This window comes from Apium graveolens, chromosome 2 (genome assembly GCF_009905375.1).
Source record: "Apium graveolens cultivar Ventura chromosome 2, ASM990537v1, whole genome shotgun sequence".
NCBI classification, from domain to species: domain Eukaryota; kingdom Viridiplantae; phylum Streptophyta; class Magnoliopsida; order Apiales; family Apiaceae; genus Apium; species Apium graveolens.
In genome coordinates, this window is record NC_133648.1 from 115,136,670 (window position 1) to 115,208,758 (window position 72,089).

At 36.9% G+C, this 72,089-nt stretch overlaps 3 protein-coding genes, 1 long non-coding RNA gene and 1 other non-coding gene across 5 annotated transcripts; 3 read left to right on the plus strand and 2 right to left on the minus strand.

Annotated features, from left to right (window-relative positions):
- Positions 1-2,463: 2,463 nt before the first annotated feature.
- Positions 2,464-2,570, plus strand: LOC141709404 (small nucleolar RNA R71). The gene has a single exon (XR_012569982.1). It is a non-coding gene; the product is annotated as a small nucleolar RNA R71 (small nucleolar RNA).
- Positions 2,571-19,365: 16,795 nt separating this feature from the next.
- Positions 19,366-21,820, plus strand: LOC141706057 (uncharacterized). The gene is made up of 3 exons (XR_012568602.1): positions 19,366-21,178; positions 21,295-21,379; positions 21,543-21,820. It is a non-coding gene; the product is annotated as an uncharacterized LOC141706057 (long non-coding RNA).
- Positions 21,821-38,361: 16,541 nt separating this feature from the next.
- LOC141692331 (uncharacterized) lies at positions 38,362-39,294 on the minus strand. Its single transcript, XM_074497132.1, has 2 exons — positions 38,997-39,294; positions 38,362-38,786 (listed from the first exon to the last, which is right to left on the minus strand). The coding sequence occupies exons 1-2, from the start codon at positions 39,292-39,294 to the stop codon at positions 38,362-38,364; spliced, it is 723 nt and encodes a 240-aa protein (XP_074353233.1).
- Positions 39,295-39,770: 476 nt separating this feature from the next.
- On the minus strand, positions 39,771-40,579 carry LOC141692339 (glutathione S-transferase T2-like). The gene is made up of 2 exons (XM_074497144.1): positions 40,537-40,579; positions 39,771-40,462 (listed from the first exon to the last, which is right to left on the minus strand). The coding sequence occupies exons 1-2, from the start codon at positions 40,577-40,579 to the stop codon at positions 39,771-39,773; spliced, it is 735 nt and encodes a 244-aa protein (XP_074353245.1).
- Positions 40,580-55,612: 15,033 nt separating this feature from the next.
- On the plus strand, positions 55,613-58,633 carry LOC141707768 (squamosa promoter-binding-like protein 9). The gene is made up of 2 exons (XM_074511116.1): positions 55,613-56,350; positions 57,918-58,633. The coding sequence occupies exons 1-2, from the start codon at positions 55,974-55,976 to the stop codon at positions 58,009-58,011; spliced, it is 471 nt and encodes a 156-aa protein (XP_074367217.1). The 5' UTR covers positions 55,613-55,973; the 3' UTR covers positions 58,012-58,633.
- Positions 58,634-72,089: the final 13,456 nt, after the last annotated feature.

Genomic DNA, 72,089 nt, shown 5'->3' on the forward strand with positions numbered 1-72,089 from the left:
GTGCCAAATGGACAAGTGAAGGTAGTCTTTTCCTGATCCTCTGGTGCAATACAAATTTGATTATACCCGAAATACCCATCCAGAAGACAAAAATACTCATGTCCCGCCAATCTGTCAAGCATTTGATCAATGAATGGGAGAGGGAAGTGATCCTTCCTTGTGGCTTTGTTCAATTTTCTATAATCCATGCATACTCTCCATCCTGTAACTGTTCGAGTAGGGATGAGCTCATTCTTTTCATTTGCGACCACAGTGATACCTCCTTTCTTAGGTACACATTGCACGGGGCTCACCCACGAGCTGTCAGAAATAGGATAAATGATGCCTGCATCTAGCCATTTCAGAATTTCTTTCTTCACCACCTCCTTCATGATCGGGTTCAGTCTTCGCTGCTGTTCCACAGTTGGCTTACTACCTTCCTCTAACAGAATTTTATGCATATAATATGAAGGACTTATCCCCTTGATGTCTGCTATGGTCCATCCTATAGCCGATTTGAATTCTCTCAAAATCCTTAAGAGCTTGTCTTCCTCACTACCTGAAAGGTCAGCTGAAATAATAACAGGTAACGTAGATGAATCACCTAAAAAGGCATACCTCAAGTGTTCAGGTAATGGTTTGAGCTCTAAGGTAGGCGCTTCCTCTATTGATGGTTTGAGCTTCCCTTCAGCGTTCTTGAGGTCAGAAGTACCAAGAGATTCAAATGGTATATCCAGCTTTCGCTTCCAGGGAGAAGCGTTCAGATATTGTAATTGCTCGTTGCTATCTTCATCATCACTGTCAAATTCCCCCACTAAGGCCTTTTCCAATGCATCAGACATTAGCATGTGATCGAGTTCCGAAGTAACCGCAGAATCAAACACATCCACTTTTAAGCACTCCTCATCTTCTGTAGGGAATTTCATTGCCTTGAATACGTTGAAGGTCACATCCTGATCTTGAACCCGCATAGTAAGTTCCCTTTTTTGCACATCTATCAAGGTACGGCCAGTAGCCAAGAAAGGCCTCCCCAAGATTATGGGAATCTTCTTATCTTCCTCAAAATCCAGAATAACAAAATCAGCAGGAAAGAAGAGCTTATCCACCTTGACGAGCACATCCTCAACTATGCCCCTTGGGTAAGTAAAGGAACGGTCCGCCAATTGTAGCGACATGTATGTGGGTTTTGGATCAGGCAGATCCAGCTTTTTAAAGATCGACAACGGCATCAGATTAATGCTTGCTCCCAAATCACAAAGGCACTTGTCAAAAGTTAGATTGCCAATGGTGCAAGGAATGGTGAAGCTTCCTGGATCTTTCAGTTTTGGTGGTAACTTTTGCTGCAGAACAGCGCTGCATTCTTCCGTGAGAGCAACGGTTTCAAGGTCATCCAGTTTCACCTTCCTTGAAAGAATAGTCTTCATAAACTTCGCATAACTAGGCATTTGTTCCAGAGCCTCAGTGAAAGGTATATTGATGTGAAGTTTCTTGAACACCTCCAGAAACTTCCCGAACTGTCTATCCAGCTTTTGTTGCTGCAATCTCTTAGGAAAAGGTGGTGGAGGATAGAGATGTTTCTCCCCTGTATTAGCCTCAGGCAGAGTGTGTTCAACAGTAGTCTTCCTTGGTTCCGCCGCTTTCTCCCTTTGCTTAGATTCTTCATCTCTAACTTCAGCTTCGACTTCTTTTGCCTTTTCAGCATCAACTACTTTTCCAGACCTTAAGGTAATAGCCTTGACTTTCTCTTTAGCTTCCTTCCTACCTGGTACTTCCGTGTCACTTGGAAGAGTGCCAGGTTGACGATTGAGCACTGCATTGGCTAATTGACCGATTTGATTTTCCAAGGTCTTGATAGAAACCGCCTGACTCTTGCACAACAGCTTAAGTTCCTCAAAATCAGCATTAGTAGGTGTAGCTGCACTTCCCTGTTGAGGATATGATTGCCTTGTAGCATACTGCTGTGGTTGCTGGAATCCAGGTGGGTTAAACTGTTTACTTACTCCTTGCTGATATGGTGGCTGAATAACATTCTGATTATTCCCCCAGCTGAAATTTGGATGATTTCTGTTGTTAGGATGATAGGTCGCTGGCACAGGCTGCTGTTGTCACTGATAATTATTCGCATACTGCACAGATTCGTTGACAAGAGAACACTGATCCGTAGCATGAGAACCTGCACAAAGCTCACAAACCATAGCTATTTGATTAACTCCATACGTAGCCAAAGAATCAACCTTCATTGATAGCGCTTGGAGCTGGGCTGCAATAGCGGTGGCTGCATCAACTTCCAGAATACCTGCTACCTTGCCTGATGTCATCCTCTGAGTTGGGTTTTGATGCTCATTTGCAGCCATCGTCTCGATAAGATTATACGCCTCAGTATAGCTTTTAGCCCATAAGGCTCCTCCAGCTGCTGCATCGAGCATGGGCCGAGATTGGGCCCCCAAACCATTATAAAAACCAGTGATTACCATCCAATCCGGCATTCCATGATGTGGACATTTTCTCAACATTTCCTTGTAGCGTTCCCAAGCCTCGCACATAGATTCTGTAGGTTGCTGCGCAAATTGAGTAAGAGCACTCCTCATAGCAGCAGTCTTTGCCATTGGATAAAACTTCACCAGAAACTTTTGCGCAAGATCTTGCCACGTAGTGATTGACCCAGCTGGTTCAGAATGTAACCAGTCTTTAGCTTTATCCCTCAGTGAGAATGGGAAAAGCCTCAACTTGATAGCCTCATCAGTCACGCCATTATACTTAAAAGTGCTGCAGATCTCGACAAAATTCCTTATGTGCATGTTGGGGTCTTCAGTTGCCGCTCCTCCAAAATAAACAGAATTCTGCACCATCTGAATAGTGCCCGGCTTGATCTCAAAGGTGTTAGCTTGAATAGCCGGATGAAGGATGCTTGACTGAATGTCATCAATTTTAGGCCGAAAAAAATCCATAAGAGCTGGATCAGCTTGAACAATACGATCTCCCATGTTTACTGGTTCTTTCTGCTCAGTTCCTGAATCCGAATCCTCAAAATCTAACTTCTCCGGTGTATCAAGAACTTCGTCTTTCTCCTCAGCTGTATCTAAGGTCCTCTTGCGAGCACGAGAACGAGTTTGCATAAACGTTTGCTAAAGTACCTGAAACACAACCGAAAAGAGTAATTAACTACTACGTCCTAATCACTGAGTCCTAATGACCAATGATGGTAAGTATATAAACTAAACAAATACGCCGAGTCCCCGGCAGCGGCGCCAAAAACTTGTTAGGGCGAAATCATGCACTAATATTCACGCAAGTATACGCGTTCGCAAGTAATATAGAATACTTTCTAGTTCGTTCCCTCAGAGACTCAAACTAATTTATTGTCTAATTAAACTCACTCACCAATGTATGATTACTTCTCAATGTTAAGATAATAACACTTAAAATTGTTGATTAAATATTAACTATAATTAACTACTTAATTAACCACTTAACTAACACTTCAATTTATCAATAATAAAACACTCATGAGATCACAACTTCATTATTACTTCCTTCTATAGCCATAGTTATTACCTTTAGCATATGACAGTGATGATATTAATCGAATAACACGAAACTGATAAAAGCCAACTTTCATTATACTAATACCATTCTACCAAACATCCACAATTAAGATAGAAGTTGAATAGTCATCAATTATGTTGAGTTCCTATATGTCTACAGAAATTGACAACACAACGATTTAAGCACAAGTTATTCCTTTTTGATTACATAGGGCAAATAAAACTGTTAGAGTTACCCACTAATCATGCACAACGTACATGAACCTATGCTAGCATGGCAAGTTCTAAATCTCAAGATCCACCGTCGCTTCACAAGAGATTAGCACCCTATCTTATATGTTCGCGACGCACATAAGACGAATACGCACAACCAATACTAGATATCATGCAATCATCACACACTAAAGTATTAAACAATTAACTAAAGAATTTCATAATAAATCCGTTGCAACCCCATGATCACGATTAGCCCATAATAGAACTTATCGCCATCATGGGTTCATATGAAATCATGATAAATGACACAAGAAAATAATAACTAAACTAATTATATTAAAACAGAGTACGTCACAAGAGTAAATAAGTCAAAGCAAGAAAACTAGCATCCAACATTACAACAAAACAAGAATCACAAGAATATATGCTTCCTCTTCGTTGCTGTGTGCTAAATCGGTCTTCTTCCTTATCTCCTTCGCTTCTTGCAAAACACAATCTAAAACATAATCTCCTCTTAATTACTCTATGAAAAATGTCTCAAATCTACCTATATAATAGTCCCATAAAACTCAGATTACATAGAAGTTGGAAGCCAAACAGAAGTAGAAGTCTAAAACAATATATTTTTTTCCTCGACCCTGCGCGGCCGCTCAGCATTTCTGCGCGGGCGCGCAAGGCTGTTGCGCGGCCGCTCAGCATTGCTGCGCGGGCACGCAAGACCCTACTGGAAAATTTCCAGGTTTGCTCCGTTTCTTCGCCGTAATCTGCCCGTTCTTTTCCTCTCGCAATAGTGAACACATGCCAAGGCTTATTCTTGATGATTCCTCCTCCTAAATGCAACTAATACCCTGAAATGCATAAATACTAGAAAAACTCATCAAATACACAAAATACTTGATTTCAAGACACCAATTTAAGCCATTTTAAGACGTTCTAAGTGGTATAAAATGCCACTTATCAGAGTCTATCAAGGTCTTGATGTCATTTTGTTGACTTTGAACTTGAGCACTAAGAAGATTGACTTGAGAGACTAGAGCTGTGTTGGATGTTTGAAGATCATTGATTTGAGTTTGGAGATTTTGGATTTAGGGAGTTTATGATGTAGAAGTTGAACTAAATAAGACTCGACCACCAATGTTTTTCGTGGACACTCTTCTTACTTCTTCATCCATCAGAGTAGAAGGTTCATACCCAGCCTTGTGAAGTTAATCTAGCTTGACCTTGGTGTCATTATTCTGAGAAATTTGAGTCTGTAGAGTATTATGGCTAGAAATGACTAATTTAGTTGCTTGATGTTGGTTTCTACATTTGAGAGATTGAGAGTGGCCAGCTTTTCAGAAAATTTATTGAATTTTTGCTTGATTTCTATCTGCGTTGGTAGGAGCTCATCAATCTTCTTGTTCGCCATCTTTCTTATGCTTTCTTGATGACCATCCAACGTCTTTTCTAGTACTTTTCCAATATAATTGAAAGCTTTGAATTATGCCTTGTAGACATCTGTGATGTCATCATACACTTCCTGAGGAGTAAGCACCTTGGTATTGCTACCTAAAATGGTGACATACTCCCTCCTAAACCTTGACAAGGCCTCTTCCATATCAATACTGAAAGTCTTTGAGAACCAGACATCAATATTTCCATCCTGCTGAGCTTCATCTGCTATCTTTTCTTGTTGATCTTCAACATCTTCCTTGTAAGATAGTAGAATAGCTTGGTAATCTTGATTTGTCATGTCAGATGTCAGCAACTGTTGAGCTATATGTGCAAGGCCCAATTTGATCCACAAGAAAATCATTTATAGAAGTTGCTTGAGCTTGGGTATCATGAATCCAGTTGGCTAGAAGATGTGAAGGTGCATGTGTGGAGGTAGAGGGTAGGTCAGTGTTTTGTTGTATGGTGTTTGAGGTGATGGGAACACCTATGACTGAAGTAATAGTTGAACTCGCAATATGAACTGTAGTTGTGACAGAATGTTGTTCACTTTAAGAGTGAACCTCCATTTAAATTTTAGGGGAGTTAGCCAGGTTTCTATGATGTACCATGGCCTCAAACCCTTGTTCTTCTTGTAAAGAACTGGCACCTGAATGTGCTTGATTTCTTGCCTCCCCGGTGGATGGATCATTGGCGACTGTACTCCTAGCTTCAATTGTCAATGCAATTTCAGCTAGGGTTTTGAGAGGAGTTGTCCCTTCCAGAGGAACCTAAAAATGAATTGGAGATGATTTGAGTAGCTCCCCCTCAAGATTACTACCCTCAAACCTTAAGGCATGTGAAGTCTCATTTGTACATGAAGGTGCATTGGTTGTCATAGAGTCTTCAGTAAAAATTGATAAATGTTTGTGACGTTATCAAGGTCTACCTCAGCATATAGCCTCTCACCATCTAGTGGTTGGTTCTGAGTCATGATCACAGTTTCAAGAACTATGTCACTTGACTTTGGTAGAGCTTGAGAAGTGGATTCAATCTCTTCATTATATGAAGAAGAAATTTTAGATATAAGATTTTCTATTTCAGAAGTGAGTGTTGGCAACTCCTCTTGAGTAGAAGAGTGAGTTTCAATTGATGTGCTCTCATGGTGTGTGTCATCCACTTGACTTCTTTCACTTTCTTGTGAGTGCTCAATATGGGGTGCAGACTCTGTACAAGGTGCATTCGGGAAAATGCTTTGTTCAATAGAGACATCTTGTTGAGAAGATGCCACTAAAGTCTATTTTGATCCTTTATTTAAATCTGCATCTTTTTGAGAAAAGTGTCTAATTGAGTGATTGACTCTATATTCTTCTTTCTTGGTTTCTTGACCAGGTGGTTCTCACTCTCAATTGGTTGCTCTCCACTCTCATTGATTACACTCAGCTTTGTGTACGTTTTCTTCTTTTTACTAACTTCACCATTTTGAGAGGATGAAGTAGTTGGCGTACTAGTATCTAAAGATTTTGAAGAAATGGTTTCAGCTGTGGAAGGCCCCTGTGGGTTGTCCTGTTATTGTACTTCTGTAGGACCGCGAGCCATAGCTATACTTGTATTAGCAAGACTTCTCATGTCAGGCATGAGGTAGGGGTAAGTCCTAAATTTCTACAACATAAAGTTAGTGATACTTAGACTTACTCTTAGTTTATTTTTCTTCTTCAGTTGTCCAAATAGAACTTTGGACATTGATTTAGAAATGCCTATTAGAGTTTGATCTATACCCTTATGTAAATGAATGTCATTAATCTTATAATTTAAGGCAGACATTATAAATCTAGGGAAAAAGATTTCCTTACCTCTGCTTTCCAAGGACATTATTAGCTTGGTACTCAGCTCACTCAGTATGATGCTTCCAACATCAAGGTGTTTGTCATAATCCATGGAGAAGACCAGCTTCTGAACAATACTGGAGATATTGTCATACCTAATCTTTTTTGCAGGTGAAAGCCCTGATCACAGTGTCAAACACAAATGACCATTCCCTCCCGAGATGTTTCTTGTTCAGCCTGGCTAGATAAATTTTAACTCTATAGTAAATGAAGTCCATGAAGTTTCCAATATCCTAATAAGTAGGAGCTACAACAAAATTCTTTGTGGGTAGCCCAAGAGCAACATTGAGATAATTTGCATTGAACTCCACAACTACCCCTTTTATGGTACAAGTCACCACCATGGACAGAACTTGATTGTCATATATATTTATAGCAAGAAGAACACTTCCTCAGAATTTATTCAACATGTTCAGGTACATAATATGGTTTGCTGTAAGAGCACCTGCAAGATAAGAATCAGCAACAAATTTCATAGAACACTTGAAATTATTAGGTGCTTGAGTTGGGTCCACAAATGCAAGGTAGTTTGTTCCATCCTTGGGGATTTATGCTCTTTGGGTGTTTGAGTTGGATGCCATTTGGAAGTCTGAGAGTGTTGAGTGAGTAAGTTTTAAGAAGAGAAAAACTTGATGAAAGGTGAATTTTGAGAGAAATCATTGTAATTTGGTTAAGGTAGATCTCGAGAGAGTAAAAGGGGTTATGTCGAGATGATTGGGTATTTATAGTGTAGAGATGACACTTCACGATAAGAGAATTAGAAATGGTAAAATTATATCGAGAAGTCATATAGAGTTTAAAAAGAACTCATATTGTTAAGTCATCTCAAGTACCCTTATCGAGAAATAGATAGTGACATATCGATATTTGTACAAATACCCAGTTTTCCACTAGAACTTTTAATTTTGATTTTTATTGCAAAAATATAATATAAAATCAAAATTATTTTTATATCAAAAGTATGTTAATGAAATAATTTATTGAATTAAATTATTCCATTCTAAGATATCGATAAGTCAGGATATGTTATATCGAGAAATCTATCTCATAAAGTATATGTAGAGATCTAGATTTAATTTATCGAGAACTCATATAAGACTTATCGAGAAGTCATTTTAGACTTATCGAGAACTCAGTTCTCTACATACTTTTGCTTCAATTTGATTTTTCCTTATATCAATTTCACATATTATCAATATAAATTAACATTATGCAATTTTTCTTAGAATTAAAAAAATTCCAAGCTGATATTTATTTAAAAAATATATATAGAGAGATTTCTGAAATATTTAAAAATTATATTTCTATTAATTCTTATTTAAACCAAATTAATTTTGATTTATTAAGAATTATTCTGCTACAACATGTTACCAAAGTTCTTGCCTTAAGATGAAGAATTTACCATTCCAATTTCACTTACTAACCTTGTAAATGTTGCTTCATCTAAAGTTTAGTGAAAATATCAGCTAACTGTTTTACTATTGGAACAAAAGTGAGCTCAATGGTACCATTTACAGAATGTCCTCTTATGAAATGGTACCTCACATCAATGTGATTGTTCTAGAATGATTAATAGGATTAGAAACAATAGATATTGCACTAGTGTTATCACACATGATAGGAATTTTCTGTAACACTAGCCCATAATAGGGATGGCAATCGGGTCGGATCAAGTCGGGTATTGCAGAATCCATATCCAAACCCAAAAATTTTATCCATATCTAAACCCGACCCGAACCCGAAAAATACCCGAAAATGAATACCCGAACCCTATCCATCGGATTTCGGATCGGATTCGGGTATACCCGAAACCCGAATTTTTTTTGAATTAGATATTCATACCCGAACCCGAAACCCGAACCCGAAATCTGAAAATTTGTATAATTATTGATATTGCAAGTGCTTGGGATCAAACACGCAACTTGTAGAGAAAGAGTTTTAATGTGTCATTTTCAACCACTACACCACATCATTAATTATGTTATTATATGTATAACTAATATTTAAAAAATTAACTCAATTGATACCCAGTTTTTTAGATTTATTACTAAAAGATGTTTTGTTAATCTTATAAACCTTATCACCCGTTTAAATGATTGAATAATTATATTTAATTAAACTTTATAGTTAGTTAATTTTTAACATAAATATAAAAATATATGTTCTAAAAATTATATAATAATATGTATAATGTATATTATTAAAAAATATATATATATATATATATATTATAATATGTAATATATAAAATTCTAATATTATATATATAATTAATATATATATTTAATAAATATATATATAATAATTCGGGTTTTTTTTCGTATTTTGGGTTCGGATCCGGTTTGGATAGAGTTTCGGATTTCGGATCGGGTTTCAGATCGGTATACCTAATATCCAAATTCAAATCTAAAAAATTTCGGGTTTAAAAATTAAATCCATATCCAAATCCAAAAAATCGGGTTCGGTAAATCCAAAATTTCGGGTTTCAGATCGGGTATCCGTCGGATCGGATTATTTTGCCATCCCTAGTCCATAATCCATTTGTTGGTTTCTAATCCAAAGCAGTTGAGCACAACAACTTCTAGCAACTATGTATTTAGCTTCAGTTGTGGGAGTTGACATAGATTGTTGTTTCTTACTATACTAGAATACAAGTCTTTGACCAAAAAATTGACAGCTTTCACTAGTACTCTTTCTATCAGCCCTGCATCCACCAAAATCTGCATCTGTGTAACCAACAGCTTCAAATCCAGTTCCCTTAGGATACCTTAATACCAAGTTTGGAGTACCCTTCAAATATCTGAAAATCCTCTTAACATCCATTAAGTGTGATCTATTGGATTAGCTTGAAATCTCGCACACAAACATGTAGCAAACATGATGTCTGGTCTACTTGCTATCAAATAAAGTAGAGATCTAATCATTCCCCTATATCTTGTAATTTCTAAACTTTTTCCTTTATTATCTTCATCCAACTTGGTAGCTGTAGACATAGGGGTTGATGTAGATGAGCAATCCACTATTTCAGATTTATTTACAAGATCTTTGACATACTTAGTTTGACTGATGAAAATTTCATCACTTCTTTGGTTAACTCGTAGGCCAAGAAAATAAATTAATTCTCCCATCATGCTCATCTCATTTTCACTTTGCATGAGTTTTGAGAATCTTTGACAAAGTTTCTCATTAGTAGAACAAAAAATGATATCATCCACATAAATTTGAACTAGGATAATATCTTTACCATGTTTTTTAAAAAAAATATTTTTATCAATTGCTCCTCTGGTAAAACCATTTTTGATCAAGAATTCTGACAAAATGCCTTACCATGCTCTTGGTGCTTGTTTCAATCTATAGAGAGCCTTTAGAAGTTTGTAAACAAAACCTGGAAACTCTGGATCTTCAAATCCAGGAGGGTGTTGCACATAGACTTCCTCTTCCGATTCACCATTAAGGAATGCACTCTTCACATCCATTTGATACACTTTAAAGTTTGAGTGTGCAATAAATGCAAGAAAAATGCTTTTTGCTTAAAGTATTGTAACTGGAGCAAAAATTTTATCATAATCAATTCCTTCTTCTTGCGAGTAGCCTTTAGCAACAAGCCTTGCCTTGTTTCCGGTGACAACACCATTTTTATCCATCTTGTTTCTGTACACTCACTTTGTTCCAATAATGCTTCTATGTCTTGGTACATGAACCAAATCTCAAACTTTGTTTCTCTCAAACTGATTCAATTCTTCTTGCATTGGATTTATCCAATCAGGATCAAGCAAGACTTCCTCAATTTTCTTAGGCTCAATTTGAGATAAAGAAACAAGCATGTAAATATTCATTTGTAGTGGCACTTCTAGTTCTCACACCAGCACTGGGATCACCAATGATAGTATCTCTAGTGTAACTTCTATTCCATTTCCTGGTGTGATTATTTTGATGAGTTGAAGTGTCCTCATTTTCTTTATCATTGGCATGACTTGCAGAACTATCACCTCTTTCTCTCCCTGAGTTTGTGCTTTCAAATTCAGGTGAGTTTCTGTTTTACGATAGATCTTCATTCACAGAAATTACTGGTTCACTAACTACTTCTTCTTCATTATCCGCATTCTTTCCATCATCATCTTCATAATCACTTTCAAGGTTGAGATTTTCAAAATTCAAAGCTTCAGCTTTGCTTTCATTAATGCAGTCTAATCCAGGATACTTGTCATCATCAAAAGTCACATCTGTGCTCTCCATTATTTTTCTTTGCTCTAACACATAGACCCTGTAAGCAGTTATTTCCAATGAGTAACCAAGAAATATAGCTTCAAATACTTTTGAGTCAAATTTATCAACATATTCTAAGTTGTCTTTTAATACAAAGCATTTATTTCCAAACACATGAAGATATTTGAGTGTAGGACTCTTTCTAGACATGATTGATTAGGGTAAGTTACCAATGTTTTTGTTTACCAAGTATCTAATCTGAATATAACATGTTGTGTTGACAGCGTCTTCCCAAAAGCTTGTCGGTAACTTGGCATCCTGCAACATTGTTCTTACATGTTAAATAGAGTTATGTTCTTTCTTTCAACCACACCATTCTATTGAGGTATTCTTGGAGCTTAGAACTCTTGAGTGATGCCCTTGTTTTTACAGAAGTCATTCAGTATGGATTTTCTGAATTCAGATCCATTATCACTTCTCAATATTTACACTGAGTTATGGTCTTCAGCCCGATTCTCAATCTTCTTTATGTTTCAATGATAATGAGTGGAGTCTTATCTTTAGAATGCATAAATTCTATCCAAGTGTACCTTGAGTAGTCATCCACAATTACTAGTGCATATCTTTTCTTAGAAATGGTCATGACATTTACAAGACCAAACAAATCCATGTGAATAAGTTGAAGAGGAGTATTGATAGAGTTCACAATTTTGCTTTTGTGACTTGATGTTTACATATTTCCTTTCTGACAAGCATCACAGACTTTATCCTGAACAAATTCCAATGCAGGAATGTCTCTCACTAAATCTCTTCTTACTAGAGTGTTCATTTCCTTGAAATTCAAGTGAGAGATTTTTGTGCCACAACCAGCATTGTTCACTTGATGCCTTGGTGTAGAAGCAACACACCTTATCCTTGTTTGCTGAGTTCATGTCTGCAACAAACAGGCTTCCTTTTTTTACTCATTTGGGAGAAATTTTACTAGTCTTTCTATTTGTAATTGAGCAATATTCTCTGTCAAAGTTCACTTTAAAACCTTTATCTGTGAATTGACTAGCACTTAGAAGATTAACTTCAAGTCCTCTAACCGGTGCTACATCTTCAATGACAATATTACTACAAATTAAATTGCCATATTCCATTGTGAATCCCTTGTCGTTATCTGCAAAGGTCACCAAACGGCTAACCATCTCCTCAAACTGTGATAACAGGGCCCTATCACCTGTCATATGCAGAGTTAGCAGGAGTAGAGCTTGAATCATCAAAAGAAACATTTTTCATAGGTTTATTAGCTTTCTCATTTTTTTACCTCAGATCCAAGGTTGATTTCCTTTAAATCGTTTCATAATTTAAGACAACTAGTCATGACCTTCATGTTACAGGGAATGCAATCAAACTTGTCACAGAAAGAATAAAGATCATCAGTCCGTGCTTCATTGTACTTTCATTCCATATGCTTGGGTTCACTAACAGTCTGTTTACAAGGATGATTTGGGTGATTTGTTGATCCAGATTTTTGACATTGTTTTCTAGGGGCATTTGCAACATAAACATAATTGTTACTTTTGTTAACTCCAATATTTTCATTCCTATTTTTTTTCTTCTTTATTCCTTCATTCCTTACTTCAATTTTAGGAGTCTTGGGGACAGGGCTAGTCACAAGCTTCTTTTCACTGTTGATGGTAGAATTAACATTTTTCTTACTCTCATCATCATCTGAAATTTCTTGCTTAATTATGAGCTCTTCTTCACTAAAGTCCACCTTACAGGGTTTGAAAAAAGGTGCATTCACTTTTTTAGTACCTCAAGAACCTCCTTGTTCAAAATTTCTTTGCCTTTATCAGTTTGATTTTTTTTACTGGTGGATTAGCCTCATAGTCTAGTCCAATTACCACATTGGCACAATGTTTGTTCTTTTCATGATATTGGCCAACTAATTCAGATGAATTCTTAAATGACTTAAGTTTAAGTTTATTTTTCTCAAACTTTTCTCTTAGTACAACCTCTATCTCTTCTGTACACTTTAGCTTGTTCTTCAAATATTCATTTTCTTGTTTAATAGAATCTAGGCTCACAAGCTGTAGTTTTATTTCTTGTTTCTCTATTTCCTGTTTCTCATTCACTTTGGACAATCTTTTTATTTCTTCAATGGCAGCCACCATACTTGTGTGAATGTGAAACATTTTCATGCTCATCTTTTCAACAGTTTCTTTATATTGAGAGGCATTCAAATTAATGGTGGTTAAGATGGGTACCTCAGATTTTGATACATATGATTCTCCTTCCTCTAAGGCTATAAGAGCATAATTTCCATATTTTTCATTTTAATCTTCATCATCTGTGTCATCCCAACTTTTTCCCTCAGCAATATAAGCTTTTCCTTGTTGTTTTTTCAGAAGAGCGTCATACTTAGCTTCAAGCTCCAAGTATGCCTTATCTTTATTCACCTTCTTTGGCTTTCTGCATTCAGTGGCAAAGTGACCAAGCTCCCAAGCTCATCACAGTTATAGCGTCTAATTTTAGATTTTTTAGCAGATCCTAATTTGTATCCACTCTTTCCAGTTGTGTTTGAGTTCTTATCTGAGATTTTCCTTTCTAGTCATTGTTGTAGGAAGATTGACCTTTACCCTTAAAGTACATAGGCTTCTTGAATCTTATGTTTGAAAACATTCTTTCTAGGTAGGTCATGGATTGATCCATTTCATCCAGCTCATCAAGAGCGAAGAATTCTTCATCATCTACTTCCAGACCAACTTATTTTTGGGGTTCCTTCCATTTCTGCTCAATAGGCGGTACAACTTGAATTTGATATTCAGTTTCATTTTTAATCATCTTATGATCACTTGCTATCAAGGCACTTGACATATCAACCACATGTCTTTGATTTAGCTTCAATGACTTTCTCCGCAATATCTCAAATTTATAGGTTTTTAGAACTCTATATAAAACCTCCAGGGTTATTCTGCCTAGATATATTCCTTCCTTTTTTTGCAGAAATTTTCTATTCTAAGTGATCAGGAAGAGTGAGTAGGAACTTCTAGTTGACCTCTTCAGCATCATAGAATTTATCATGCAACTGCTATCTTCTCCCATATTTTCTTGGTTGACTCACAATTAATAATGTTGTTTTACATAACATTATAAATAGGCTCAATCAAAATGAGTTGCAAGCCACTGTCAAGTGAGACCTTCTCTTTCTCTGGCTCAGTGTATGTATATGGATCTTTTGGAGCATAATGAGTTAGAATAACAACATCATCTTGAGTTACTTCAGGTACCCTCTCCATATGAATGAACGGTCCATGCTTGAGAATCTTAAAATACAGTGAATGAGCCGTCCTGATGAATAACATGATCTTCTTCTTCTACATAGTGTAGTTCTTTGTCAAAGATAGGTATCTTGATACTGCTAAGCTTTTGTGCACTCATACTTCCAAGATCTAATCTGTTTGTTTTCATATTTTGCCCTGATACCACTTATTAGGTATTAAATGCACACGGAGGGGGGGGGAATATGTGATTCTTGAATTTTACTTAAAAAAATTAAATTGTTTTCAAGGAAATCAAGTTTAGTATTTAGGCTTCTTTGAACTTAAAGCTTAGAGTATTTGCAGTGATAATTAACTAGTTGTAAAAACACAGAGAAGCAATTATCAAAACTCACTTGATCTTTTATTAAAAATCAAATAGGTTGTGCTACATATCTGCGTTCTTGAATATTGAAGAACTCGGCTACTTTGTTACTACTGAACAAAGGACTTGTGGCATGATTTGTAGAACAACATGCACAATTTACATAGATTGCACTAAAATAGAATAACATATTTTCTAAAGTTACAGTCTATTTCTATTTCAACTGCTGCATATCTGCATACAATCTTCCAGGTCTGCTACACTCCTTTGTCCAGTTCATCTTAGCCATTGATCTTGCACTCTCCAAGCTGCATTTGTAGACTTCCCATTTTAATGATGAAATGGTTTCTTGACTGGTAATCTGAAATCTTCATGATAGATGCATTCTGTAATTGAAGCTGTTATCTAGACCTTCTAGATATAAACATGGGTTTTCGATGTCTCCTCTTCTTTACATGTATTTGACTTGTCGACATCTCCACTTTTCTACATGTGTTTTGACTTGTCGACATCTCCACTTCTCTACATGTGTAAATGACTTATCGACATCTCCATATCTCTACAAGTGTTTTAACTTGTCGATACCTCCACTTCTCTACATATGTAAATGACTTGTCAACATCTTCATATATCTACATGTGTTTTGACTTGTCGATATCTCCACTTCTCTACATGTCAAGTTGACTTCTTTATATAGAAAGTAACTTCTCTATAAGAGAAATGACTTCTCTACAAACCAAATTGACTTCTCGATAAGCTTGGGTAGTTCTCGATATACTTCTCGACATTCCTTGATTTGTGACTTCTCGATATTTGACTTAGAACATTTTTCAATCTACAAAATTATTATTCACCAAGCTATATATCTTCATTGTGAGGCATGATCATGCTTGATCTTCTTTCAGAGATTTATTCCTAGCTTGTTGGTTGTTTACTGAAAAATACTCCAGTCTAGTCTTCTTCAACATTCTTACAGACTCGAAGAATACCATTACAGAATACATAATAATTACAAGTCAACTAAATCTTAGGATTGTCAATATGACTTAGTCTTGTTATATTAAGGCATGTCTTGCACAACAATCTCCCCCAATTTGTGAGAAGATTACATGTCACAAATTCATACCTGATAACAAGACTAATCCCAAGCTTAAAATGAAAACAACATAGATATACAAAGAATATTCTTTTATACATAAATGTCATCTAGTTGTTACAAAGAAAATGAGTTAAAGAACTAATTGAAGTTTTTATATCCTGACTGAAATATAATCAAGTCCTTTATCCTGACAAAATAGTCAAGTTCTTCAATGATCTCAGTTCCTCTTAGTGCCTCCACAAGCTTCACCCATTATTCTAATGAGTAACTTCCAAGATGCTCAACTCTGTACCTTGATAGTCTGTGAGTTCTAATATTCAGGAACACACCATTTTCAGAAACCATGCTTAATCCTCTAGCCTTGAGATCATTTGATTTTTTTCAATCTGTCTAACTCCTCAGCCTTCTTGATAGTTCTCTCTTCCATTTCCACCTTCTATATTTCCCTTCTTTCATTGTTATTTACCAACATTTAAGCTAGTTGAACCTTCCCCATTCTTGTGAATTTATCATTCTCAGTCATCAAACTTATCACCCTTTCAAACTCCACTGTTGAGAAGTTTTCCATTATTTCTTTCTTGAATATGTTGAACGAGCCATTCTTGAAATAAATTCTCACATCTCTCAGAATATCTACAGTGACTCTACATATGAGTTTAGCTTGTTAATTATTGTAGGAAGACTTCATCTGATATTGGTAAAAAATCATCTTAATTAAAGCAGGTCCATAATGCTCATCTTGGTAGAAAAATAATATTATACGCCTACTAAATTGCTAAATTGCTAAACTACTACTAAACATAGTCTACTTAGCTAACCTATGACCACAACTCCTCGAATCGCAGGTTTTCCTAATTGTTTTTTATTTTTATCATAAATCAATAATTATGACATATTTATATAAATATAAGTTATTATATAATTGGATAAAAAATTTTGAAAATTATAATATTTGAATTAGGAATCAATTTAAGTAAAAAAAGTCAAGAGAATTTATGATTTAGACTGTTAGCCCCTTGTTTTGGTTATCTTTTTTTACTTTATTTTAAGAAAAATAAGATTTACTAAATAAATAATGTTATACATCTACTAACTATTAAATTGCTAAAATACTAAATATAATCTTAATATCCACGAAAACTACGATCATAACTCCTCCAACCACGGTTTCTTACTAATTTTTTTATTATTTTTATTATAAATCTATAGTTACTATAAATTTATATAAATATATTAAATTTATTATATGACTGAATAAATAAAATTCAAAATTTTAATTTTTAAACTAAATGTTAATTTAAGTAAAAATAAGTCAGGACTCTAAATTAGTGAATATATTTACGATAACACCATTATTTTTTCTTATTATTGCTTATCTACCTTTTTCATTCACTAAATATATATAATATATATAAAAATAAATAAATATTAACGGGGACCGGGGTGTAAGCTAGTCTCTCTTAACCTCCCTCGTTTCATTTGACAAATCAAAATGAATAATATTGTTTCTTAATGATTAAGATGTACTAATCAACTTTTGATTTTAGTGATGTCGAGGTGATATCTGTGGAGTGTACGGAAGCCGTTAGTTTTAATCTCTGAGTGATAAACAAAGAGATCTTTGCCACCGCCGGCCAATATGATAAAAACAAATCATTTCCCATCATTCATTGCATCATAGATTGGATATCCAACGAGACAATAAAAAATCATTGCAATATACCAACATTTTCATTAAAATTTTACAAAATGTAGGATGTACTGTAGTGCTTTTTAAATTCGTTGCAGTTGAGTGTGAACAATGAAATAAATTGAAGATATTGCAATTGTTTAGAATTAGTTGCTACAGAGTACTAAATTTTTGCTAAAAAGCTTTGGTGGGCTTTTAATTTATAAGCGGGATTTATAATTTTTTTATAGATCAAATTAAAAAGATAAAAAATAATAACAAAATATTGAGACAAACTGACAAATAAGACTAAAATTTAACAAACTAATATTCAGATAGAGGGAGAGATGAGAGAAATAGAGACGACAAAGACGAGGTCGACGTTTGTAGAGGACTAACTCCAAGATTGAAGCTCGACTAAATATTTAAAATTCAAGATTGGTATAATGAAACATTAACATCAAAAAAGAAAATATTAGCAATCATAGACAGACCGACTCAAGTCTTTTGTGATAAATTGTTCAAGAATATTATTATTATATTTTGTTATACAATATTATTATTATATAAATCAAGTAAACATACAGATGGTATGATTTATGAATCAAGTCAATAAATATGAGCTGGCACAAGTTAGTTACAAAAATAGATGGAGCTTAGAATATAAATAGAGCATTATACTCATTTGTGATGTAACAGAAATATAGATTGAACAATATATACTTTACATACTTGATTTACTATCTTCCTCTACAAGACACAGATCTACAATTGTGTACATATTTCTTCATATTTTGTCATAGTATCAGAGCAATTGTTTAATGATTTAGAGCTACGATCTCTACAACTGCAACAGCGAGCTTGATTGGCTTGTGAGGCCCTTCCTTGATTCTATCAATATATTCTGGATCTGTAGCTTCCAGAAACATGGTCATCCTCACCTTCCATATGGCATATTCAGATGGTCTCAGTATGGGAACTCTGATGGTTTCATACCTACTTTGAATTTGTGTCTTTGGAGGTTCTTCAGTTTTGGTAGACTTAGTTGGAGTTTCTGTGTCAGACATGATTGTGTTTGGATCTTTAACTGTATGTGTGTTAACAGATAGGCTCTGATACCACTTGTTAGGTCACACACACTGTAAAGGGGGTGAATACAGTGTAAAATACAATCAAATCGAACTTTTAATATTTCAAGTAACAAAAAACAAACTTTATTGAAACAATAAACTCTGTTACAATATGGAACTGTTACCTCTCAGTGATGAACAAATATCACGAGAGCTGCTAGGGTTACAATGAATAATCTCTTCGATTATGATAATACTTTTAGTGTAAACCATATGTCTGTGTTTATATACTACACAGTTACAAGATAATCGCTAATTGATATGCAATATAATTCTGCTTCCTAAAATATATCAATCAGATATCTTTTCTTCCAAGTATTCCATTCTTCACGGAACTCCTTCTTCATGCATATCTCTTCTTATATTTATTTCGATCTTCTTTCCTTTAATCAGCTGCTGTCTTATCTGAACGTCCTTCAGCACTTAAGTTCTGATATCCATCTTCTGATGATTATCTCCTGATAATATAAGTATGTATCCTTAAGTCCTGACTTCCAGTAAGTACAGATTTATCCTGTTAAAATAAGATCTGAAAACTAAATATAAATCATATTACCCATGACATTATCAAATATATCTAACATACCTTACATACGTGATTTACTATCTTCCTCTACAAGATACAGATCTACAATTGTGTACATATTTCTTCAGATTTTGTCACATTTCGCAGCATCTTCGTAAAGTTTGCTTAAATTTATATTTATATGAAGACTCTGAATTGGTTGTTTATTAGGCGCATGTGATAGATTGTAGTTATCAATTATCTTATAGCGTGATAACCTTTCAGGGCCTTTCCTGTCTGGCTTCGTGATGTACCTAATGACAACTAGTTTATAAGTTTTATAAATGGTTTATGCAGAATGGATGTGACAATCGGAAGATAAAGAAGTGAAGTCGGATTCTATGAACCCAATAACAAAGGCCCTAGGAACCATGGAGGATGCTCTTAGATTTATGGTTCTAAAGTACTAAATTTCAATTTTGTTACATATTAATACATTGATCACTTTTTAATATTTGAAAAGGTCTCAGGTCTTTTACCCTACATAACCTCCTTGAAGGCCTAATTCATATTTTACTTAAATTGATTGAGGCTACTTTATATATTTTAATTTGTATATAACTGCTAATATCTTGTGTGTGCTGATAATTTAAGTGTGTAATTTATATTTTTAGTTAAAGTTTTGCTAACCCCTTTTGTTCAACTTGATTTTTTTATTGGATCATTTTATATATATATTTCGTTTTCTATTGGTTCCACTGTGTTGTCATGTTATTTTGGATTTACTATTTAATTCCAGAAAGGAATAACAAATGCAGAGGAAAAAGTAGTTAAGCTTCGCAGTGAATTGGTGGCCAATGCCTCCAAAGTATTTTAAAAATGGTCATTAGAGCTTATAGTCGGGGTCTTCCCTAAATTAGCAAAAAAGAGAACCTGACTGATTTTATGCATAATTCACAAGGTGTGCCATTGCATAGAAGTACCTATTTCTTCATTGTTATGCTAATTTAAAGTTTAATATGAAGATAGACATATGTTTGATATGGCTTTAGTATTAAATTCTATTAAGTTGTACAAGTTTCAAGTTTATACTATAGTTTGGTAAAGGTTTAGTTTTTTTCCATGTTTAAAAGGTTTTGTAGACTTGAATACTTTGTTTCTTGTGCTATGATACCAGACAGGAAAACCTGTTGAGAAACTACTCCAAACTGGAAGCCATTGCTGATGTATTTTACTTTTTTTTTTCACGTAACTTCTTGTAGGTCAAACAAAGTTTGATTTTGCTAGTTTGTCAATAATTTGCAAGATGAAGGGCTAAGCAGGAGCAGAAGCAAGGACTATGTTGAGGCTTTTTAAATTTTGATTTATGTTATGCCAGATTTAAATCTGGGATTAATATATCCAGTGCTTGGAAGAGTTATCATGGAAATTCAAGTGGATAATACTAGTGATTTGTTGTTTGTCAAGAACCTCTATAAGAACACTAGTTAGTTGTTTATAATTTTATGGATCTATTGCATATATTTGTTACTCTGGTTTATCAGGTAATAACTTCAGCAGTTATGCATGAAATAAAGTATATCTGTTAACCGATTTTCTCTTTTTTGGGCGTTTCATACTGTTAGTTGACCTCAAATTGAATCTAAATATTTGTTTATTCATTTTAAGCAAACAGAGGTCATTCGTGAACGAACAAGGTACTAGGTTGGTCAATACCGTGGTGAGATGGGTAACGATTTCCGGGATGCACATAGGTGAAAGCATGAGTTTGAAACAAAACAGATCAACAGTGATTTTGTGACCTTTTTTCTCCTCCTCATATTTTTCTTTGCTTTTTGTTAATATCGTAAACTAGTTACTATTTGGCAGGTATATTTGACATTGCTCGTTCTGCAGCTAGGTAATATTTCTTGTTCATTAACTAGTTAACTTTGATTATTTTTTATGTAATCTTATTTTATTTGCTTACTTGTTTTTGAGTCAATTAATAGTGGTTGTTAATGTTAAATGGTCTAGAGCACGTGATCGTGCTGCAATACAATTTCAAGGTGTTGATGGAGACATTAACTTTAACCTTAGTGATTATGATGATATGAAATAGGTCAGTTGTAAAACGTATATCAATATCTTTTAATTTTTCATTTAGGTAACAGACTAGTAGAACTCGTGATTTATTTGAAGTTTGATTTATGTTCCTTTAATCACTTTAGACACATTTCTTCACTTGGACTAAGATTTTGGACTCTTGTTTCATCTATTTGCAGATGAAGAGTCTAGACAAAGAAGAATATATACATTAACTCTGACGCCAAAGCACATGTTTCGTAAGAGGAAATTCTAAATACAGAGGGATGGTGATGGAGCATATGCTTGACTTGTCATGCCTTTTTTTCTTAGCTTTGTTGTATAAATTTACAAACTATTTGCTTGCAATTTTGTCGTTCATTTTGCATTTAGAATTTAGAAATTGGCTTTCAAATTGGTTGGTTTTGTATTGACTTGGTTGGTTGTAATGTAAACCAATTTATTTGGTGGGTTGTAATGGAACAAACATTTCCTACAAATTTTATTTTAAAAATGTATTGTAATATCCAAAAAGCTGTTGCTATTAATGTCTCTTATTTTTGGTATTCAAAGCATTGTTATATCTATAAAATTGTTGTTATTTATTCCCTTTTACTATTTAAAAATATTATTATATCCTAAAATTTGTTGTCATTTGTTCTCTTTTACTGTTTAAAAGCATTATTATTGGTCTAATTACGTTGACAATGATAATTGAATTTGTTGCTATTATTACCTATTGCAATGATTTACGGAAAAATAAAAATAAAAAATGAGCATTGCAATAAAAATATTGCTATAGAGACATAACCATTGCTATATGTGACTTTTTATAATGATTATTGAAGTTGTCATATGGTATTGCAATCATTGTTACATCGTAACACAACCTAATTTAACGTCATTTTTAGCCAAATCATTGCAATATACTCTACTGTAATGGTTTTAGACTGTAAAGCAACATTTTCATATCGTTGTATCCGATCTATATTTTAGCGATTGAATCGAATCACAATACTAGTAGATCTACCGTTCTCCTTCAACAATAATCTCAATGTATAAGTTGTGAGTATAAATTGTATGTATCAATTAAGAAAAGATGAGTTGAGAATTATCAATACAAAGTTCTTGACCTAATCGATGCTTTTCTTCATAATTATTTTCATTTTGTTTTGAATCCAAATCATCAATTTCTTGGGAATACTTCTAGTTGAGTAATTTTGACATCAAAATTTCTAATTTTTTTGGTGTTCTGTTTTCAACTAAACCTCCCATTATACAGTACATCGAGTAATATATTGTTTATCAAAAACAAAGGGTTCAAAATGGGTTTTTCCAATTCTTGCAGGCGCAAAATCAAAGTTTAATCATTTTTTTATCGGTTATTGAAAGTCACTGTTGGATCTGACATATGAGTCACAAATCACAGAGTCATAATTGATAGCTCCGGTGAGCGGGCGGCTCCGTCCGACGGTGTTCCTGGACCTTCTGTGCGGGGGTGAGGTGTAGCTGCTGGTTGGGCGCCTGCAAAACAACACCGGAAGGGGGGTTTGGCTCCCACGGCGCCTCCAGTGTGAGAATGAGAACAGGCTTGGGAGAAGACGAAGGTATGTATATTTATGTAATTTAGAGGCTGTTGTGTTTGTGTGTGGATGTGTATATGAGATGGCTGCTGTGTGTTTTGAGTGTATGTGAGTGTGAGTGCAAGAGAAATTATTTCCCAACCCCTAAACCCTTCAGTCTTGGGGGTATATATAGCCCCAAGGGTTTAGGGGTAGTTACCTCTAAATCTGGGTCGTTGGATCTTGGGAGCGGAGGACGCCTGGCTTGGGCAGATTGCTTACACGTGTTCAGGGGAGGACCACCTCCAGAGTGTCCTAACGGCCTCTGACACGCGCCGTGCTTTTCCGGGGTGTTGGTTGTTGATAGCTGTCATAGTCACGTGCCCACGTACCCCTCCTTGGCGGGTTGTGGGATGTGATGTGTCTGCTGAGACCTCCCTCACTGTGGTTTTGGCCCCGATCCGGATCCAGGTATGCAGGCGGATCCGGATCCGGGAAGTAGGATAGACCTGGGCCTGGGCTCCTATGTTTGATTGGCCTGGAAGAGGGGGGTCTTAGTAGGTCGGTTGAGCCTGACCCCTTTAGTCCAGGTTGACTCCTGCCCGGGTCTCTTATGTCCTATCATTTGCCCCCCACTCCCTTATGCAGATTTTCTAGATGAGGGAGTAGAGTAGGGTTGCATATTTGGCTTAGTAAAGAAAAATTCATGCTCCTGTGCCCCCCAATCCGGATCTGGTTTAATGGATACCAATCCGGATTAAGGTAGAATAGTTGCTTCAGAAAAATTTGTGCTCCTGGTTGCCCCCCAATCCGGATCTGGTGTAATGGATGCCAATCCGGATAAAGGTAGAATAGTTTCTTCAGAAAAATTCCTGCTTCTGGTTGCCCCCCAATCTGGATCTTGTGTAATGAATGTCAATCCGGATTAAGGTAGAATGGTTGATGCCTTAGAAAAATTCCTGCTCCTGGTTGCCCCCAATCCGGATCTGGTGTGGTAGATGCCAATCCGGATTGAGGTAGAATAGTTGCTTAGGAAAAATTCATGCTCCTGGTTGCCCCCCAATCCGGATCTGGTGTGGTAGATGCCAATCCGGATTAAGGTAGAATAGTAGAATAATCCTGGTTGACAATGATCCGGATTTTTGCTATTGATCCAGGTATTGGGCTGTGGAATTTGAAAAGTTTGGGATTTGTAACGTCTTTCAGTTTATTCCCTCCCACGAATTTGAATTTTTGGGCAGTTATTTCCTAAAAACTCGGCCCATAATCATTATGGGTTTAATTTGCATTTATATGTGTGTAATTACACATATATATGTATTAAAAAAAAATTTGTAACTGCTTCTGGAACCAGTAGGATCCTGCCACGTGGCAGGGGAGTTACTCTTTCCTGGGCCTATAAAAGACTGCCTCCCCTCTTCCATTTCATTTTTTATTTTCACAAAAGAAACTCAACAGTCCTTTGTTTTTCTCTTCTCTCTCTCGCTTTTCTGCAAATCACAGTGTTTGTGGTTGATTCTTCCGCCGTGTCTCGCCGGTCTCGCCATTAATCCTCCATTAACTTGTAAGATCTTCACTTGCTTTTTTGCTTTATTCCTCTGTTTTTCTTTTCGATTTTGCTTTTATTTCCTCCGAGTTTTTGTATGCCTTGATTTTGCTTTTTCATCCGCACATAAGTAGTAGAAATCATGATTTTCGGCTTCATTTTTGTTGCTTGTTGGTGCTTATTTCGTGTGTTTATGCTTAGATCTGTAGGTTTTCGTTGTGTTTTTGTTTGATTTTGAGTTTTTGGGCTCGATTTTTCTGGGTTTTCTCTGTTTGTTCTTCGTGTTCTTGAGAGAATATAATTGTGTGTATAGGTAAAAGGTGCTAATTTCGCTGTTTGATTCTTGGGTTCACTGTTTGTGGGTTAGGGTTTTGATTTTGATCCGGGTTGGGGTGTAGGGTCCGGATTTGGGGGAGGTTTATGGTAGGATTGTATAACTTAGGTTTTATTTGTTTTTGGTTGCTTTTGATCCGGGCATGGGTACTTGCCGTTGGGATCCGGGTATATGGGTTTTGTCTCAAGTTTTCTGTTTCTATGGATCCGGATCTGGGTTCTTGTCATCAAGATCCGGGTCCATTGTGGTTTGCTTTTGTGTATTGTAGTTAACATGATCCGGATCGTTGATGTTTTTCCGGGTTGGACTTGCATTGGTGGTCCGGATCATTAGGTTATAATAAAATTAACATAACGTACCTGATCCGGACCACTTAGCAAGACAAATAAAATCTGTAGGGCCCAGACTAACTGACCTTCATTTTAATAGGTATATGGTCCGGATCAAAGAGCGAGCTAGGAAAGTATACAACTGTTATCCCAACTTTTCTGACGAGGAGAGTGATCCGGATTCGTCTGGTAGAGAACAGATCCGGGGCGAAATGGTTAGAAAGGGGTCCGGGTCCGTGGGAACAATTACGAGCTTCTGGTTCAAGAGGCTTCCAGAGAACTCTATTATTTTCACCCCGGATGGCCGCTGGTCCGATATTAAATATCACTTTGTTAGAAAGCCACCCGGGTTTGAAGATAGCATATACTACACCCGAGTCAGATACGAGAGGCACGAGGATGGCCACCCGGGCGTTTATGATCAGGGCGCCCTGGAGGCAGCTTTTGCTTCATTTGGGATCAGCCGGGATCATTACCAGCTGAAGGATTTTTATGCTGAAGCTGACCCGGGTGATATGGACAAGGCAATTCGGGCTGCTTTTCAGTTGACTCCTGATATCGCTTGGAGGTGGCCCGAGCCGTATGAGAGGATCTTCCATCGTCCTGCGGATGGTTTTGTCCCGGTCTCGCTGGAGCATTTAAGGTCCGGGTGGAGCCCACGCTGCCATATTTTTCTCAAGCACCTGTGTAAGTATGTCTATAGGATATCCCCCATACAGATAACTCCAAATGGAATAAAGTCTATGACTTGGTTCATAGCTTGCTGCAACAAGGCCGGGCTCATGCCTACCTTCAAGTTGTTCCACCAGATATTTTATCTTTCTAGGTCAAGCCGGAAACCTTTTTATGAGCTGAGATTTCGGGCAGCAGAGTGCGGATTTGGTCCGGGTAGGTCTAAATCGGTTATGCACCAGACTTCTTTGAAACATTGGAATGGGGAGATATTGATGTTGAAGGGGTACGATTTGGAGTATCTTCCTTATTTCACAGCTGGGGAGGTTAAGACGAAGTTCAACCCAGAGATCTTAGAGGGGGAGGCTGTAGATCAAATTAGAAAATTTTGTGGTAGTCTCGGGTTCCAGCCAACCCGGGATACGTTTATGAACCATAAACTCCTGTTCCAACTTGGCTGTAAGTTCTTGTTTAATGTTTTTTTTTGATCCGGGTCCCCATCCCAGCTTGGAGAATCGGATTACCTTCCTTTTGCTTGCATCTTGTAATTTTTGGTCCGGATCAAAGTCTATTTTGGTCTTTGATCCGGGTCCCTCTGCTTTTCTGTATCTTTTGATTTTTTACTTGTAGCTAATTTGCATAAAACGTCTTGACATGGTCCGGGCTTACTGCAGTATTCTATTTCCGGATTTGGTAGTCTTTGCATTTTTATCAATCCTATGGTGATAGTTTTCCTTTTCCATTTTTCAGGTTTGCCGCATTACAACCCCGCATCCCGGGCCATAATGTCTTCTTCAGCTTATGCAGCAGCTTTTAACTCATTGGGATTGGCATACAAGACAACAAAGGGGGCCCCTGGTACCGGATCCGGATCTACGGATGCAGAAGGTGGTGCCGAATCTTCTGCCCCCCGGAATGTGGTTGATCCGGGTAATGCTCCCCTGGCTAAGGACCCAGACGTCCAGGAAATCTCTGATGAGGAACCTCCTTCGAAGAAGAGGAAATCCGCCCCGGGAAAGCCTCCTCGCGGAAAAACTGTTGTTGCTGACCGGGTCATATGCGACTCGGAGGGGAAGGGACCGGATGGGGAGGCCGTGAAGATAGGAACCAAAACTCTAATCGACCTAGCCGGGTTCATGTCCAGTATCCCCTCCGAGGAAGATTGGGAGGAGGTTGAGGATTATAATATGACTGCTGCCTTGAAGAGGGTCACAGGTCAATGGGGGCAGGTAACTTCTGAATTTTTAAGCCCGTAGTTCCGGATTATGCCCCCCAATCCACTTTTTGCTTATAATGTTCTCCTTTTTTTTATTTCTCAGCTCGGGAGTGCGATATCTATCTGCTCCGATGTTGCCTTCACTGAGCTCAAGGAGGCTAACAACCGGACTAAAGCCGAGAAGATGCTTTCTGATTCCCTGAGGGGTGAGCTGGAGGAGGCCTGGGAGGGGTTCCGGGTTGTGGAGGCCGGGTTAAATGAGAAACTGAAGAATTCGGAGACCCGGGCCGAGGGGCTGGCCCAGGAAGTTGAGAGGCTCAAGGCCGAGCTTGCTGCTAAAGAGAATCTGAACAAGGAGGCCATCATTGCTGAGTTCAAGGCCAGCGATGTTTATGACTTCGAGGTTGCTCAGGCCGGGGTTCCCGAGGTGCGCAGGTCCTGGGTAGTTGCCGAGCGCCATATCAAAACTGACCCCTTTGCTTCCTGGGAGAGCTTTATTCAGGAGTTCCTCGCTGCAAAGGCTGTTGTTGAGCAGGGTCAAGGTGAACCGGAACCCTACGATGGTCCGAGCCCCAGCTTCCTATAGACCTGGACCAGCTTTGCAAAGCTTCTCGGGCCCAGTCCATGTAATTTCGTTTCTAGGATTTCTTGATTTCGTACTTCAATTTGAACTATATGTAATATTTGGATTTGTTCCGGGTTGATGTCAATCCAGATCCTTCTTTAAAATTTTCTTTCGTCGTAGAAAATGTTTGCTTTTCTTTTCTGTTGTTTTTCCTTTTTGAGCAATCCGGATCCTTGTTATTTCCCCTAATCCGGACTGGATTCATATCGGGTTTGGTCCGGGTATGGGACAGTGTCTGGGTTGATTATTACTTTTTTACTTTATGTACTTGCTTTTAATTTTGCTTTCAATCCGGGTATGTTGAACCCGGATTGATGTTTGCTTTTTTGCTTTATTTTCTTGGAGAATTTAAGTACCTAATGTTTATTTGCATCCCGGATTTGAATGATAATCCGGGTTGTTTTTTGCTTTTAAATTTGCTTTCAATCCGGGTATAAGACCCACCCGGGTTGATGTTTGCTTTCTTGCTTTATCTACTTGGAAAATGTAAGTACATAATGGTTGTTTGTAACCCGGATTTGAATGCTAATCCGGGCTGTTTTTTGCTTTTAAATTTGTTTTCAATCCGGGTATAAGACCCACCCGGGTTGATGTTTGCTTTTTTGCTTTATGTACTTGGAAAATTTAAGTACATAATGGTTGTTTGTAACCCGGATTTGAATGCTAATCCGGGCTATTTTTTGCTTTTAAATTTGTTTTCAATCCGGGTATAAGACCCACCCGGGTTGATGTTTGTTTTTTTGCTTTATGTACTTGGAAAATTTAAGTGCATAATGGTTGTTTGTAACCCGGATTTGAATGCTAATCCGGGTTATTTTTTGATTTTAAATTTTCTTTCAATCCGGGTATGTCTAACCCGGATTGGTGATTGCTCCATTTACTTAGAATTTTTCTAAGCAAATAGTGGTAGCTTTTGTTGTTTCTTCTAACCCAGGTATGAGAACGTGCCCGGGTTGTTTTTTGCTTCCATAACTGGTAATTTAAAAATGATAACTTTCTAGGAAAGGAAAACTCTTTTCATTGATTTGCAAATTTTTTCATACAAGATATAGGATCATAGATTGGTTGCTTGCCATAGGCTACAAGTTCTGGTTGCTTTTGGTTGATTTTTCTGCTGGTAAAACTTTCTGAGCCTGAGTCCATGCCATGTATTCGGTACTTCAGACTCATCCATGTTCATGAGCTTGTATGTTCCTGGCCTTAGAACTTCCTTGACTTTGTATGGGCCTTCCCACTTTGGCATTAGCTTTCCAGTGTTGGTGGGGTCTGAAGCTTCCGTGTCTCGAAGTACCAGGTCTCCAACTTGAAAGTTTTTGACCCGGGACTTCTTGCTGAAGTGCTCTCTTGTTTTCTGCTTATATTTTTCCATTCTTGCCACTGTCTGGTCTCGGACTTCATCAATTAGCTCAATATTCGTTCTGAGCCCATCCTCATTTGCTATCTCATCAAAGTTGATTGCTCGATGGGAGGGGGATCCTACTTCAATTGGTAGCATGGCTTCAGTTCCATAAGCCAGCTTGAAGGGGGTTTCTCCTGTGCTTGTTCTGGGGCTTGTTCTGTATGCCCAAATTACATTAGGCAATTCTTCTGGCCATTTGGTTTTGCTTTCCCTTAGTCTCTTCTCTATCCCCCTGAGAAGTATTCGGTTTGTTACTTCAACTTGGCCGTTTCCTTGAGGGTAGGCTACTGATGACTTCTTGTGCCGGATGCCCCTTTCTTGAAGGTAGGATTCGAATTCTGAACCAACGAACTGTGGACCATTATCTGAGACCAGTACCCTTGGGATCCCAAATCTCATCAATATGTTGTCCATGAACTTGATGCAGTCTTGTTGGTTTATTGTTCTCATTGCCTTTGCCTCTACCCATTTTGTCATATAATCAATTGATACTAGTAAGTACCTGAGGTCTCCTCTGGCCCTGGGAAAGGGTCCCAAGATATCAATGCCCCATACAACAAATGGGATTGGTGACAAGACTGAGGAGGGTAGGACTGGGCTCATCCGTGTCACATTGCTGAAGAGTTGGCATTCCTTGCATTTTTTCACAAAGTCTATTGAATCCTGGTGGATAGTAGGCCAGTAGTACCCCTGCCTTATGATTTTGTGAGCTAGTGCTTTTGCGGACATGTGGTCCCCGCAGATTCCTTCGTGAACTTCCATGAGGCAGTATTGTGCCTCTCCTGGGCCTATGCACTTGAGGGTTAGGGAGGAGAAGGTCCGGCGATAGAGTATTCCCTCTTCCATGAAGAATTTCGAAGCTTTTGCTTTTAACCTTTGAGCCTTCCCTTTATCCTCCGGGAGCTCTCCCTTTTCCAAGTAGTTAATGAATGGAGTCATCCAATTCGGACTGTTTTCTATCTCCATGACTTCCTCATATTCTGTGCTTGGTTTCTGCAATTCTTCGAAGTAGACGGAGCAATCCAGGTCTGACGAATTTTGAACAAGTTTAGACAATGCATCAGCTTCTGAATTCTCATCTCTGCTGATTTGGATGACTTGGATTTTTGGTATGGAGGTTAGGTAGCTTTGGACCAGAGCCTGGTCCTTGGCTAGAACTGGATCATTGGCTATGTACTCGCCATTTGTTTGCTTTACGACGATCTGGGAGTCGCTGTAGATTTTGAGATTCTGAATCCTGAGTGTTCTTGCTAGCTTTAATCCTGCAATCAAGGCCTCGTACTCTGCCTGGTTGTTTGTTGCTGAGAATGCAAATGAGATTGTTGTTTGGATTGTGAACCCTTCTGGGCTCTTTAGGATGAGCCCGGCTCCCGATCTTTCATTTGTTGAAGAACCATCAACTTTGAGAGCCCAGACTTTTGTTTCTTGATCTGTGTTTCTCTCAGGGTCAATGCTCATGGGCACGGGCTCTTCTTCTGGGAAATTGCATTCTATGATGAAATCAGCTAGAGCCTGGGATTTGATTGCTGTTCTAGGAATGAAACTTAGATTGAACTGACTTAGCTCAACTGACCAATTTACCAACCTCCCTGAGACATCTGGCTTGTGTATTATCTTCCTTAATGGTTGATTTGTTACAACTCGTATCTCCCTTTCCTGGAAGTAGTGTCTGAGTTTCCTGGATGCTGTGACTAAGGCATAAGTAAACTTTTCTAGCCTCGGGTACCGGGTCTCTGCATCTTTTAGCACTTGGCTCACATAATAAACTGGTTGCTGTTTTCCATTCTCTTCCCTGATCAAGGCTGCTCCAACTGCCAGGTCCCCTGCTGACAGGTAAAGGGATAGGGGTTCCCCGGGTTGAGCTTTTGTTAACACAGAGGGTTGAGAAAGGTACCTTTTGATTTCTTCAAATGCGCTTTGGCATTCCGGGATCCAATTAACTTCTCTCTTATTGGTTGCTCCTTTTAATAGGTCAAAGAAGGGTAGGCATCTCTCAGCTAGTTTGGAGATGAATCTTCTGAGTGCTGCTAGTGATCCTGCTAGCTTTTGCACATCTTTTTGTGCTCTGGGGGCCTTCATCTCTTGGATTGCCTTTATCTTTTCTGGGTTGGCTTCAATTCCTCGGTTGCTTATCATGAATCCAAGAAATTTTCCTGCCCCTACTCTGAATGTGCATTTTTCTGGATTGAGCCTGAGTGAGTACTTTCTCAGGTTATCGAAGCATTCTCTCAGGTCTCCTATGTGCCCGGGGATGCTTGTGGACTTTGCAATCATGTCATCGACATATGATTCCAGGTTTCTTCCAATCTGGTCCTTGAAGATTTTATTCATTGCCCTTTGATATGTTGTTCCCGCATTAGTCAATCCGAACGGCAGTATTACATAGGCATAGACCGCCCTGTGGGTGATGAAGGCTGTCTTTAGAATGTCTCTGGGATTCATCTTGATCTGGTTGTACCCCGAGTAGGCGTCCATGAAACTTATCATCACATGCCCAGAGGTTGCATCGATCAATTGATCAATATTTGGCAAGGGATAGGGGTCTTTGGGGCATGCACTGTTCAAGTCTGTGTAATCGATACACATTTTCCACTTTCCGTTTGCTTTTTTACCATCACTACATTTGCCAGCCATTCTGGGTACTTGACTTCGCATATTATTCCAGCTTTCAGTAGTTTCTCAATTTTTTCATCGATTGCTTTCTGCCTTTCCGGGGCAAAATTTCTTCTCTTTTGCTTGACTGGCTTCCTCTCTGGGTTGACGTCCAAGCTATGCATCGCTATGGATTCATCCAACCCAGGCATTTCTTTCGGGGTCCAAGCGAATATATCAGAGTACCCTTGGAGTAGTGACACCAAGTCTTTTCTGAAATTAGCCTCGATCCCGGATCCTATCTTTATCTTTTTTGAAGGATCGCTTGTACTGATCAGAATTGTTTCTGTTTCAACAGCGGCCTCTATCTTGGATTGATCCGTATCTGATACCATCTTCTGAATCCGAGCCTCTGTGTTCTTTTTTATATAAATCTGAGCCTGGGCTGTCATCTCTTTATTGTTTCTTTCTTCAGTCATTTCTGGGTTGGTTGCTTGCACAGTAGGGTTGGTTTGGTCAATGCCTAGGCCCAATTCAATCCCTTCTGTGACTTGGTTGCTTTTTTGTTCTTTTGAGCCTTGTTTTGTTGCTTTTGGATCTGAGAGGGTCTCTATGACCTGAACTTCTTTTCTCCCATCGTCCCTTGATTGTTGGCGATGTTTCTTAATACTTTGCTGTTTCAGGAGCACGACTGCCTTCCTCTTGTTGTCTTGATGGGTCTCAGCCATTACCAGAGCCTGGCTATAACATCTTTCAGCTACCTCATAGTCTCCCTTGATTTGTCCTACCCCGGTTGGGGTTGGGAACTTGATTTTCAAATGTGATATGGAGGTGATTGCTTGGATCCTGGTCAAGGCTGAGCGCCCGATTATGCCGTTATAAGATGAGGGAGTATTGATCACGTAGAACTTAATCACATGGGTAACTTGGTTTGGGGCCGATCCAAACATCACTGGCAAGTACAAAGTTCCTTGGATCGGGACCAAGTTGTTCCCGAACCCATACAGAGGGTCCTCTCGGCATTCATTTGAGCGCACGCTCCCTAGCTTCATCCGGTCACCAGTATGCTTGAAGAGTATGTTTACTGAAGATCCATTATCAATCAGCATCCTTCTCACTTCGTTGTCAAAGATATCAAGTGTTACCACCAAGGCTTCGTTGTGATTTTGGTTGACCCCTTCATAATCCTTGCTGCTGAATGAGATCATCATCTCCGGGTAGGATTGAATTGAGAATACCTCATCTCCTGAGCCCGGGCTCCTAGGGGGAGAGTGTGAGCCTCCCATGACCACATTTACCACATTCTTACCTTTTCTTTGCCTTTCCTCTCTCTGATTTTTCTCCCTTGAGATGTATTGATTCAGGTTGCCTTTCTTGACTTGATCTTCAATGAAGTATTTTAAAGAGAGACAATTCTCAGTCTTGTGCCCATGGGTTTCATGATAGTCGCACTGTCTGTTGTAAGGCCTGCTCTCTGGGGGAGTCTGCATTGGCTTTGGAGGATAGTAGAATGGCTTTCCCTTGATCTCCTTCAATATCTCTTCCCGGGTCCTGTTTAGTTGTGTCCACTCTGGCTCTTGCCTAGGCTCCCTTTGCTACCTAGGGGGACCGGGATCACTTTTGGATTCTGTTTTAGGACCCAATCTTTGGAATATTGGGGTGTTTTGTACAACGTTTGTTTGCTGGGTTTGGTTGCTTTGTTTGAACTTTTTCTCCTGATGGTAACCCCCTTTCGGTCGGTCATCAGAAGATTTGTTCCTGTTCCCTCCATTCCGAGTCATTCTCATTGCCTGGAGAACATCCGTTTCTTTTATGAACCGGGCTGCCATAGAATAAGCAGCGGCCAGGCTTTGGGGCTCCTTGTTTATCAGTTCCACAATATATCTCTCATTGTGTTCTGGATCCAGGTTTCTTCAAAATATGCTTAGAGCCTCCCTTTCATCGAGATTCGAAACTTTGTTGATGGCTTCCTGGAACCTCCGCATGTAGGCTGAGAGTGCTTCGTTATCGTACTGGCGGATTGTCTCCAAGTGGCACATGTGCATTTCATGTGTTTTATTGGCTCTGAATCTTCTAAGGAAGGCTTCTCTGAATTCTTTCCAGGAGTGGATGCTTCTTGATGGGATTCTGCTGAACCATCTTTGAGCCCCCCCTTTGAGGGTCGAGGCGAAGAATCTGGATTTCGTCAAGTCGTTGTAATAGTATATCTGAGATATCTGTTCGAAATAGTTGAGGTGCTCTTCCGGATCCCCCAGCCCATCGAAAGAATCGAAGTTGTAGTGTTTGAGATTTTTCTGTCGGGGGATGGCTTCTAGGGAGTGGCTGAAGGGCGTGAGGGCTTCCCCAACTTCCACCCCGGTTTCTTTCTCCATTTTTCTCTGGAGCTCGTAGATCATTTCCTTGAGGTCTTTCTGACCCTCCTCTTCGTCATCGGAAATGAGTTCGGGGGTAGGGTCCCTCCGGGTTCTTTTTCCTTTTGTTTTAGCTAGGAGTCTCTCCTCCTCCATCTGCATTCTTTTCTGAATTTTTTGCTCCAGCTTTTCCTCCTCCTCTTTTCTTATCTTTTCTCTAATTTCTTCTAGCTTTTTCTTTTTGGTTGCTTCTATCTCCTTCTTGCTAGGCTCCTTTTGATTCTTTTTTGCCTTAGCCCCAATTCGGTCGAAGACAGATCTCCTGGATTGCTGAGAGTCCCCGGACTCTTCTTGCTCATCATCTTGCTCAAATTCCATCTGAGCCCGGGCTTGTTCATCTCTGTAGAGCCTGATTGCTTCAGCAAGTTCATGGCTTGTTAAGTTAGCCATATGCTCCTCTGCAACTGGAACATTGGTGTACTTGTACTGATTTAGCTCTATGACATTTCTAGCATCCCTGATTGGAGTATGTTGTGTCAGTGGTTGCTCCTGGAAGGTCTCCCTGTCTCCCCCAGGTTCTTGAACTTGAGAGGGGTCTTGATCCTGAATGTGGGTACTGGCGGAGGGCCTACCAGCTGTACTTTTTCCTGCTCTTGCCATTACCACAATTGTACAGACAACTGACCAAGATTTGAGGCTACAAATGTGGATCTGAGGTTGCTCTTTTGAATGTCACAAAAATTTTCCAGAATAACAGCAAGCAAATTTTCTGGGTTTTGCTAGCAATAATACCAAACAAGAACAGCAGGCTCTTGAACACAAAAGAAAATATGCAAGCTAAAACAGTTCTGGGTTTTAATCACCAAGACTATTAAACCCCAAGCTTCGAGATTACCAAGATTATCAAACCCTAAACAACTAAAACTAAATAAACAAGAGCGGGCTCACACAAACACGGCCTAAAGCGAGAAGCTCATACAAACGTGGCTAAAATGAAAACTCATATTCAAGAAAGGGTTTGGTTGTTTATGTTCTTACAGGTTTGAAAGTGGACTCTCTCAAGAGTTTGCTGATGAAGATGAATCCAGGGGCACCGAGACCCAAGGATGGAGCCCCCTCCTTCTAGCGCCAAATGATAGCTCCGGTGAGCGGGCGGCTCCGTCCGACGGCATTCCTGGACCTTCTGTGCGGGGGTGAGGTGTAGCTGCTGGTTGGGCGCCTGCAAAACAACACCGGAAGGGGGGTTTGGCTCCCACGGCGCCTCCGGTGTGAGAATGAGAACAGGCTTGGGAGAAGACGAAGGTATGTATATTTATGTAATTTAGAGGCTGCTGTGTTTGTGTGTGGATGTGTATATGTGATGGCTGCTGTGTGTTTTGAGTGTATGTGAGTGTGAGTGCAAGAGAAATTATTTCCCAACCCCTAAACCCTTCAGTCTTGGGGGTATATATAGCCCCAAGATAGGGTTTAGGGGTAGTTACCTCTAAATCTGGGTCGTTGGATCTTGGGAGCGAAGGACGCCTGGCTTGGGCAGATTGCTTACACGTGTCCAGGGGAGGACCACCTCCAGAGTGTCCTAACGGCCTCTGACACGCGCCGTGCTTGTCTGGGGTGTTGGTTGTTGATAGCTGTCATAGTCACGTGCCCACGTACCCCTCCTTGGCGGGTTGTGGGATGTGATGTGTCTGCTGAGACCTCCCTCACTGTGGTTTTGGCCCCGATCCGGATCCAGGTATGCAGGCGGATCCGGATCCGGGAAGTAGGATAGACCCGGGCCTGGGCTCCTATGTTTGATTGGCCTGGGAGAGGGGGGTCTTAGCAGGTCGGTTGAGCCTGACCCCTTTAGTCCAGGTTGACTCTTGCCCGGGTCTCTTATGCCCTATCAATAATCAGTGAATTAGTTTAGTCGTAATTAGTATATTACTCCCTACGTTCCTCCCAAATGTTTACATTTGGGTTGGGTATGGAGTTTAAGAAAAATGATAAATTAGTGGAGGAAAGTTAAATAAGTGAGTAACATAGTGGGACCGATTAATATTATATGTATAAAGTGGGTATAGTGGAGAGAATTAGTAGATGTAGTTACTTTTTATATTATAAAAAACTTTACTATTTTTGGAAAATTTTGAAATGTAAACAATTGGAAGGGACATCCAAAAAGGAAAGTGTAAACAAATGGGAGGGATAGAGGGAGTAATTGATTGTATATATCTTTTCAATTACTTTATTAATTAAAGTTAATTCACACAATTATTTGATTAATTTTTTAACTGGATAATTTCAATTAATGCCTTGGAAGCTGTTATTGCTATTATTACTCTTACGGGTAAATTATTTGATGATATATATTATGGTCTTTTAGAGGCACTGGCATGCCATTTTGTTGACTTGTTTATGTTTAACTAAAAATTTTCTTTAGTTACACTTTTTTTCTTTATGTATTATATATACATTCATTTCTTATATTATTTTTTTTAGTTTGATATAATTTTCTCCTAGTATAATTAATATATTCTGTGTATTTTATTTGTTCTTATTTTCAGGATGTTTGAAAAAGATTTAAGGGGTGTTCTTTTATCAGACTTAGAAATTAATTATCTTGTAAACCATTTTAAAAATGGGGAGACATTTTTTTGAAAGAAAATTAATTATTTGTTCTTATTTCCGTTTTTTATCGAAAAACTTGGGAACACGCTTACGGAAGAATATTTCCAATTTTTTTTCTCTTCTCTCTCATTTGCAACTCGAGAACAGTGTTATAAAAATCAGCCATTAACCAATTAATCAGAGTTCGAACATGTACCGTCTCGACAGAAATCCGGTCATAGTGTGTTTTTCTAAAAGTTAGTTAAAAATCGGCTGATTTGGTCAAAAATCGGTCAAGTCGGTGAAATGGTGAAAGTTAATAAAAATAATTTTAAAAAAATATTTAAAATTCAAAATAATAGTTAATATTTAATTATAATATATTGACTTAGATTGACTGTCATAGTATCATATGTCACTAATTCCTAATCTCTAATAATTGAATAACTTTTTTCAAATTTAAATATTCTTATTTTTCCTTCACAATCTCCTGTATTTGATTTGTTATGTTACTAATTTTAGTAGATTATGAATTTATATTTAATTTATATATAATAGGTGCTAACTTTCGAACTACTACTTATTAGTGAGTATTAATTATTATGTATAAATCAACTATATAAAAGTATGTATTAAAAAACTTGAATATCAAATATGAAATAATGATATGTGGTATTATTTTTTTTGTAATTTTTATGAAAGGTCAATAAAATTTAAATAAAATAAAAATATTATTATTTAATTAAATCCGATTATTTGATTAATAAGTGAAAGGTACGATTTCCAATTTTTTTTATTATCGTAGTTAACCCGCAGCCGCTACACTCTGGGAGCACATTGGGTAAATCATATGAGCTCACACAATAGTCTGCAAATCACGTGCAGTGAGTTAAACCGCATTTAAGATATAATCATAAATTCTCCTCCCGTCCAAATTTTAGAACACCTGAGAATGTTAATGCAATATCATTATTTAAATTTTTGAAAAATCTCTGATTTCGATTCGAACCATCCCACCCAACTTCCAAAATTCCTTGTAAATTAATTTCTGCACGCTATACGCAAAAGGTAAACTTACATGTACAAGTGAAAATAAATGAAGCATATTACATGCATTCCATTCTCCCTGCTAACTGCTACACGACTGTGCAGTTTGTTTAGTTAGTTGAGTATCTAAACGTAGTTGTCATAAAAAAGAAGAAGCCATTACTAGTCAGTTTTAAGCAAAGAGGAAGACAAAAATGATACTAGAACAAAGTTAAAAGAAAGAGAAGGAAAGAGGAAAGAATCTGGTAAAGCCAAGTGAGTTTGTGTCAGTTTGATGAAGCTAAGAGCACCTCCGGTGCTGAGGCCATTTGCCATTTGTTGTAAAAGGTGTCAGGCCATGTGAACGTAAATGGAATTGCTTCTCAAATGGGCAACCTCCTCCAATGTTGGTGCCCAGTCACTACAGTAGGACTATTTGCTCTTATATTATATTATATAATATGAAATTGTGTAATATCTTATTATGTAAATTTATTTCAACTTAATAATAATTCAATTGCAATAATCCTAATTAATTAGTAAAAAAAATAATATTAAAACAAAAGACATGTCTCGTAATTAAAATACATTCAACTAATTAAAAATATTAAATTAAAAAAAACACATGCATTAAAGTATAAATAGTACAATTGAAAAAAAATTAACAATTATTATGGAACTCCCAGATATGCTCAACCAAGTCATTTTGTAGCTTACGATGTGTCCGTTTATCACACATTTGTAACGTATTTTGAATATACGTTTCATATGGGATAAATGGTTATTCACCTAAATTTGGTTCCGATAAACCATTCGATGCATCATCATAAATTGGTAAAGGACCAAATTGTGTGGCGTAAGTGTCCCTCTCATCTTCAACAATCATATTATGCATTATGATACATGCTCTCATAATTTTTCCAAGATCTGCTTTGTCCCAAAAGCGTGTAGGACCACGTACAATGGCGAAACGAGACCGTAACACACCAAACGCTCGTTCTACGTTTTTTCGTTGACTTTCTTGATATTTTGATAATAGTTTCCTTTTCTCACTTTGTGGACGTGGTATCATTTTAACGAATGTTGCCCATTCGGGATATATTCCATCTGTTAAGTAGTATCCCATATTATAAGTGTTTCCACTGATAGTATAATTTACCTCCGGAGCACGACCTTCTAGCACGTCATCAAATACTGGCGATCGTTCTAACACATTTATGTCATTATTTGATCCAACAACTCCAAAAAATGCATGTCATATCCAGAGATCAGATGAAGCAACCGCTTCCAGTATAATTATTGCAACTCCTTTATGACCACTCATAAGCATTCCCTTCCATGCTTTAAGATAATTTTTTCATTGCCAATGCATGCAATCTACACTGCCCATCATGCAAGGAAAGCCACGAGCTTCACCCATCTGTAATAGACATTGTACATCATCGGAGTTTGGCTTCCGCAAGTATTCACTCTCAAATATCATGATGACATTTGAGACGAATTTTTTTAAGCACTCAATCGCAGTACTCTCTCCAATACGAATGTAGTCATCAACAGCATCCGCGGATATTCCATATGCCAACATACACATTGATGCAGTGCATTTCTGTAATGGTGATAAACCTTTTCTTCCAACAGCATCGACTCTTTGTTGAAAATATGGATCGAAATTTGACATGGCATTCACAATACATAGAAAAACATGCCTTCCCATACGAAATCTTTATCGGAATGTTTGTTCATGGTATACTGGATTCGGTGAAAAGTAATCATTCACTAGACGTTGATGCCCTGCTTCACGATTTCTGAATATACTTCTTCGAGGCATGGGCCTTGAGCTTTGATCATAAATTTTATGATAGAGTTCGAGACGACGATTATCTTCAGTATCATCGAAGCAAAACTCATCAATAAATTCTTCAGTTAAAATTTCTAGTGTTTGATCCATATGAAAGTGATTTCAAATAACTGATACAAGTCGTTTATATAAAAGGAAAAAAAGAATATATTCTTAGATAAACATTTACTTCCAACGACTAGATTACGAATAAATAAAAACAAACACTAACTTCCAACGGCTACATTACAAACAAATAAAAACAAATACTAGCTTCCAACGGCTACATTACGAACAAATAAAAATAAGCACTAGCTTCCAACGGCTAGATTACAAACAAATAAAAACAAACACTAGCTTCTTACCATGATTTTCTCAAGCATTTTAGAATGAGCTTTCCGTTGAGCATCATTCATTTTAGTAGTATCTGCCAAAATGACTTGTAAATCCATCTCAGTTTGTTTTGCCTCAATTTCTTTTTGTCGAGTCTCAATTTCTTTTTGCTTAGTGTCATTTATTGCTTCTATTATGTTCAACTTTCTATATGCAGAAGCATTTAAGGCTTCAAACTCATCAATTGCTTCTGCCGTTCTTGCCTTCCCTTTCCCCTTCCTTTTAGCCGCTTTCACTCCAATAGGACGAACCGGAGATTCAACAACATTCTCATTTGTTGGTGTATCGTTATTTTCTGATGATGAGTAAGCTCCAGAAGAGCTTATTTTAGTTCTTTTTGAACTTTCAGTAGTTGAAGGAGGAGGTCTCCACTTGGGCTGTCCATGAAGCTGAAAGTAATGTGGTTTAAAGTTAGACTTCTTCTTGTACGTAGTTGTATGAAGTGAATGAGCTGTTTCAATTATATTGCTCATGTTTGAACCGCTTCCGACTAGTTTCTGGGCCTTTTTAAAACACACTCCATATTTTTGAGCACCTTCATTTATTCGTTGCCATCCTTTTCTTATAGCCACAACTCCTTTTTTGATGACACCGGGATTTTCTTCCACACAATATTGCTGAATTCGGTCCCAAAACGCATCAGCTTTTTGATCTGTACCGACCAGTGGGTCAATTGATACATTCAACCATACACTTATTAAGAGTTTATCTTCAACCCAATTCTACTGTCCAGTAATTTCTCGAACATCTTCGGTTTCCTCGTAATCATTATTAAGATCGATAAATTTCGAATTATTAAAGGCAGGCACTTGTGATTGCGGAGAATTTTGAGCAGGTGACTGTTGGGTTTCAAATTCTGGATTTGAAAATGGAGGATACGAAAATGGAAATTGAGAATTTTGAGAATGTGGAAATTGATACTGAGAATTTGGAGTTTGAGAATTAAAATTAAAATTTTGTGTGTTTGGAAAATAAGGATTTGGATATGGATATGGAAATGGAGGGTTTGGATTTTGAGAATTTGTAGGAGAAGTGTTATTTGGATTCATCTTTTAATCTAATTTTTTTGAGAGATGATGTAACGACCGGGAAATTTACGTTATATTATATCATATTTATAATAAAATATGTGTATTAATATGTCATTTATATGTGATTAAATGTGTTGAGTCATTAAACCCTAACTGCTACGTGTTACGTGTTATCTGTTTTGATCCAAACGTGTTTTGGATATTTATTGAGTGTTTTATCGTAAATTATATATCTTATATCAAAACCCGTACAGCTCAAAACCACGTTTTAAAAGCCTGTATTTCAAACAAAATCATTGGCCCTATTTTGTCAAAAATGGCCTATATCATATCGCTATTCTGAACCCCTAGACGTTTTACAAATTAACCTTTTTCGCGAAAAATGACTTTTCCGGGCCCCTTCGGGTACCAAAAACCCCACAAAAATCACATTTTTATTTTTATATGATCATGAAATTATCATATATCATTTTTCTTTGCATTTTTGTAATATTCACAATTTTTTGGAATTTTTAGCATTAATTTTGTATTTATTGGATATTTAAAAATTCAATATTAATACCCAAAAATTATAAAAATTGGGGTTAAATATTTTTATTAGGAATGTAATTAGACCCTTAATTTTATTTAAGGGTATTATTTTCATAAATATAAATACCTGATTTACTGTTAATTTTTCAGTTAATTTTAATTAAAAATCAGAAAATAATTAGAAAATTCAGAAAAAGGAAAAGGGAATTAGGGTTTGGTCAAGAACAGAGCAGCAGAATCAAAGTCGATTTTGATCATGATTCCGGAGTCCAAATCAGTCATGTGAGTACTCGTTTTGAAGCTTATGATATGTAGTTTTCAATTATGTAATTGTTTTTAATGTTTGATTGATCGAATTAAAATTTGTATTTTTTGGGTTTAGTTCTTGAATTCGGGTTTTACAAATCGTTAGTTGTTTGATGTTATGGTTGTTAGAGGCTTGTAGATCGTCGATTTTGGAATCGATTGACATCGGTTTTGTCGAGTTTGGCTTCAGGTTTTTGTCACGCCGGAAAGCGGCATCGCCGCCGCTGCTCTAGGTTCTGCCGGCGTCGGGCTCGTCGAGGACGAAGGGGAAACAGCAGAGGGAACGTCGTTGTGTTGCTGTGCCTCAGAAACGCAGAAAAACCAGCCAGGAATCAAGTGTTGTGGTCGTGTTTTTCGCCTCGCCGGAAACCGTCGCCGGATTCTGGGACGGTGACGGCTGTTCTTCATCGACCCGGGTTCGACCCGGTTCCAACCCGGAAATTGACCGGGGTTCGATCCTAAAAACCCAAACCCTGAACTCAGTTTATGTTTCTGGATTTTTATATATTTATTTTATTTTCTGAAAATTAGAAATTAGTTTTAATAATTCTGATAATTAGATAAAAATTAGATTTAAATTCTGAAAAATAGTATTATTAATTTCTGAATTATTTTGTTAAATTATAAATTCGAATGTAATTATTTAATTAATTATTTAATTATTTATCTAATTATTTATTAGTTATCTAATTAATTACTAATTAGGTAATTAATTAATAAATAATGATTAAAAATAATTAAATAATATGATTAATAATTCGATAATTAGTTAATATTACGAATAGTGATTCGATAAATGAGAATTATTAATCGAGCGTTAGTTATTCGAATAATATTGCAGTAATTGTTCGTATCATATAATTAAATACCGATAATTAATTGATTAACGAAACGTTTAAATTCCAATAATAATATATTAGTTCGGTAGTATTCGAGAATAGTGCGTAGCTCGTATTTATACGAGTAATTGATTGTTGAGTTGGATTATGATTCGAATAATGACTCAATTGATTAACAATTAACGTACCAGTTAATGATATCGATTATTTTTTTATAAATAATCGATCTAATCGAATAAATAACGATGAGTTGTAAATATTTGTAATAAATTATGATTAATCCTAATAATTAGGGATTAATTATTTTAAATTAGTAAATAATTATCTATTAATTATTTATTAGTTATTTATTTATCAAATATTTAAAAAGTAATTAATTATTTCGATAATTGGTCACATAATTTTCAATAAATCATAACTTCTTCATTTTAACTCCAAAAATTATAGAAAAATTATTTTTGACTTTGATTTTTCTTAAATAATTATTTAAAAATTATTTTGGGATTTAAAAATTAGCAATAATTATTTATATTGAATAATAAATTGAATTATCAGTCTTTAATTGATAATAATTCAACCGTTAGTCCGAATTGAGCGAAACGAAAGCCTGTTGATTCAGAAAAATGAATTTTTCTCACTAAAAATAATATGAAGACCTAATTTCTTCTCGAAATTAGTTGAATTTATTGATTGCTTGATTATCAGTCGAAAAGCGTGCCGAGACGAGTTCGAAAAATTCCGGAAAAATGGGAACTGAAGAAAAAGGTGATCAACGGAGCAATCAGCGAGTCGATTTCGATTCTAAAAATTATTTTAACTATAAAAACGATTATGTGCTTATGTGCTTATGCGTATTATGTGGTTAATCGAGTCTTACTTGCTTATATGTAATATTCGAGTTGGTTATAAAGGTATGGGTAGATAGTAGGAACAAAATAAAGTCGATTTAAGGTGCAACAGAAATACAAAGTGAATTAACCAGTCTATTTTTCTAACAGAAACTAATCCAGCAAGGCAGGTCAAGTAGGGGATAGACGAAAGTGATTTAATTGCAGTAAGTCGCTCAAAAGGCAAGTTTTTCCCCTATTCTATTTTCCAGAATACTGATATTCTCTTCAGATTCTTATTACATTTGCATTACTTTAATTTCCTTTATTCATATCTCAGTTCGATTCTTGAATTATTCTTTTCATTTGAATTTATTATTCATATTTCAATTGTTACTCACAATTATTGATATATTCTGGTGATTAGAATATATCAAAGTATACCGATTGTTCCGGTTGCTATTCCAGGGACTGAATAACATTACTTTTGGGGATTAAGTTTACTTAATCCTAAGGACCGAGACATAACCGGATCCTTGAGATGGGCCATAGTGCCTGGGTGCCCGACGGGATCTATATAGTGAGATATAGATCTGCACTGTATCATGGCTGATCAGCAGGGTATAGCTGCGAACTTGAGTCCAGTGTAGTTCATTTGTATTCGCCAGTAATGGCCTTCTTTTGATTCTTATGAGGTTATATCTTTGCAGATATACCTGGGATACAGATTCAGTTATATTGCTTTAACATTGTATATATTTTGTAGACTTGTTGAGCAATTTTGGCTCACCCCTTTTTGTTGTTATTCACCTAATTGTTTCAGTTAAGAAGGAATATGAAACCCGTCAGGACACGAGTGGTAAAGAAGCGGGTCAAGCCTCGGGATCCTCTTATACCCAAGGTGTTGATCCCAATCCAGGAAGAAAGCTTTGAGTTGCCCGAGCAGGTGGACTGTTGATAGATAATATGTGTGTTTGAATAAAAGCTGAACTTAGTTTAAAATGAATTAGACAATGGTTTGTAATAAAGAAAGTTTGTGAGATTTTAAATGTTGGTTTGTAATAAAAGTAGTTAGTGGTTCTTATTTTCATACTTTAACCTAAAAAGGTCCTGGTAGTTGTTAAGGGGTTTAGTTTTATTTCTTTATTATTTATTAATAAGCTTGTACAGGTTTGGTGATTAGCTCGTAACCCCCAGACTTATACCGCGGGTCTGGAGGGCGTTACAGTTTGGCATCAGAGCTGTAGGTTTGGTCCCTGAAAATAAGAACATTAGGATTAAGATAGGATAGGGAGATCATATAAGATAGGGATAGTCAGATTAGGAAGAATAGTGTTAGGATTTAGGTCAGATTAGAATAGGGAAATATAAATCTTAGAATGGTTTAGTGACCTTTTCTTTTCTTTGGTATATTATTAGATGGCTTCGTCGTCAGAGCGGACTGAGTCAGACCCAGTAGCAGCACCAGTACTAGCCCCAACATCAGTGCAGATTTTTCCTCCATTGCCACCACCTCCACCATTACCAGCACCAGAGATACCACCTCCACTAGAGGTACCAGACTTTGTTGATTATTTCCCTTATTTTGAGCCAGAGATGCATGACTTTCCACCTTTGGAGTTTTTGATGTTTGATGTTCCTGATATGATTGATCTTCCATAGTGGGAGGACTTAGAGCCGCAGATTCCAGTACCGCAGCCTGAGATTCCAGATATTCCACAGATGGAGCCAGAGGCAGAGCCACCGGTGTATGCACCTATGGAGCAGCCAATCTTATTTCCTGCCCCTTTAGCTATTTATGCCCCTGTTCCCGGGGTATATCAGTTTCCACAGCAGGAGTTCATGGATGAGATAGTAGTCGATGGGCCGTTACCTTCTTGAGGTTCTAGCACGGATCTTCGTGAGCATCATACAGTTACTTATCAGTATTTTCAGGCGGAGAGAGAGGAGAGGGTTCGATGGCAGAACCAGTGCAGAGAGATCCTTGGCTTATTTGAGACGCAGACAGATGGTCCCGTCCGAGCATTACGATCAGATTACATACTGAGGGAAAGGTTATGTCAGATTCACCAAGTTAGTTCTCAGCAGCTTATGGATCTGAGACAGCAGGATATTAGTGCAAAGACAGCATATCGTAGAGCATTGGGACTTACCGAGGCAGTGTTATAGGCATTGCAGGAGGAGTTGAGTCACGTGCCACCAGGGTTCTGAGTCAGGGACAGTTGAGACAGTGACTTCAGAGTATAGATGTATATAGAGGCAACATAGTATAACCTAGTGAGTAGTGTGTATGTGTGTACTAGTAGTTTAACCTGTAGTAGGTTTTGACCTGTAGTAGTAATATGACTTGTAGCCCCGATGACTTCCAGCGGAGCGAGACATTTTGTATCAAGCATTTACACCTGAGGCTGGTGTCATATATATATAAACTGAACTTTTCAAATTTATTTTATTTAAATTTCAGTCTTTACAGTTTTACAGCATTTACTTTCACTTTATTGCTTTACAGTCTTTTATACTATAATCCCTGTTGAAAAAAAATAAAATAAATAAATAAATAAATAAATAAATGAAAAGGACAACCATTTTATTTAACTGCTTATATTTCTAGTTTTTATATTCAGCAACTGTTTTCTTTATATAAATCATGTTATTAATACTGGATAAATTGTTTTCTTACATACTGTCAATTGTTTATTAAACTGTTAAATAAATATCACCTGTTTTATTATCAGAAGAAGATGGCACCAAAAAGAAAGACAAGGGCTGAGACCTCTAACAACAATTTCGAAGACCAGACTAATGAAACCATGAACCAAATATTCCATCTGATGTTACAACAGATGGTAATGATGCAGCAGCAGATGTAGCATCAGCAACAACAGATACAACAACAAATGTTACAACAGCCACCTCGTCCTGAGCCTCAACCTGTTGTTACTTTTAAGCAGTTTCAGTTAGTTAAACCTCCAGAATTTGATGGGTCTATTGATCCTATTAAAGCTACCACCTGGTTAAAGGAAATAGAGAAAGCTTTTGTACTAGTGAAGGTAGGTGAGGACCAGAAGACTGATTTTGCTAGTTACTTGTTGAAGGGAGAGGCAAATTATTGGTGGGAATCTAAAAAGGCTTTAGAGGGTGAAGATGTTATTGCTTGGGATAGGTTTAAAGAGTTATTTTTAGAAAAGCATTTTCCTTGCTACTTAGAGAATCAGATGCAGATAAAGTTTTTAGAGCTGAAGCAGGGAAGTATGTCTGTAACAGAATATGAAGCCAAATTCAATGAATTGGCTAGGTTTGTTCCGGAACAGGTGGACACTGAAGAGAAACGAGTGCAGAGATTTCAAGAGGGATTACGACCATGGATACGCGGACAAGTTGCAGTTTTTGAATTAACAACATATACTGCTGTAGTCCAGAAAGCTTTGATCATCGAAGGGGAAAGTGAAAGATCTCAACGAGACAGAGGACAGGGAAGTTTCCAAGACCGTTCCAGCAGGAAGCCAGGATTTCAAGCCCAGGCAAATCTGAATTTCAAAAGGATAGGACAGGGTACACAAAAAGCAGGTAATCGTTTCCAAGTCTCCAACCAGCAGGGAATTGTTAAAGTTCCGATGCCGTATTGCAAAAGTTGTGGACGCAAGCATACCGGCGTATGTATTAAAGCAGATGTGACATGTTTCAAATGCAAGCAGAAAGAGCACTACTCTAACGAATGTCCGACAGGAAAAACAGCAGAAATTACTTGCTATCAATGCGGAAAGAAAGGGCATATCGCTATGAATTGTAAAGGACCAGTAATGGCAGCCAGTATTCCGAAAGTATTGGCATTACCTCCGCCACCACCGCTAAATCAACCCAGAGCAGGGACTTTTAACATGATAATGAAAGAGGCAGTGCATAATCTAAGTGTAATTGCAGGTACGCTTTTGGTGAACTCCGTAGATTCAAAAGTATTAATTGATTCTGGAGCTACCTGTTCATTTATTTCTGAAGAATTTCTTGATAAGTTACATTGTGAAATTGAATGGTTGGGCGAGACGTTAATTATAAAATTAGCGAATGACGACCAAGTTCCGGTAGATCGAGTATGTCCAGCGTGTGACGTAGAAGTAGCCGAACATCATTTTTCTGTAGATTTAATTCCTTTTAAGCTAGGAGAATTCGATATTATTTTGGGAATGATTGGTTAGCATGTCATAAAGCTCAGATAGATTGCACGAATAAGAAAGTTGAATTGCGAACTGCGGAAAATGCAACAGTAATATTCAAGGGCGAAAAGTAGCAGAATAAATTTCTCACTATAGTGCAGACCAAACGATTGCTTCGACAAGGATGTGAGGCGTACATAGCTTACGTGTTAGATACTGAAAAAGGAAGTCCTAGAATAGAAGACATTCCAGTTGTATGTGAATTTCCGGATGTCTTTCGAGACGAGCTTCCAGGGTTACCGCCAGATCGAGAAATCGAGTTCACGATTGATCTAGCACCAGGTACAGAACCAGTTTCGAAAGCTCCGTATCGAATGGCTCCAGTTGAGATGAAGGAATTGTCAATGCAACTGCAAGATCTTCTAGACTGAGGCATTATACGACCTAGTGTATCTCCATGGGGTGCACCAGTGTTATTTGTGAAGAAGAAGGATGGTAGCATGCGATTGTGCATCAACTATAGGGAATTGAATAAGCTCACTATTAAGAACAAGTATCCTTTACCAAGAATCGACGATTTGTTCGATCAGCTAAAAGGAGCTGCATGGTTTTCGAAAATAGATTTACGCTCAGGTTATCATCAATTGAAGATTAAAGCTGAAGATATTCCAAAGACTGCATTTCATACGAGATATGGGCATTACGAGTTTTTGGTAATGGCATTCGGTTTGACAAACGCGCCAGCAGCATTTATGGATTTAATGAACATGGTATTCAAGAAATATTTGGACAAATTTGTGATTGTATTCATTGATGACATCTTGATTTACTCCAAGACGGAAGGAGAGCATGCGGAACACTTAAGAATAGCTTTAGAAATTCTGAGGAAAGAGCAACTATATGCAAAATTCTCGAAATGTGAATTCTGGTTAAGGGAAGTACAATTTCTAGGGAATATCATCAGTAGAGAATGCATCCAAGTTGATCCAGCAAAGATTGAAGCTGTGTTGAATTGGGAAAGACCAAAGACGCCGACAGAAGTTCGAAGTTTCTTGGGATTGACAGGGTATTATCGAAGATTTGTCAAAGATTTTGCGAAGATAGCAACGCCGCTGACTAAGTTAACTCGAAAAAGTGAAAAGTTTGAATCGAATGATAAATGTGAAGAAAGTTTTCAAGAGTTGAAGAATCGGTTGGTGATCGCACCAGTATTGGTATTGCCAGAAGAGCAAGGAAATTTCGTCATTTATAGTGATGCTGCGTATCGCGGGTTAGGATGTGTATTGATGCAACACGGTAACGTCATTGCATATGCTTCGAGACAACTTAAACCCCATGAGCAGAAATATTCTACGCATGATCTGGAATTAGCAGCGATCGTATTTACATTGAAGCTTTGGAGACATTATCTCTACGGTGAAAAATGTGAAATCTACACGGATCATAAAAGTCTGAAGTATATCTTTACGCAAAAGGAATTGAACATGCGACAACGTCGATGGCTGGAATTAATTAAAGATTATGATGTTACAATCAGTTATCATCCAGGAAAAGCAAATGTTGTAGCGGATGCGCTAAGCAGAAAAGAAAGATTGAATCGGTTAACTTCATGCGAAGAATTGGCCAAGGAATTCGACAAATTGGAAATCGAGATTCGTATTCCCAATGAATCTGCAGGAACTATCTACGCTATAACTTTCCAACCGGAGTTGCTAGAAAAGATTCACCGTTGTCAAGATGAAGTGATGAGTCAAGATGACGACTTAACGGGAGAAGAGATCACAACTCAGAAAGATAATGAGGGAATTTTACGCTTTGCATCCAGAATCTGGATCCCTAACGTGGCAGAATTAAAAGAAGAAATAATGCGAGATGCACACAATTCGAAGTATTCCATTCATCCAGGAAGCACAAAAATGTATCGCGGTCTGAAGGAAAACTTTTGGTGGCCGAATATGAAGAAGGAAATAGCAGAATGGGTGAGTAAATGCTACACATGCCAGCGAGTTAAAGCGAAACATCAACGTCCGAGCGGATTATTACAACCGTTAGACATTCCAGAATGGAAATGGGAACATCTAGCGATGGATTTTATGGTAGGACTACCAAGGACTAGGGCAAATCATGATGCGATATGGGTAATCATTGACAGACTTACGAAGTCGGCACATTTTCTACCAATTAATGAAAGATTTTCGCTCGACAAATTAGTGCACATGTATCTCAAGGAAATTGTGATGCGACATGGAGGTCCAATATCTATCGTGTCTGATCGAGATCCCCGTTTCAACTCAAGATTTTGGAGACAATTTCAAGAATGCCTTGGAACGAAATTAAACATGAGTACCGCTTATCATCCGCAAACCGACGGGCAAAGTGAAAGAACTATCCAAATGATTGAAGACATGCTACGAGTTTGTGCGATCGATTTTGAAGGCAGTTGGGATGAGCATCTACCCCTAGTGGAATTTTCTTATAATAACAGCTATCACGCCAGCATTGGAATGCCACCGTATGAAGCACTATATGGGAGAAAATGCAGATCACCAGTGCATTGGGATGAAGTTGGAGAACGTAAAATTTTGGGTCCAGAATTAATTCAGCAAATGAAAGAAAAGATTGAACTTATTCGGAAACGACTCGATGCAGCGCAAAACAGGCAACGCAAATATGCTGACCAAGCAAGGAAGGATATGGACTATCAGGAAGGGGAACACGTATTACTTAAAATATCACCATGGAAAGGATTGACCAGATTTGGCAATAAGGGTAAATTGAAGCCACGATATGTCGGACCATTTGAGATTTTGAAGATAGTAGGAAAGCTTGCATACGAATTAGCGTTACCGCCTCATATGCAACATATTTACAATGTGTTTCACGTGTCAATGCTTAAGCGATATAATCCTGATTCTAGGCATGTAATAGAATATGAACCGATAGATATTCAACCAGATTTGTCTTTTGTAGAGCAGCCGATAAGAATTTTAGATCGGCGAGAGAAAGTATTGAGAAATAAGTCTGTATATTTAGTGCGAGTGTTGTGGAGAAACCCAGTGGTTGAAGAATCAACCTGGGAGCTTGAAAGTGAAATGTTAGAGAAATACCCTCATTTGTTTTCGTAGAAGATTCTGAGGACAGAATCCTATTAAGGGGGGAGAATGTAACGATCGGGAAATTTACGTTATATTATATCATATTTATAATAAAATATGTGTATTAATATGTCATTTATATGTGATTAAATGTGTTGAGTCATTAAACCCTAACTGCTACGTGTTACGTGTTATCTGTTTTGATCCAAACGTGTTTTGGATATTTATTGAGTGTTTTATCGTAAATAATATATCTTATATCAAAACCCGTACAACTCAAAACCATCTTTAAAAGCCTGTATTTCAAACAAAATCATTGGCCCTATTTTGTCAAAAATACCCTATATCATATCGCTATTCTGAACCCCTAGATGTTTTACAAATTGACCTTTTTCGCGAAAAACGACTTTTCCGGGCCCCTTCGGGTACCAAAACCCCCCACAAAAATCACATTTTTATTTTTATATGATCATGAAATTATCATATATCATTTTTCTTTGCATTTTTGTAATATTCACAATTTTTGGGAATTTTTAGCATTAATTTTGTATTTATTGGTTATTTAAAAATTCAATATTAATACCCAAAAATTATAAAAATTGGGGCCAAATATTTTTATTAGGAGTGTAATTAGACCCTTAATTTTATTTAGGGGTATTATTTTCATAAATATAAATACCTGATTTACTGTTAATTTTTCAGTTAATTTTAATTAAAAATCAGAAAATAATTAGAAAATTCAGAAAAAAGGAAAAGGGAATTAGGGTTTGGTCAAGAACAGAGCAGCAGAATCAAAGTCGATTTTGATCGTGATTCCGGAGTCCAAATCAGTCATGTGAGTACTCGTTTTGAAGCTTATGATCTGTAGTTTTCAATTATGTAATTGTTTTTAATGTTTGATTGATCGAATTGAAATTTGTATTTTTCGGGTTTAGTTCTTGAATTCGGGTTTTACAAATCGTTAGTTGTTTGATGTTATGGTTGTTAGAGGCTTGTAGATCGTCGATTTTGGAATCGATTGACATCGGTTTTGTCGAGTTTGGCTTCGGGTTTTGTCTCGCCGGAAAGCGGCATCACCGCCGCTGCTCTAGGTTCTGTCGGCGTCGGGCTCGTCGAGGACGAAGGGGAAACAGCAGAGGGAACGTCGTTGTGTTGTTGTGCCTCAGAAACGCAGAAAAACCAGCCAGGAATCAAGTGCTGTGGTCGTGTTTTTCGCCTCGCCGGAAACCGTCGCCGGATTCTGGGACGGTGACGGTTGTTCTTCATCGACCCGGGTTCGACCGGGTTCCAACCCGGAAATCGACCCGGGTTTGATCCTAAAAACCCAAATCCTGAACTCAGTTTATGTTTCTGGATTTTTATATATTTATTTTATTTTCTGAAAATTAGAAATTAGTTTTAATAATTCTGATAATTAGATAAAAATTAGATTTAAATTCTGAAAAATAGTATTATTAATTTCTAAATTATTTTGTTAAATTATAAATTTGAATGTAATTATTTAATTAATTATTTAATTATTTATCTAATTATTTAAGAGTTATATAATTAATTGCTAATTAGGTAATTAATTAATAATTAGGTAATTAATTAATAAATAAGGATTAAAAATAATTAAATAATATGATTAATAATTCGATAATTAGTTAATATTACGAATAGTGATTCGATAAATGAGAATTATTATTCGAGCGTTATTTATTCGAATAATATTGCAGTAATTGTTCGTATCATATAATTAAATACCGATAATTAATTGATTAACGAATCATTTAAATTTCAATAATAATATATTAGTTCGGTAGTATTCGAGAATAGTGCGGAGCTCGTATTTATACGAGTAATTGATTGTTGAGTTGTATTATGATTCGAATAATGACTCAATTGATAAATAATTAACGTACCAGTTAATGATATCGATTATTTATTTATAAATAATTGATCTAATCGAATAAATAACGATGAGTTGTAAATATTTGTAATAAATTGTGATTAATCCTAATAATTAGGGATTAATTATTTTAAATTAGTAAATAATTATCTATTAATTATTTATTAGTTATTTATTTATCAAATATTTAAAAAGTGATTAATTATTTCGATAATTGGTCACATAATTTTCAATAAATCATAACTTCTTCATTTTAACTCCAAAAATTATAGAAAAATTATTTTTGACTTTGATTTTTCTTAAATAATTATTTAAAAATTATTTTTGGATTTAAAAATTAGCAATAATTATTTATATTGAATAAAAAATTGAATTATCAGTGTTTAATTGATAATAATTCAATCGTTAGTCCGAATTGAGCGAAACGAAAGCCTGTTGACTCAGAAAAATGAATCCTTCTCACTAAAAATAATATGAAGACCTAATTTCTTCTCGAAATTAGTTGACTTTATTGATTGCTTGATTATCAGTCGAAAGGCGTGCCGAGACGAGTTCGAAAAATTCCGAAAAAATGGGAACTGAAGAAAAAGGTGATCAACGGAGCAATCAGCGAGTCAATTTTGATTCTAAAAATTATTTTAACTATAAAAACAATTATGTGTTTATGTGCTTATGTGTATTATGTGGTTAATCGAGTCTTACTTGCTTATATGTAATATTCGAGTTGGTTATAAACGTATGGGTAGATAGTAGGAACAAAATGAAGTCGATTTAAGGTGCAACAGAAATACAAAGTGAATTAACCAGTCTATTTTGCTAACAGAAACTAAGCCAACAAGGCAGGTTAAGTAGGGGATAGACGGAAGTGATTTAATTGCAGTAAGTCGCTCAGAAGACAAGTTTCTCCCCTATTCTATTTTCCAGAATAGTGATATTCTCTTCAGATTCTTATTACATTTGCATTACTTTAATTCATTTATTCATATCTCAGTTCGATTCTTGAATTATTCTTTTTATTTGAATTTATTATTCATATTTCAATTGTTACTCACAATTATTGATATATTCTTGTGATTAGAATATATCAAAGTATACCGATTGTTCCGGTTGCTATTCCAGGGACTGGATAACATTACTTTTGGGGATTAAGTTTACTTAATCCTAAGGACCGGGACATAACCGGATCCTTGAGATGGGCCGTAGTGCCTGGGTGCCCGACGGGATCTATATAGTGAGATATAGATCTGCACTGTATCCTGGCTGATCAGCAGGGTATAGCTGCGAACTTGAGTCCAGTGTAGTTCGTTTGTATTCGCCAATAATGGCCTTCTTTTGGTTCTTATGAGGTTATATCTTTGCAGATATACCTGGGATACGGATTCAGTTATATTGCTTTAACATTGTGTATATTTTGTAGATTTGTTGAGCAATTTTGGCTCACCCCTTTTTGTTGTTATTCACCTTATTATTTCACTTAAGAAGGAATATGAAACCCGTCAGGACACGAGTGGTAAAGAAGCGGGTCAAGCCTCGGGATCCTCTTATACCCAAGGTGTTGATCCCAATCCAGGATGAAAGCTTTGAGTTGCCCGAGCAGGTGGAGTGTTGATAGATAGTATGTGTGTTTTAATAAAAGCTGAACTTAGTTTAAAATGAATTAGACAATGGTTTGTAATAAAGAAAGTTTGTGAGATTTTAAATGTTGGTTTGTAATAAAAATAGTTAGTGGTTCTTGTTTTCATACTTCAACCTAAAAAGGTTATGGTAGTTGTTAAGGGGTTTAGTTTCATTTCTTTATTATTTATTAATAAGCTTGTAGAGGTTTGGTGATTAGCTCGTAACCCCCAGACTTATACCCCCGGTCTGAAGGGCGTTACAGTTTGGCATCAGAGCTGTAGGTTTGGTCCCTGAAAACAAGAACATTAGGATTAAGATAGGATAGGGAGATCACATAAGATAGGGATAGTCAGATTAGGAAGAATAGTGTTAGGATTTAGGTCAGATTAGAATAGGGAAATATAAATCTTAGAATGGTTTAGTGACCTTTCCTTTTCTTTGGTATATTATTAGATGGCTTCTTCGTCAGAGCGGACTGAGTTAGACCCAATAGCAGCACCGGTACTAGCCCCAGCATCAGTGCATATTTTTCCTCCATTGCCACCACCTCCACCATTACCAGCACCAGAGATACCACCTCCACTAGAGGTACCAGACTTTGTTGATTATTTCCCTTATTTTGAGCCAGAGATGCCTGACTTTCCACCTTTGGAGTTTCCGATGTTTGATGTTCCTGATATGATTGATCTTCGACAGTGGGAGGACTTAGAGCCGTAGATTCCAGTACCGCAACCTGAGATTCCAGATATTCCACAGATGGAGCCAGAGGCAGAGCCACCAGTGTATGCACCTATGGAGCAACCAGTCTTATTTCCTGCCCCTTTAGCTATTTATTCCCCTGTTCTCGGGGTATATCAGTTTCCACAGCAGGAGTTCATGGATGAGGTAGTAGTCGATGGGCCGTTACCTTCTCGAGGTTCTAGCACGGATCTTCGTGAGCATCATACAGTTACTTATCAGCGTTTTCAGGCGGAGAGAGAGGAGAAGGTTCGATGGCAGAACCAGTGCAGAGAGATCCTTGGATTGTTTGTGACGCAGGCAGATGGTCCCGTCCGAGCATTACGATCAGATTACATACTGAGGGAGAGGTTACGTCAGATTTACCAAGTTAGTTCTCAGCAGCTTATGGATCTGAGACAACAGGATATTAGTGCAGAGACAGCATATCGTAGAGCATTGGGACTTACCGAGGCAGTGCTGGAGGCATTGCAGGGATGAGGCACGGGTCTTGTCAACTTTTTAATATATATATAAATAAAATAATTAAATGACAGAAACCTGACATGCTCGGTACAGAGGCCACACCCTCTATTTTGTAAATTACTCCAATGCATGAGAGATGAAAAAGCAAGTGGCCATTTCCATTTTGAAAGTATCGAGGCAGCAAATGGCCTCCGTTGGAGGTGCTCTAACTTAACTTACATGAGCCCCCACACAAAGTACTCTTACTTATTTCAATTATTTATTAGGCCTGTATGCCTATGTTAGTGTTACTGTTTATGTTGTAATAGCTAGCTTTAAACATGGCCCACTGTCACTTCTCTGCTTTTACTGTTTGCTCTCTTCACCCCAGACAACTTAACTCTGACATATAAAATGGGAACTGTAGTACTTACTTAATAAAATACTATGATGCATACATAATTAATACGAGTATGTATTTCTATCAGGGTTTTTGTTTGATGTAAAAATGTGTATGCCTTAAAGTTGGTGTCGGTTAAATGTGTTAGAAATGAAGTGGGATACTAGCTTGTACTAATACTATTTTGCTATCTCTATTATTATGACATGACCTAAAAGGTACGGAGAGTGAGTTCATTTCTTGAAATGAATGAACATTAGATATACAATCTGCTACCACTATCTTGATTTGAGATGGGTTCTTACTCCTCTTCTTCTACTTCCCCTGATTCTCTTAATGGCTTAAAATTTGGTCAGAAAATTTACTTTGAGGATGTGGGTGTAGGTAGTGGTAGTAGTGTTGGGAATAACACCAACAAATCTGGTGGGAGTGGTAGTGGTGGTGGTGGTGGTGGAGATGTAAAACCAGCTTCTCCAGCCAAGAAAGGTAGGTTTGGTGGTGGTGGTCAAGTGGGGCAGCAGCCCCCGAGGTGTCAAGTTGAAGGGTGTAAGGTAGATATGAGTGATGCTAAAGGGTATTATGCCAGGCATAAAGTTTGTGTTATACACTCAGAGTCAGCTAAGGTTGTTGTTTCAGGTATTGAGCAAAGATTTTTCCAGCAGTGTAGCAGGTCAGTTTGTCTTGCCCTTTTAGACTACTTTGAAGTAATGGTTTTTACTTTTTATATGTCTAATTTTGTATATGTCCTCTGCACCTACATGTTTTCAGTTCTGTTTCTTTAATCGTGTATATTGTTGGGTTCTTGTTCCTTATATTAGTTGGCCCATTTGTAGCTCTTATTGTTGCATTTGATTGCCTTTGTGTTTATCCTTGATACTTGTTGTAATAGAGTTACTGTATGTATTTGCTGCTGTTCATGCTTTTGTGTACACTTCATTTTGAGATTTATGGAAACTGGTACTGGATTACTGTTACATATGTTGTTACTTACTTTGTTTCTATGTTGTTTAAGTTGGCATGCATGTGATTATCTCTAGACTTTGTGTTTATTTTGCTGCAAAATACATTCTTTTAATTTGTAATTTTCAAGAGAGAGAACATATAGAGAAATAGTAACTACTACAATTACAGGAACCAAAGGACAAAATTATTGTTAGTAAAGGTAGAGATTCATTAGTGCAATTAGCAAGAACTATTTTGAAAGAGGGTCATACATACGGGTTTACAGGATGGGGATGCTTGAAATCAATACACCACCAAATATATCAATGTTACACTGAATGCTTTATAATGGAGTAATGACCATCTAGAAGTCTGAGAGTGAAGGCTCATAATGGAGTCTTCATGAATATTTTTTACCAAGTGAATTCATGTACAATTAGACTCGAAAGAGCTAGACATCCCCGTCAGTGCATCGAATTATTATACAACTAGGACTCATCAGCATATGAGATGATTTCACAACTAGGACTTGGAAGTGCATCATGGTGGCTAAGATGGAAGAAATACCCTCTGACTAGATTCATTTTCCATGCTCCTGTGCACGTGTGATCTAGATATCTGAATCCCAATATCCGTTCTTATTTACAGAGATTGGTCCCCTGCCCTTTGAAAGTTTAATTTCAATTTTGGTCTAAATAGTTGTATCTACATTTGAACTGTAGGCTATGCTTTGCATATTTTTATCAGGATTCCATATAAGCTGTATGATATATATATATATATATATAGGTTTATACTTTTTGCTTCCTTTGGACATATGTTCCATAAGCTGCCTTGGTAATTCAGCAATCTCATATCCCTGACAAGTAACAAGCCTCTCTATCTTTATCAATATGCCTTTCATACCATAAAGAATAAGCTTGACTATATTTTTTGTGATGCCTCTTAAAACTACATGATAATGACCTAGTGTATTGCTGTCCATTATGCGGAGTTTACAATTTCGTGAATAATGTGTTTCCATGTTTCATCATCTGCCTGAATTTGACCAAGAAAAACGAAGTTGCCGTAGGCGCCTAGCTGGCCATAATGAGCGTCGCAGGAAGCCTCCTCCTGGATCATTGTTGTCCATGCGCTACGGAAGCCTCTCATTAACCCTATATGGTTAAAATATCACGTCAATGTTTTTCAAAAATGTTTTGTTGCGTATTTAGCTTTACTGATGTGTAGTTCTTCCCTTCTTTGTTGATTTTTTTGATAATATAAACTCAAATATATTATGCTCATGATGTCAGAATAGAGCAGCGGAACTGGAAGCTTTGTGATGGACTTCACAACTTATCCAAGGGCAAGCTGGAGAGATCAGTGGACACCTACAAGACCATTTGAACAGGTTGCTAGGAATCAACCCCATGAGCTTGGAAGGTTTCTACCATGGCAGAATAACTCAGAAAGCCCTCAGCTTGATATTCAAGGTCTAACAAATAACCACCCATCTCCCGGTACTGATATTTCTTCTGGAAAATTTTTCGCTGGAGCGTCCGACTCCAGCTGTGCTCTCTCTCTTCTGTCAAGTCAGCCCTGCAATTCAAAAGGCCAGTCTTTAAATCTTGGATCAAATTATGAACTAGATACTGATACCTCGCACATGGTTCAACCAACAGCAGTGCATGGGGCCAACATATGTCATTATCCTAACAGCTCTTGGGGTTACAAGGGCAATGAAACTGGAACCAGCTCACTTAATATGCATTCTGATTCTAGCCTGGGTCAAATTACACAGCATGGGAACAGGGTCTACGCTGGGGAGCTGCAACTAAACCAACAGCACGGAAGACCATCCACAAGTCTTGAGCAATCCACAACTTGCTACTATTCTCCTCACAATATGCATTGGTCAGTCTGAGTCTTGGGATGCCTGATGTTTTAGTATGTTGCCCCGTGCTTGCTTTATATATGTACTAGTAACTTAACACTGCAAGCTACTTTTATTGGATTTGTTAACAATGTAGCTTCCTACCTATCTATCGTTTTACCTTTTCGAACTAAAACTGATTAACATGGATTTTTACCTTGTTTAAAATTATTGGGTGGCTGTTATATGTTGTGATCACCTGTCAGGGTAGTTTAGTTTTTTTCTTTCAAGTTGAAATTGAGAGCCTGTAATCATTCTGGTAAAAGAACATATGTAATTGCAAGGAGATAGGTACAACATCACCTGATTTTTAATATTTTAGGCTGAAAGATCAATTAAGTTGTAAAATCAAAGTGATGTTAAATTAAATTTCGGTACAAAGTACATAAAACTTCTCAAGAATATATTGTACAAATTCACCACTTATTTCCTAGGTGAAGAAGTATTCTGGGTTTTTTCTATGAAATCTATTGCCCAGCGCTTATGATTGTTTCTTGGACACAATAAGGAGGTGAAGAAGTATGAAGATTCTGGTTTATTCTATGAAAACTACCGCCGAGAGCTTATGATAGTTTTTTGGGGACGACCAAGATGCTGAAATGAAACTTTAGTAGATTTACCTAATACATAAAAATCTATAAATTTTAGGGTTGATTGTATTTCGCATCCCCGTGATTATTTCAATTATCACTTTGGTATTACTAATTTCATTATATGCACTTTACACCCAGTAGAAGTTATGGCACTGCAAAATATAACCTTTTGACCAAGTTCTGTTAAAATTGATTGTTATCTACTAAACGGCAGGGGCATATCACATTTCGCTATGAAGATATCAAAGAGAGTTAAGACTCGTCATTTTACTTTTAAAATTCCTAGCAAATTTTTATTAAACCCTCCCCCAAATTAATCCCAAACAAATAGAAATACTAATCGTCAATGTAAAATCGAAACCCTAAATTCCCAAATTTCACATTAGTTAGAGCAATGAGAGGCCGATTGAGCTGTGTTTTTGATAGTGATGAACTATTAAATCTTGAAAAGTCGAGGAAGGAACGCGGTTCATCCGAAGTGGTTGCGATCGATTACGGGCTTCGCAATGGCAATGAGTTTCCCAGCTGAGGGTAAATTTTTTATGATTTTGCATGTGTATATAGTTATGACTGATATATGTTCTTTGTTGCATGCAATATGTTACCTTGATATGGAATGTGTGTTTGTATTTGTGTTTGTGTGTGTGGTGCATGTGACTTATCTTTTTAAGTGTGTTCATATTAAATTTGCATGTTAGTAATTATATATTGGTGTTTATGTTGGTAATTTTATATTGGAGCGATGAGTCCATATTTTTCTATTAGACTACATTATGGTGGTAAATTTAATTTCAACTTTACGTCATATTTTGGTGGGAAGATAGTTTATTTTGACATGTGTTCTGTAGACAAGTTAACATTAACTGAAATGAAAGGTATGTACTAAGAAGTATGATGTACTTTAACCATAATGAATTTTTGGTACTTGTCTAATAAGTATGAATGTTGTGTTGATACTATATATCCTAATAAAACTGGACAAGATTTAGAAGTTCTTATGGACATTGTACAAGCATACAAGTTGGGAAGGGATTATTCTACTGCAAACGGTCCTGCTTCTGATGATGAAAAATGGGATTTTTTTCATTTATACAAATGGCTATAGATGATAGAATTGTAAGGATAGAAGATATTAGAGAAGAAGTTGAGGGACATATGAATGAGCTTATAGAAGATGTTGAAGAAGAGGAAAGATTAAGCTTTCATGGTGACAGTTCCAACATGGACTCCAGTGAGAGTGATTGTCCTAAAGCAAAAGAGCAGAAGGAAAGAAGAGTGCCCCCACCCAATCCACCTTATAGGGCTAGAAGAAGAGGCATATACTCTATGTTGAGGGGACTGTTCAAGAACACAGATGATACACCTGTTATGTTGGGTTTCGAGCACATAAACGCAACAGAACAGTATTTAAAAACATGAAAAAACAGAATTTTTGAAACTAGTTATTATTAATTCGAAATTTCTATTTGTATTATAATTAAGTCTCACTTCATTATTTAACAAATAAATTTCTTAATTAATATTAGTAAATTTGAATATTATTATTTATCTAATTAACTAAGTCAAACTTAATTAATATTATAAATAATTCAAATTACTTAAATTTAATTTAAATCCAATTTAAATTAAATAATCCTTCTAGCATTCTTTGTGTGTGACCCTATAGGTTATTATTACATTGGCAACGAATTTTAAATTAGATCTAATTTAAAATCGTAAACAATGAGCGGCATCTAATAATACATCATTGTTACCCAAGTAAAAATAATTAAATCAGTGATCGATTAAACCTTTCGTGAATAATGTACAATGTAATATAATCCCTTTAACCAAATATTATAGATTAAACTAGAGGCATGTAATATGTCATCCTCATCATAGTTTAATCCAGGTTTCGTTGATCAATGAGTAGACTATCATATAAAATCAACATTTGAGCGTGACCACGCATTTCATAGTCTAGCTCACACAAGAGGCCAATAATATCACTCCTAAAATAGGAGGGTTAAATCCCATCTAGATCATTCATATTTCTCATACGATTCATAATATACCCAATATCCACTTTTATCATTACCCGGTCAAGGATAACTTTTAATGGAATCAATGTATATTAATTCTCGTATAGAAATATAATGACTTCATGTCTAAGGACCATTACATCATTATCACTGTGAGAATTACTTATGACACAACAGACATCTAGAATCTCGCATCGGGTCTGTCCAGCATCATGTAAATATACATATGCCTGTGTCTTTGACTTTAGCCACACTATACCTATGATCAATGAGATGTGATCATCAGTCAATAAACACACTAGTCTTAATGCATTATTATTGTCCCTTAATAATAATACTCAACCAGGGACCTTTAGGAATATTGATAATATTCTCATAATCTCATTTTTAAGTCATGTACTTAGAGATATAGAATTGCATATCATATTCCAAGGACATTTATTAATCTAACATTTATTAATCTAACATTTATATCGCAGTAAATTAAGAATTAATAAATTATTAAAGGGAAAAATCTATAGAACATAAACATTAATAATCCAAATGTCTTAAACTAAAACATCATAGGGTTATCTCTAGGGCACAAACACTAACAATCTCCCACTTGCACTAGAGCCAATCACCTATGTATCTAATACTCATGGAACTAGTATGACCATCGTGCTTCTGTTGCGACAAAGCCTTAGTCAGTGGGTCTACAAATACTATCATTACTATGCACTTTACATTTATATCTCCTTGATCATTAATCTCATTAATAAGGTGATATCGCTTAAGGACATGCCTAAATAGTCTCCTTGGCTGTTTCGAAAGCATCAATATATTCGGCTTCCATAGAATCATTAATGTTCTTGCTGTGAACTATTCTAGCTAACATCAATTATATTTAGACAAAACACAAACCAGACATAGACACATAATCATCCCTGTCTATCCAGAAATTAGGTTAAGAAACTAGTATCAGTGTAACCCTTTGTTAGATATATTTGAGATGTCATGTCTAATATGATTTGTGTTTAGTTTTCAGAACTTAACAACAGGACAAATCAGGAATTATTGAAATCAGGACTTACTGGAAGTCAGAACTTAATATCAGAACTTAAGGTCATATCAGAACTTAAGTTCGGGAAGACTTTCAGATAAGAAAATGAAGCTGATTTATAGGAGAAGATCGAGACTTAAACAAAAGAAGATATGCATGAAAAGAGTTAATAGACTGGAAGACTTTTAGAAGATATCTGATTGATATATTTTAGGAGACAGAATTATATTCCATATCAATTAGAAGTTATCTTGTAACTGTGTACTATATAAACACAGACTTAGGGTTTACACTATATGTGTTATCATTATCGAGAAGATTATACATTGTAACCTAGCAGCTCTTAGTGATATTTGTTCATCACTGAGAGAGTACATGTTAGGTCACACTATCACTGTAGAGGGGGTGAATACAGTGTTTATTACAATCAAATCGAACTTCAAGAACTTAAGTAACAGAAAACAAACTTTATTGAAACAATAAACTCTATTACAATCTGGAACTGTTATCTCTCAGTGATGAACAAGATATCACGAGAGCTGCTAGGGTTAAGTAAATAATATTCTCAATTATGATAACACTTATAGTGTAAACCCTATGTCTGTGTTTATATATTACACAGTTACAAGATAATCGCTAATTGATATGGAATATAATTCTGCTTCCTAATATATATCAATCAGATATCTTTTCTTCCAAGTATTCCATTCTTTATGAAATTCCTTCTTCATGCATATCTCTTCTTATGTTTATCTTGATCTTCTTAACTTTAATCAGCTGTTGTCCTTATCTGATCGTCCTTCAGCACTTAAGTTCTGATATCTATCTCCTGATGTTTATCTCCTGATAACATAAGTACTGATATCCCTTAAGTCCTGACGTCCAGTATAAGTACTGATCAGTTAAGTACTGATTTGTCCTGTTCAAATAAGATCTGAAATCTAAACATAAAACATATTAGCCATGACATTATCAAATATATCTAACAATCTCCCCCAACTTGTAAATTAGCAAAATATACAAGTTTAACAGATATTTGATGATGTCAAAAACATTAAGTACAAATGCATGAAAATTAGACAAGATAACTACAACTTACAGTCCTTAAAGCTTTTACCAATTCAACTTCTGATAACAACTTTAGTCTGTATACACATCAGAATTTAAGCAGTTGTAGATCTTCGACTTGGCTTCATCATTTTCTGATCTCTCTGATGTCAGGAGTTGTTCTGAGATAATTCTTCAACAAACATTTCTCAGCATATCTGAGTTCATCAATCATTCTCCGTTTGACATCTTTAAGCTCTGCAGTATCTTCACCAGTTTGAAATATTACAGCTCTGAGATCATTAATCTTTGCTTTTCTCAACTCCTGATCTAGTCTTATGACATAGGCTTTGTCAGACTCTAGATTAAACTCAAGCCCCTTAATACCAAGATATGTTCTGATCTGTGCAGTATTAGGCTTCATATCAACAATATCACCATTGTGATTTCTGTACTTTGGAACATATATGCTGTCAGACTTAACAGAATAAAGTCTTTTCTGTCTCTGAATCTGTTCTTTCAAATAGTTTGCAGCAGTCCCTGTCAATCTGTCATCCACTTGAAGTAAGAATAATACATGCTCCAATTCTTCAAAATACTTCAATGGAATGGCATTTTGTCTTATATGATATACCCTACCATCTGTCATGAAATACAACAAGATGTGTTCCTTCAAGTAGGTATGGTAAACCATTTATACAGATTCCAGTTGATTCAATCTTTCAGGAGTTGCTCCAATACCTGGTTCACTCAAGGAAGTTGGATCATTGGTAGTGTTGTGTACTCTTCTTTCATCAGCACTTCCCAATCCAGTTTTATCTCTTGCTTCCTTTCCAGTAACTACTCTAGCTTCAAAATGACTTGCAGTAGTCTTCAAAGGTTGAGTTTGTTTTGCTTTAGTGAATCCTGGTAGGAGTGTTTTTGATCTTCCTTCTGATATCAAGTTAACTTGAGCCGTGTCAGAGGTTACTTGCTTCTTTTGAATATCAGAACTTTTAATTTCTTGACTCTGAACAACTTGAGCCATGTCAGAGGTTGTTTTAAGAACTTTTCTTGAAGTCAGAGCAAGATTATCTTTGTCATCAGTAATTTCTTCATCTTCAGGAGGTACATAAACTTTAACAGGTTCACCAACCTTTTCTTTACCCTTGGATCTTGGATCTATCTTTGGTTGTGATTTAGCAAATGTTGCTTCAGTTTGTGCCTTTTCTTTAATCACAATACCTTTCAGTTTTGGAAGTGACTTTTTACCAGAAGCTTCAGATTTAGATGTGGCTTTCTTTGATTTAAGTCTAGCTTCTTCTTCCTTTAAACTTTCCAAGTCCATTCCTGGATTTTCTTGAAGAAATAACTGTCTTGACATTTCTTCATCAAGATCTAGAAGTTCATCAGAATTTATTCTTTTACCAGTATCAGAACTTAATTTCTTCCCAGTATCAGAACTTATCCTGTGACTTGCAATTTCAGCATTTCTTGATGAGAATCTTTTACCTTGACTATGACCTCCACCCATTCCAGAGTTTCCTTGGTCATCTTTTTCATCATCCTTTCCTTGCAGTGTCTTGTCATCCTTGCATTTGGACTTAATTACTTTCTCCCCCTTTTTGGCATCAGCAGGAAGTAGAAGAGAGATAAGCAATTCCACTGAAGATTGGATTTCAGTCAATTGTGATTGCTGAGAAGCTTGATTTTGCAGAATTTGATCAATCTGTGCTTGTTGACGATCTTGAGTCTTCTCAATATAAGCAATCCTGTCAATAGAAGGTTGAAAGAACTTTTTCTTATCAAGTTTCCAAACTTGTTCCTGCTTGATTAAGTTCTCCTGAATCTGGTGTATTTCTGCATGAGTGGTTGAATGAAGACCTTGTAGATGTTTAGTACTCAATGCAGTGACACGAAGCTGGGTTTTGAAATCATCAGAATTTAACATTTCATCAGCTTTAGTCAAGTGCTCAGTAAGATGTAACGCAGATGGAATACATGAAACTGAGTTCCATTCCTTAGTCCACTCCTGACCTGCAGGAGTTTCACTCCAAGGCACTGGTGATTCCTCTGTAACAAACTTCTTTACTTGTTCAGACTTAGAAAGAGGAATATGTCCTGAAGGACCTGCTGCATCAGTATCTGCAGTTGGAGCAGCATCACCAGTATCTCCAGCATGTGCAGCATCAGAACCTATAGAATCAGTATCATCTGATATAATAGCAGTGTGAGTAGCAATGGAGACTTCAGCATCCTCTAATTGCTGATCTGATGCTAAGTTCTGATCAACAGCCATATCCTGATGCTCACCTAAAGTCTGATCATCAGTGTCTAGATGCAGAGAAGGTGACTTAGATAATTCCGGAGTTTGAATAGCATCAGTAACAGGTGTTGGCAAAAGATTTATTGTTGTTGGAGCTTCTAATAAAATTACTCCAGGCACAACTAAGTGTTGATCAGCATTATCAGCACTTGTGCCTTGATTACCAAGAGACACAGAAGGGGAATTAGCCTTGTCAGATACTGTTTCCTGAGATGGAGTGGATGGAGAAGAAGTAACTGGAGCACATTCTTTTTCTTGTGAGATCAGAGATTCCTGATCCCCTTCCTTAGCTGCTTCCTCCTCATCATCTGAAACTGGCCTTTGTGCCCTCTGTTTCTTGTATTTCTTGTTTGATTTGGATTCTTTTGGAGTTTCAGGAACAGTCATTCGTCTAAGCCTTTTGAGAAGCTTAGAACCCCTAATATCAGAATCCTTCTGAGAAGTTGCTTTCTCAGCTTCATTTACCACAGGTTCTGAAGAAAGAATCTGTTCCTCAGAATCTGATTCATCTCTCAAAGTAATCCTCCTCTTCTTCTGAGGTGTTTGAGAAACAGTCTTTGTTTTCTTTGACTTAGAAGATGTAGGCTTCACATAGGACTTGAGATATGTTCTGAGAGATGGTTGAGAGGTTTGAGGTGGCTGAGTAGAGGTGGTAGGTGCTGATGAACCAGGTTCTGATGTTTGAACATCAGGATAAAGTGCAGTGTACTTCACAGGATCATAGGTGATTAAGGCTTGTTTGACAGATAAAGGTATTAAGAGGGGTCTTAACACAGCCTTTTTATTATCAGAAGATAATAAATCAGTAAAAGCTCTCTTAGCTATTCTGAAAGATGGAATTAGATCACCAAAATTTTGGGGCTGATTACAACAAAAACTATAAATAAGCTGACAAAATCTTGCAAAATATACAGTATTGCGATCTTCTGTCATCCTATCCCCAATAAAACCTAACACTGCTCGTGCATAATCAAAATCAGTGTGATTTAGAAGTGCATACCCGATTTGTTGGCTGAATATGGGAATTGCATCAAAATTTGAACATTTATTGGCGAAAGCTTTGGTAATGCAATCAAAGAAGAAACTCCATTCCCTCCTTATGAAAGATCTCTTCAACTGTCCAAGCTTGGTCAATGTTCCTTCATATCCCAGACTAACCATCATGTTTTGAAGAACTGAGTCATCAACAGTAGAATAAACACAGTCCTCAGGTAGCTGTAATGCCTGTCTAACTGTAGACAAAGTCACAACATACTCATCTTCCCCTGATGAAAATATTATACTTGGGGACCCTTGAGCACCACCATTGTCATATACTCCACTCCTCCAAAACTCCAGTACTTGAACTCCAGAAATGGATGTAGGCTCAGTTAGAGCAAACCCAATATCAGAACTAGTGAGAAAGTCCTGAATGAAATGAAGTTCAGAGGGTGCCTCTGTAGTGTTTAGTATCGCAGAGAAGTTATTAGGAACAAACTTTGCTCCATTAAAGAGAATGTCCTTGGGTGCCATTATGTTTGGAAAGAAATCGGTAACCTGTAATGTGTTTGAGAAAATGCCTCTTAAAAGAAAATCGTCAGTAGATGAGAGAGTTGAAAAGTAAAGAGAGAGATAAAATATAAAGTTAAATAAAAGATTTGACAATCTTTGCTCTCTTTTACTTATACACAAAAAGTAACCGTTGATGACACATGGCAGACATGCATTTAAAAGTAGTGGTAAATACCTTGACACCTATTATACATAGAGAAGGCAAAAAGTAATGGGCACGGTAAATAAGGAATAATTACCACCCACTTGCAGTTTTTCAAGGAAAAACCGTTCCACTTACCTAGATTCCATTAATCAAGGTGAATCAGTTTAATTTAAAATTGAAACCGTTCCCACTAATTCAAATATTTTACTCTGCAATATCAATATTCTGAGAAAAAAACTGTGTGTGAGAATGAGTAATATCAATCAGTTAAGTAAGTACTGATAAAACATTATCAGAACTTAAAGTCAGACACAATTTAGACGATCATCAGAATATTTATGCGTATCAAAATTTCTCAGAGACAAGATCATAAGACAAAAACAAATTCCATTAATATATCAAAATAATACATTGATGAAATTGAAATTACATCAGAACGTTTACAATCTTGTCCTAAGCTTCTAAATCTAACATCAACAGCCTTAGTCCTAGCTAAGAAGCCTGACAAAGCTGAGGATGAAGAAGAACAGGAAGAAGACGAGATTAAGTCATCTTCCTCTTCCTATCTTCGACAAACAAGATAGCGAGTCGAATGATTCGCTCTTGCTGACGGATAGCTTCCCGCCTTTCCTCCTCCAATCGATCAAGATGAAGCTGGTAGTCCATCTCGAAGAACAGAAGTCGGTTCAGCACCGCCTGTGGGACAGAGCCCCATATCTCTTCAGGAATGGCAGTTACATGCCACTCCTGCTGCCAGTCGGCGCATCTTAGCTCCATATGAAAATTTTGGTAATTCAAAAACATGTTGAATCGGACCATGATGTTTTTGAAAAAGAATATGAAGTTAAGATTGTGAGAAAAATGGATGGAAAGGGTAATGTGAAGTGGCTGTTTATATAGGCAAGAGAATGCCAGGAGACGCGAAGATATTTAATGCTGACAGATAGAGTTAAGTCTACCTCGTCTCCCTAGACTTGAAAAAGAATAACAGTCATTGGAAAAGGAATGTGCACATGTAACAAGAGTGAACTGTTCAAGGACGAGTGCCATTAGTCCTAACCATAGACTATTAATCTTCCACTTCAACATATCCTAAAGTAATCTGAGACTGGTACCAAATTTTACTCACAGATAAGTCAAGTAAAGGGTTAGACTGAAAAATCAGAACTTAGACCTATACCAGAACTTAACAGTCATCAGAACATAATGTCTTAACTCGAACAAGGAATATCTATCTTAGTAAGTTTTCATACAAGTTCTGAGTTATAGTCTTCAGAACTTAATCATCAGAACATATAACTAGAACGTGTCCTCAGAATTTGTGCAAGGTGATACAGTGACTGTTTGTCTAAAAGAACATAGACCACCACAAAAATTTCATCATTCATATGGAGTGATTTGTGTGTGCATTAAGCTAAATAACTAATAAAGAGTAAAGTCTGATTTACTTCAGTACATCTTAGAAATAAGTCATAATTAAAATTTTGCTAAAGAGCTGTCATTATCCTGAAACCTACTGATAAATGAGTTCATGCATGAGTCCACCTCAACTGTTTTTGTGCTAATTTTATGCATCTTTTTAAATTCTATTTTACAGTGGCTTCTCAGTGTAAGTGAGTTACGACTGCTTATCAGAATTTATGCTATTTTCAGAGTATTTCTCCAGTAATCATAGAGTGTGAAAAGTCACCAAGAAAATATTTTGCTTTTCTAATGCATATTTACTTAATACCAGCTATGCACTTGGGTCGTCCCATTCACATTTTTACTCTAGATCTCAAAGGAGTACCTGATATTATTCTTTGATCCTTTTTCTTCTTCTTTTGATAAGTGAGGTTTATCAGCACTTAGTACATTCAGCAGTTTTACTAGAATCAGAACTTAAACAGATGAGTAGCATTATTCTAATTTGGGACTTAGTAATAAGATGAATAAAGTAAACTAAACTAAGCTCAAGTATCAGAATTTGCTTGTGTCATTAGATTTCCACAGAAATAATTACTTCTTTCATGGGATCATTTGTTTATTGAAGACTAGTAGGTCAGTATCTAGCACAATTATCCTCATAGGATTGAATGATTACTTAAACAGATATATCACTTATTAGAGTTAAGAGATATATATCAGACAACAGTCAGTACTTAAAAACATTTATCAATTAAGCACAGAATACACAAAGAGATTAATTCTGTAAATACTGATCATAAAGTCTGATAACATAGAACAAGTTTAAGCAGATTTAGAGAAAGAACCTGAAATCATTCCAAGTTCATTTACCAATCTTGTAAAGGTAGCTTCACACAGTGGTTTTGTGAAGATATCTGCTACTTGTTGATCTGTGGGAACAAAATGCAATTCCACTGTACCTTCATCCATATGTTCCCTGATGAAATGGTACCTGATGCTGATGTGCTTTGTCATAGAGTGTTGAACTGGATTACCTGTCATAGCAATAGCACTTTGATTATCACAGTAAATAGGGATTTTGAAATATGTTAACCCATAATCCAGGAACTGATTCTTCATCCAAAGAATCTGTGCACAGCAGCTTCCTGCAGCAATATACTCTGCTTCTGCAGTTGATGTGGAAATTGACTTTTGTTTCTTGCTATACCAAGAAACCAATCTGCCTCCAAGAAATTGGCAGCTTCCACTTGTGCTTTTCCTGTCAATTTTGCAACCTGCAAAATCTGCATCTGAGTAACCTATTAATTTAAAATCTGATTCTCTAGGATACCATAATCCTAGATCAGTTGTTCCTTTAAGATACTTAAAGATTCTTTTTATAGCTGTTACGTGAGGTTCTCTTGGATCTGCTTGAAATCTTGCACAAAGACAGGTAGCAAACATGATATCTGGTCTACTAGCAGTTAGATAGAGAAGTGAGCCAATCATACCTCTGTAATCAGTAATATCTACTGAATTACCAGTATCCTTATCCAGTTTTGTTGCAGTGGCCATGGGAGTGGATGCACTTGAACAGTCTTGCATTCCAAATTTCTTCAGCAAGTTTCTGGTGTACTTAGATTGACAAATAAAAGTGCCTTCTTCACTCTGCTTGACTTGAAGGCCCAGAAAATAACTAAGTTCTCCCATCATACTCATCTGATATCTTGACTGCATTAGTTTGGCAAACTTGTTGCAAAGTTTGTCATTTGGAGACCCAAAAATGATATCATCAACATAAATCTGGACCAAAAGTAAGTCCTTGCCATGGTTGAGATAGAACAGTGTTTTGTCAATAGTTCCTCTGTTAAATCCACTTTCTAGAAGAAACTGAGCTAAAGTCTCATACCATGCTCTAGGAGCTTGCTTAAGTCCATAAAGTGCTTTATCAAGCCTGTAGACATAATCTGAATGTTTGAAATCTACAATGCCTGGAGGTTGTTCAACATATACTTCCTCCTCCAATTCTCCATTGAGAAAAGCACTTTTCACATCCATTTGAAAGACAGTAAACTTTTTGTGAGCAGCATAAGCCATGAATATCCTTATGGCTTCTAACCTAGCAACTGGTGCAAATGTTTCATCATAGTCAATTCCTTCCTGTTGAGAATATCCTTTTGCAACCAGCCTTGCCTTGTTCCTTGTAATTATGCCATCACTATCAGTTTTATTTCTGAATACCCATTTTGTACCAACAACAGATCTATTCTTAGGTCTTGGCACTAAGGTCCAGACTTTGTTTCTTTCAAATTCATTCAACTCTTCCTGCATTGCTTGCACCCAATCAGCATCTTGAAGAGCTTCTTCCACTTTCTTTGGCTCAGACTGAGAGAGAAAAGAATTGTAAAGACATTCATTAGAAGTACCTTTTCTAGTTCTGACACCTACATCAGGATTTCCAATTATCAAATCAGGTGTATGTGATTTTGTCCACTTCCTTGCAGATGGAAGGTTTTCTCTAGAACTGGATGCTCCCCCATGATTCATGCTGTCTTCGTTTTCATTTTCTGATGCTCCCCCTGAAACTATGCTCTCTGAGTTGGATCCTTCAGCATTTAGATTTTCAGCACTGTCAGTACTTGGCTTATCAGAACTTGACGAATCAGAACTTGAAGAGCCAGTTGTGTGTTCTGATGCTTCTTGAGATGTGATAATATCTTGAGTATGCTCCCCCTGCATTGGTGCATCTTCCTTTGACGTAGTCACCACAGTTTCAATAACATCAGAGTTTAATCCATCAGAGTTTACAGTATCAGGACTTAGACTGTCAGGACTTAAGGTATCAGAATATGAATCTTCATTTTCAAATCTCATCTGATCATGATCAATGCAATCTTTAAGTCCAGTGATCTTCTTGTCATCAAAAGAGACATTGATAGATTCCATGACCACTTTTGTTCTCAAATTATAGACTCTGAAGGCTTTTGTGGAAAGTGGATATCCAACAAAGATTCCCTCATCAGCTTTTAGATCAAACTTGGATAGCTGTTCAGGATGAGTCTTGAGAACAAAACACTTACATCCAAATACATGAAAGTATTTCAGATTTGGCTTCTTGTTCTTCACCATCTCATATGGTGTTTTTCCCTGCTTGTTAATGAGTGTTGCATTTTGAGTAAAACAAGCAGTCTGCACAGCTTCAGCCCAGAAATAGGTTGGAAGCTTTGCTTCTTCAAGCATTGTTCGTGCAGCTTCAATGAGAGTTCTATTCTTCCTTTCAACAACTCCATTTTGCTGTGGAGTTCCAGGAGCAGAAAATTCCTGCTTTATTCCATGATTTTTGCAGAACTCTTCCATTATCAGATTCTTGAATTCAGTGCCATTATCACTCCTCAAAATTTTCACAGAATCTTTGATCAATTTATCCAGATGTTTGACATGATCAATCAGGATAGATGCAGT

Bases quoted from the DNA above. Each gene is read 5' to 3' on its own strand.
- LOC141692331 (XM_074497132.1), bottom strand. From the start codon at position 39,294: ATGGGAAGGCATGTTTTTCTATGTATTGTGAATGCCATGTCAAATTTC. The intron at 38,787-38,996 runs GTGAAGCTCGTG...TAAATGTGTTAG, and splicing joins ACAATGTCTATTACAGATGG to AACGATCGCCAGTATTTGAT.
- LOC141692339 (XM_074497144.1), bottom strand. From the start codon at position 40,579: ATGATTACGAGGAAACCGAAGATGTTCGAGAAATTACTGGACA. The intron at 40,463-40,536 runs GTAGAATTGGGT...TGGTCGGTACAG, and splicing joins GTTCGAGAAATTACTGGACA to ATCAAAAAGCTGATGCGTTT.
- LOC141707768 (XM_074511116.1), top strand. From the start codon at position 55,974: ATGGGTTCTTACTCCTCTTCTTCTACTTCCCCTGATTCTCTTAATGGC. The intron at 56,351-57,917 runs GTCAGTTTGTCT...TCATGATGTCAG, and splicing joins TTTTTCCAGCAGTGTAGCAG to AATAGAGCAGCGGAACTGGA.